Here is a 72,089-nt window from a genome sequence, read left to right on the forward strand (position 1 = left end):
GGAGGAGAAGGTAGATCCGGTGAAAGCGAAGCGCACTCTGGCTGCCCTGACAAAACCACCCAAGTCTCCGCCGAAAGGCAACTATGAGTGCATTATTGGAAAGGCATTTGCCGAAGCGGAGAGGTCGGGAAGTACTAAAAGTGATCAAAGGATGAAAGAACGACGAGCAGGGAAACAAATTGCCCAGCTCGGCGAACAAGTGAAGCAATCATGTCCCCCGCTCAAGGTGCCTGCTAGCGACATCGTCGATCCGAGGATGGTGCCCGGTTATGGCAATCCTGAAGATTACCTGCCCGACGATGTACATTATGATTTCTTGGAGGTGCAGATACAAAGATACGAGTACGGGAAGCCTCTCGTCAAAGATGAAAGATCTCTATCAACGATGATGCGAAGATTGCATGATTGGTACATGAAAACCTGCAGAGAGTCTGAGGGGAGGAGTACTTTGTATGTGAAAGTTAAAAAGGAGCATGACCTCGTTGGAATTGAACTATTGCCTATTCCATTTAAGGAGTTCTATCAGTTTTTCAATCAATTGGCCCTCGATAAAGCAACGGTCACCTGCTACTGTCTGTAAGTAGTACTACTTCTGTCATTAAGTCTCTCTATATAACTCAGCTCTTTCATTGCATGTATTTATAATTATCCTCACTATATTATGCAGATTGAAGATCACCGAATTGAAAAAAAGACAAGTGGGTGATATTGGGTTCATTAACACATATCTCATAGATGCAACTGAGGTTGAATTTCATGCCGAAAATACCGAGGCCAACTTGCTACGATCGTTGGTAATAAATGAACACAAAGATATAATACTCTTTCCTTACAACTTCAAGTGAGTGTTACTGTCTTGTGGCATATTCGGTTTCCCTTATTAGTCCAGGTTATAGTAATGTAATATTGATGAGTTATGCATGCGTGCGCAGGTACCACTATATTCTCCTAGAGATTAAGCTTGAGCAGGGAGTAGTAACTGTCTTAGACTCCAAACGAAAAGATCCCAAGGAGTATGCGGACATGACTGAAATGCTCGAGAAGTAAGCTAAATCGATCATTATCCACCATATCAGCAACTTTGTTCATTTCTGATGTCAAGTAATTGTTTTCTTTGTATGGCATGGTCTGGAGAAAATTCACCAAAAAAGCTCCGGGACTGCCGAAGAAGTTGCAATTTAGACACCCAAAAGTAAGTACTATAGTAGCATATTCCACGCATCTCCTAGTGATTCAAGCGCTAGTTTCATCAATACCATTTAGCATGCTTGCTAATTATCAGTTTGATTGACCTCTTTTTCTTGTAAAGTGGTTGTGGCATGAACAAGGGAATGATTTCTGTGGATACTACATTTGCGAGTCCATCCGCCACACGACCTGTGAGCGGGGCTACTCTGACAAACAATATGAAGTGCGTAAATAACAATATTCACAATTTTATTTTATTACCATCATTTGTGTTGAGTTTCATTCATTCATATATATGTATTGACCCCCTTCTTCAAATTAGATGTTTCAGATGCGGGATGAACTCCTAGCACCAGATCGCCTGCGAGCAATTCAAGAGGAATTGGTGGCATTCTTTCTTGACCACGTGATCGCTGAAGACGGAGAATACTATGTGGACCACGCGTCCGTATGTTAGGAGATTATATTTGTAAAAGATAATTATTGTATATATGTAGCCGGTAGTGTCGGATAGATATATGAGAACTTGTTGTTCGACCAATCTCTCAGAGAAGGAGAGGTGGTCGATATCACTTTTGTCTGTATGCATATATGTTCATGACGATCTTCTGTTTCCTTCGTTTGCTTACTAGCTAGCTAGCGTGTCTAGCTAGTCCTCTCTATACGTATGTATAGTACGTAGCGTCGACCAAGTACGGACAAAAGAGGGGACACTTATCTCTATTAATTAGCTAGCTAACACAATATATGAAACACCTAAATTAACCCCCCAAAACCCCCAGACCCCCCCCTTCAAAAAAAAACAAAAACCCCAACCACAGAAATGCTGATGCGTGGATGCCTATTGGTCCCGGTTGGTGCCACCAACCGGGACCAAAGGCCCTCCTGCTTGGGCTCAGGGGACAAGCCACGTGGAGGCCCATCTGTCCCGGTTCTGGATTGAACCGAGACTAAATGGCCAGGGCATTAGTACCGACCCTTTAGTCCTGGTTCATGAACCGGGACTAAAGGCCCTCACCAACCGGGACAATAGGCCCTTTTTCTACTACTGACATCTTACAACATATAAAATGCATGTGTTGAGCCAATTTATTTGCACGAAACAAACACTTCTTTTAAGTTGAAACAAACACTTTTTAGGCAATGCTAATTAGAGTGTTTCCTCGGAAATCCCTTTTGGAGGCCGAGATTCAATCTTAACACTTCTTCATGATTTATGAGTTGAATTCCCTTGTATAGTCCCTCGTCGTTTCCCACGATCCAAACAAGGATATACGTTTGCTCCTCAAATTCTCATACGTAATTCTTATCATGCGTCAAACAGAAGATTGTGTATAAAACAACTCATCGCAGGTCTAATGTCAATACAACTTCCTACATTAAACTCTCTTTCCACTTCTCAAATACTCCCCCTGTAAAGAAATATAAGAGTATACGGTAATCCACTTCTGAGCCCATGCTCAGCTGCACCCGCCCTCACGAAACAAATCAAAACAAATACTAGAATTTTTTTAAAATCCAATTTTTTTTGTCTATGGTAGATAATTTGATGCGTGTGGTTCGCTCCAAGTTTCAAATCAGTTGAACATCTGAGCAGCTCTCGACAAAAAAGACAAATTCAGGGTCTGTAAAAATGTTTACTGTTCATGCATTGTTATGACCCAATTTATCTTTTTTGCTGAGAACTGCTCCTATGTCCAAATGATCTAAAAATTAGGGCGATCCTCACACATCAAATTATCTACCACAAGAAAATAATTTGGAATTTTTTGAATTTTTCTAGGTTTTGTTTTGATTTTTTTTCTGAACAGGTGCAAATGAGCCTGGGCACCGAAACGCCGCACTTAAGAGTATAGGCAAACACGCTGTTAGCTATTCCGTCTTCTTATATTATATGTCTTGAGTGCAGGGGCAGAACTGCTTCGGGTGGGGATGGACATAAAAAACATGATGAGGTCCATTATTTTTTTTTTGAGGGGTTGGTGAGGTCCAGTATTGAACATGGGTCTGTCTCTGTATCATATCGGTGGGCCTTGGAGCAATTATTGTGCATGGGCCAGACGTGGAATTCAATGTTACATGGCCATCCACACACACAAACAAAAAATAGTGGACTACTGCTGCTGAGTGTTGACTGACTGAGACTGAGAGTGTGAGGCCGGCGGCGAGGAGATCGAGACGGGCTCGCTGGTGATGCTGCCCTGCCGCTGCTGGGCAGCGTGGCGGCCAAGGTCGGCGACGTGCTGGTGGCCGAGCTGCTGCGGGCGTGGGGGTTGGATAAGTCCCGCCGGAAGCTCGAGCGCCACCTGGCCGCTGTCCAGTGCATCCTGCTCGACGCCGACGCCAAGAGCCGCACCAACCCCGCCGTTCGACGATGGATGGTGGACCTCAAGACCGCCGCCTACAAGGCAGACGACGTCCTGGATGAGTTCCGCTACGAGGCGCTGCGCCGCCGTGCCGCCCAGATCCGCCGCCACTGGACGGCCTACAAGGTTCGTCCGTAGTACTAACTTTATTATTGCCATGGATAGATAGATTTTGATTCCCATGGATGGATAGATAGATAGATAGAATTTGAAGCCCATAGCTGCTGCGATAGGAAGGAAAAATGAAAAAGCAGGGAAAATCGAGTCTGACCTTATCAAAACCTTGTCTGTATCCCTTAACCAAAACTAGTGCAAACAAGATTTCACAACATTTTACCTACCCTACCACACAAAGAAGTGGCAAGTATTCTCACAGGTACGACCGATATCTCACTTGACTTTGCGATTAATTTGCAAGCAAGCTAAGACCATCTTTTACTTGTATTCATTTCAGGTGCTGAGCTACTTCACCGTCAAAAGTCCAATTCTTTTCCGTATTTCCATGAGCAGGAAGATGAAGGATGCCCTTGAGATGTTGGATGAACTGGTTGTGGAGATGAACAATTTCCACTTCCTGCAGCATACCGAGGCACCACGCGATGATCATCGGCAAACTCACTCTCGTGTCAACGAATCAAAGATTGTCGGCAGACAAGATGACAAGGAACATGGGGTGAAGATGTTGCTCGACCACTCCAACAACAATAACGATAATAATAATAATAATAATAATAATGTCATGATGCTCCCCATTGTCGGTATGGGGGGAATTGGTAAGACCACACTTGTTCAACTTGTGCACAATGACCAGAGGGTGGTGCATCATTTTGAGTTGATCATGTGGGTATGTTTCTCTGACAAGTTCATCATTGAAGAAATTATCCGATCTATAATACAAGTGGCCACGATGAAGAAGTGTGATTTGACTGAGATGGAGGCACTACAAAAGGAACTCAGCCAACTGTTGGGCAAGAAAAGGTACCTCCTCATGTTGGATGATGTTCGGAATCAAGATAGGCAGAAGTGGGACGGCATGAGATCTTTGTTGTGCTCACATGCTGGCTCGGGTAGTGCTATAATCGTGACAAGCCGCAGCAATCAAGTTGCTTCTATCATGGGCACAGTTCCTCCACATCAGATATCACTTCTAGATGAGGATCAATCATAGGAGCTTTTTCGTAGAAAAACATTTGGAAGGGGAGTCGAAAAGCAAGAGGAATTGATTTCAATGGCTAAGAGTATTGTCCACAAGTGTAAGGGATTACCTCTTGCTATCAAGACCATAGCCGCCTTACTTCGTTCGAAGCATCACGATCAGTGGGTTTCTGTTCTGGATAGTCATGTTTGGAAAGATGACATCCTCACAAGTACTGGGATTGTACCTGCACTACAGCTAAGCTATGGTCACTTGTCATCAGAAGCAAAAATATGTTTTTCCATCTGTGCTATTTTCCCCAAGGATAGCCCGATGGATAAAGACATGTTAATCCAGCTATGGATGGCAAATGGCTTTATTGCATCGGAAACAAGAGGCTAGCAAATTTTTGATGTGCTAGTTTGGAAATGTTTCCTACAAGATGTTGAGATTCAAAAGAATTTGCTCTTCGCGTTTCGAGATGGGTTCATCCACCCACGAACTACTTGCAAGATGCATGATCCCATGCATGATCTTGCTGACTCCGTAAGCGGAAATGATTGCGCCATTCTGCAAGGATCCACAGATGATGCTAGTACAATAAATCATGAGGTTCGGCATTTGTCACTTGACTCCGTCAGTAATAATATTATTGCCGCCATGAAGGAAATTCTAGCTCCCCGACCCCGCACGATATTAGTCTTCCAAAGGAAATTCGGGATTGGGATTCATCCGAGTATGGCCAAGTCAACATTCATGTCCTTACGAGCACTGAAGACATTATCATTCGGGACACATATGACAAGCTTGAAGCATCTTCGCTATCTAGATTGTTCTGCACTGCCTGAAGCCATTACCATGATGTATAGCTTGCAAACATTGAAACTCATTGGTTGTGCAGACCTTAACAAGTTACCAGAAGACATGAGATATATGAGCAGTCTTCGGCACATCTTCCTCATTGGGTGTGATAGTTTGGAGCGCATGCCACAAGGTATTGGTCAGCTGAATTCTCTATAGACATTGACGAATTATGTCATCGACAGTGATGCAGGTCGTGGAATTGGTCAACTAAAAGATCTGAGTCTTGGTGGTGCTCTTTGTTTGACTGAGCTGAGAAAGGTGCATAGTTCAGAAAATGCTAAACAAGGCAATATGTCTGCCAAGCATAATTTGAAACGATTATTACTCGATTGGGAAGATGGGCCTTCTTATGTCATACATGTTGGATATGAAGCAGATACTAAAGCAGAAGGAATATTAGAGGCCCTTTGTCCTCATAAAAGCCTTGAAGTTCTACTGTTATCTAATTATACCGGTGCCAAATTGTCATCATGGATGCACAACTCTGCACTGTTAGAGCATCTTAGTGAACTTCGACTTAGTGACTGCAAGGATCTTCCACCATTATGGCAGTTCCCCTCTCTCGCGCACTTGGGTTTGGACCGTATGCCTAGGTTGAAAAGTATATGTGTTGGCAATGATGATACAAGCATTAGGGAATCATGTTTGTCTCCACCATCCTTCTTTCCTAAATTCTGAACCCCAACATAACACAAGTGATAGATAGATAGATAGATAGATATATGTAGCAGGGCAGCTCTTTGTACATGTCAAAATTCAGTAGCACTTGCCATCGTCCATTGCATCTTCTTCTCTGACATGAATATCCTTTATTTTGGCGGGTAAGGACTTTTATCTCTCTAAAGACTTGTCCGTGTCTTTTTTCAGGTGTCTGTTATCAGGTCCAAATGAATCGCACTGGGTTCGGGCTACTGCATTGTGACAGCAAGGGAAAGCCCCTTTCTGTACAAATCGTCCATTGCTGCTTGCTAAAATACTACTAGTCACTCCAGTACTGAATATTACAATTGTGTACTGACCGACTCTGTACTGGAGAGAAGTATAGGAATCTTTATGGGATGGATACACCTCTATTTGTTGTGTGACAGCAAAAAGAGTCGTGAGGAGGACCATCATATTATTCAGTTATATATATGTTGTGCATGCAGCTAAGCTACCAGAAGGTGATATGACGTGAGCCGTGACGACCAAGGCCAGGCGGGCGCCAGCGGGCACAGCGTGCCAGTTTCCTCTTTGGTGCTAAAGAGGCAGGCGCAGGTGAGGAGTCCCGAGGAATCAGGCAAAGGCATGTAGTAACGGCGATGGCTCCTCTCCCACCTCTCCCACCAACAATGGCGTCCTCTAGTCTAGATCAATGGAGGGACTTCTACATTGGGATTTCTCCCCTGCCAAGCGGTGGAGACTCAGGTGGACAAAAGATTTGGTACTACTGTTCATTTCTCCCCCATTGGAGATGCAAAGGAGTTTTTTCTAGTGGCGGCTTTCTCCTCGGCCTCCTTCCCTCTTTCGGTAGATTCGTGGGTCTTGCCCTACAATGTTGCATTGGTGGATTATCTCTGGGTTTCAAGGTCAAACATCTTGCTGGTAGACATTTTCGTTTCTCTGTGGCTTCAAATAAAGTTGGTCATTTCATCTACGGTCTTAAGGACCGTGTTTGGCCTGATTTCATTTGTCATTTCAACCTCTATAGACACAATGCTAGGTTCAACGTTCATTCTGATCCAAATTGGCATTCTGACCAAGAACTTACTGAGGTGGTTTTACGTTCTCCTTTGGCTGTTAAGACAAAGTTTCACTTTCAGCCTAGTGATGATCATCAACATCGTAATTCTATCAAGGAGCTTGCAAAATTTGGTCTTTCTATTCCTCATTCCAATGCTATGGTTGAACATGATTCAAACATTCAAAAGGATCATACTATGGTTCGTACCGACAAGATTGTTTTTGGTAGTTTCCAATCGGACATTTCCATGCACAACAAAGACAACAGTTCTATCCGTTTTGGCAACTTCCATTCAACATTTAATGTGGATATTGAAGAGCATCAATCTACATTTATTGGCAATAATTACCGGTCCTCTTATTGGGATTCCATTCCAACTTTTATCCTTTTACACATTATGGATTTCCGACAAGGCGGGATATGATGACTCGCAAATTGCAAAAATTTGGGCCCTCGATTCGGTCCCGTCTGCTGAATTCATTTGTAAAAAGGCCAACATTTGCTCGCGGTGCAAACAGTTGGGCCACCTAGGCCCTAACTGTACAAGCCAGGCTATTGAAATTCAGACGGCCCATGTAATTACCACTAAGCCCATTCCGGACCGTTTGCCTTCTGAGACCAGCTCTACTTATTTAAAGCAAAGATTCTCATGCATTATTTGCTCCTCTGCGGATCATTTCTCGGATTTTTGCCCTTCAAATTATTTTGCCAATATTGCCACCTTTTAGGTCACTTACCTAATGACTGTGGAAATACGGATTGTACCTATCTGTGGTGGCAACCCAAAGTGATTCCCAAGGGGCGTCCCTCTCCAACAGATGCAACCCAAAGCCAAGATTGTATTCCTACGAGAGGGCATATAGCAAAACAATCTGATGCCTCCTGTGTTACCAACTCAGCGTCACATCAAAATCAGATATCCACTTACCATAGCTCATTGATTACCTACCTTGACCGCAATAAAAATGCTGAGGAATTTACAGCCATCTGATGCGGTATCTGTGGCCGGTATGGACACCTGGCGCATTCCCGTTGGAAGGGGAGAGAGGCGCACATACTAATATGGAAGCCTAAAACAATTACCGCTGCCGCTACGCATTCCACTCCCCCCCCCTCAGCCTTCCTCGAGAGCTCCTCCTCTTGCAACAATGGAGAACTACCCTGTCAACGTCGTCCCCTACATCCCTACGGGGATGACCATCGAGCTCGGGCCGGCCGATCGGATTGTTCGCAGCGACATGGCGGTGCATCCGGTCCCTCCCCTCAACCACGACTTCCTGGCCATTGCCGAGGTGAACCACCATGTCCCGTTCCACCATAAGGCTGCTCTGAGGCAGGTAATCACTGGTCTGCTGCATGAATCCAACTTTGCTCCGACTGAAATAGATGATCACCCCCTAGGCATTGCTATATATGGATTTCCCAGCCCGCTGATGCGGGACAATGTAGTGGGTACTACCTTTGAGATTGATGCTGAGGAAGAAGGGGGTGTTAACACTGTAGTTTCTTTTGTTCCGCATGATGAAGCACTCAATATGAGGCTCACTACATTTGGGCCGGATGTTTGGATTCTTTACATTGGTTTCCCGCAAGATTATCAAACATATCATTACCTGCATAGATCTGTTGATGGCTTTGGTAGTCTGACACATTGGCACAATCCGAGGGGTGACAGAAAGCTAGTTCTCATCCGTGTCAAAGTCATACACCTAAGGCTGGTGCCAAAGAGCTTGGTGATCCGCCAGCAGGGTAGAAATCGCCGGTGCTGGACAGTTTGTGTCACAATGCTGAGAAGTTCTGATTGGAACGCCCATTTGCCTGAAGTTCCTCCTGCTGGAGAAGATCCACCACCTGCAGATGGCATCCCTCACCCTCTCTATGGGGATGGCCTTAATGCTGAACAGCTCTACCAGATGCAACTCAATAATTGGATGGCGCAACAAGGTGCTGGCAACAATGTTGCAGAAGAAGTGGGAGAAAATGTTGCAGGCCAGCTTGACATTGAAATACATCCTCAATGGGGTGAATGGCCAGCTTCCCCCCCCCCCCCACCAGCACCACCTGCACTTTACAACTTCCAAGAGTGGTTGGCCAATGAGGGTCTGCAAGTTCAGGATGGCATCCTGCCAAGCAACAACCTGCAAGACAGCCCCTATGCAGCTTCGAATGATTCCATCTCATATAGCAGCTCCACTTCAAACTCTAACTCTGATGCTTTGGTGCTTGTACCAGCTAGTATTCTACAGGCCCTGCAAAGTAATGGCTCTCTCAACTTGGCTAATAATACTGCTGCTCCCTCAGTGCAACACAATGAACTGATGATTCCCAGAGAGGAGGTCCAGACCCCACAGATTCATCTCAGTATTTCTGTTACTAATGTTGGTATGAACATTAGTTTCTCTGCTGACAATGAGTTCATGAATGGGATGCTAATTGCTGAACCTCTGTCATATGTGCCCATCACTACTTTTCTCTCAAGATCAATCATGCCAACTCTGGCCACATTTTGGCCCTTGGGCACATGGATATGGAATGAGGCCAACTAGGCTGGATATTCATCTGTCCCTCTCTGATTTTGAAGGTTCAGTTCAGGTTACTTCTTGCATTTCTCGACTGTCCAGTTTTGGTCTATTGACAGAGAGGAGGTGCAGGCTCTTCCTGGTGATAACCAGACACTGATACTCCCTGTAGATAATCAGGCTGTGGCATCTCTGAAGCTTCTAAAGATACTGTTCTAGGGGACATAACTGAAGTTCAGGCTAGAGCTTCTGAAGATTCTGTTGCAGGGGATATAATTGAAGTTCAGGCTGTGGCTTTCTCTGAAGTTTTTGAAGATACTGTTGTAGGGGACACAATTGCAGTTCAGCCTGGAGCTTCTGAAGATACTGTTGCAGGGGGTATAACTGAAGTTCAGACTGTGGCTTTCACCGAAGTTGCTGAAGATATGGTTGCAGGAGACATAACTGAAGTTTAGGCTGGCTCTTCAAGGGTGGGGGCCCAAGGCAAACGTAGTAAGAATAAAGCTCCAATCTCTGTTGCCAGTGTGCGTAGAAGCTCTCGCTCCAATAAGTATGATGGTTTCAAAGTGCCTGCACTAACTAACAGCAGGGTCAAATCTTCTAAGGTGAAGCCCAGAATTATCCCAAATGTTGTGTCTGCTGTGGTCATTACTGAGATCACTGAAGATCAGATTGATGCGGGTGAAATACCACCTCCCATGACAGTTGAGCAAATCCAGAACATTGCTGTGCAGAAATGTGATGTGCCACCAGAGGAAGTAACTGAAGAAATTCTCATGGCAAACAAGGGGGCTAGCCCTTCTTCCGCTTCCCCTTAATTTAAGCTTTATTTCCTTGCTTTTATGGCCTTGCTTTCGAACTGGAATGTTTTGTGTTGGAATATTCGGAGCATGAACTCAGACCCTAAACTTTTGGCTCTATCGAATGCTATTGCTACTAGTGGTTGCTTAGTTGTTTGTTTACAGGAAACTAAAAAGTCTGCTTTTGATAATTCTTATATTAAGTCCTGTTGCCCCAAACGCTTTGACAAGTTTGCTTTCATCCCTTCAAGAGGTGCATCTGGTGGTATTGTAACTATATGGAACAATGCTATTTTTACTGGCACAGTGCTGATTGAGGAAGAATTTGCCATAGTAATTCACTTTAAATCCACCCACTCTGCCCAAATGTGGACCCTCGTTAACATATATGGTCCTTGTCAAGGTGATGCCAGAATTGACTACACAAATTGGTTATTAAACCTTAATATACCCAACAATGAAGACTGGCTTCTAGTGGGAGATTTCAACTACATCCGCAGCCCCACTAATAGAAATAAACCTGGTGGAAACATTAATGATATGATCACTTTCAATGATTTCATCCGTACACAGGGCCTGATTGAACTTCCTCTAAAAGGAAGAACTTTTACTTGGAGCAACATGCAAGATGATCCCTTGCTTGAACAGTTAGACTAGTTTTTCACTTCAACCAATTGGACCATATCATACCCCAACACCATTGTAAAACCACTCTCTAAACCAGTCTCAGACCACATTCCTTGTGTGATATCCATAGAAACAGGCATCCCTAGAAGTAATCTTTTTAGGTTTGAGTCTTACTGGATCCAGCACCCTGGCTTTATGGATTTGGTAGCTTCTTCTTGGAACAAAAGCATACACTCAGATAACTATGCCACAATTGTCTCCAGGAAATTCAAAACACTCAGATATGAGCTCAAAAGATGGAGTAAGCACATTTCCAAACTTGCTACTGCCATAGCCAACTCTAATATTACACTTGCTGATCTGGATTCATTGGAAAATAAAAGACTTCTTACAACACCAGAGAGGAACTTCAGAAGAATTCTCAAAAATCATTTACTCCGTCTATTAGATTACCAAAAACAATACTGGAGGAAAAGATGTACCATAAGATGGGCTAAGTTTGGTGATGAGGACCCAAAAATTTTCAAGGCAATGGCATCCGAGAGGTATCGAAGGAATACTGTTCCCTCTCTTAAGTTGGATAATGGAACTATAGTAGAAGACCACATTGGAAAAGAAGCTTTACTCTACCAAAGTTTCAAACAGAGATTGGGAACTTCAGGAGCTTTTCAAATGAAATTAAACCTAGAAAATATAATCAAAAAAAGGAATGACCTAGACGAATTAACAATTCCATTTTCCAAGGAGGAAATTGATAATGTCATTAAAGAAATACCTGCAGACCGAGCTCCAGGACCTGATGGTTTCACAGGCATATTTCTTAAGACCTGCTGGCACATTATTAAGGAGGACTTCTACAAACTATGTGATCAATTCCATGCTGGTACCTTAAACCTGGAAAGCATAAATGAAGGATATATTATCTTGATTCCTAAAATTTCCTCCCTGGCTACAGTAAATGATTTCAGACCTATTACACTCCTTAACTGCTGTCTCAAAGTGATTACAAAACTACTTGCCAATCGTCTGCAAAAGTTTATTCTGAAGATTATACACAGGAATCAATATGGTTTCATTAAGGGAAGAGTAATCCAAGACTGCCTCGCTTGGGCCTTTGAATACATACACCAATGCCAGAATTCCAAGAATAAGATTGTACTCCTTAAATTAGACTTTGCCAAAGCATTTGACACCATTGAACATGATGCAATGTTAGAAATAATGAAACACGTGGGATTCAATGATAAATGGCTTCTATGGATCAAATCTATATTCTCTACTGGCAAATCTTCTGTTCTCCTGAATGGTGTACCGGGCAGACAATTCATCTGTAAAAGTGGTGTTCGACAGGGTGATCCACTCTCTCCTCTCATTTTTGTCCTTGCTGCTGATCTCTTACAAGCAGCCATTAATGATGCTTTCAGACATGGATTGCTCCAACTACCCTTTCCTAGACAAAACCAAATTGATTACCCGGTCATTCAATATGCTGACGACACTATTATCATTATGTCAGCATGTCCTGATCAAGCACAGACATTGAAGAATATTCTCACTGACTATGCCACTTCTATTGGTCTTAAAATCAACTTCCATAAATCAACACGGATACCAATAAATTGTGATGGGGTATTAAGTACAGAAATAGCTCAAATCTTTGGATGTACAATTGGCAAGATGCATTTCACATACCTTGGTCTACCTCTTGGGACATCCAAACCTTCGGTCCAGGATCTAATGCCTATTGTCTGTAACATGGAAAGAAGGCTCACATCTACTTTATCCTTGATGTCATATGGCTCCAAACTGTCCCTACTAAACACGGTCATCACCTCACTTACAATTTTTGCACTATGCATTCTCAGATTCCCACCTAAAATCCTAGAGCTGTTGGATAAACTAAGAAGGAGATTCATCTGGACAAAGAAGACAGAACAAGGTGAAAAATGCAACTCACTAGCCGCGTGGGATAGAGTGTGCAGACCAAAGAAGAGTGGGGGGCTGGGGATCATAAATCTCAAGATACAAAGTGATGCTCTCCTACTTCAATATTTACACAAGTTTTACAATCGCCATGACCTCCCTTGGGTGGAACTTCTTTGGACCACCTACTATTCAATAAAATTCCACATGCCTCTGATCCATGTGGATCATTCTGGTGGAGGGACATCCTCAAGCTAACTCCTATTTTTAGAGGAATTTCAAAGGTAGACATGAGATGTGGAGACAATGTACTAATGTGGAAGGACCTGTGGTTGGAAGAAGTCCTATATGACACACATCCTAGGGCATTTTCTTATGTCAGAAATGGAGACTGCTCAGTCAAAGATTTCTTGACCATAAACTCGCTGGAAGAAGCATTCTTTCTACCACTCTCTACACAAGATCTGGGAGAACTACAAGATATGCAAAACTTGGTGACACACATTACGCTAGACAATAGACAGAATGCAAAAGATATTTGGACTTACCCTTGGAGAGGAAGTGAATTTTCAGCCAGCAAATACTACAAATTCTACTTTAGGGATATGAAGGCCCATAAGACTTACCACTGGCTATGGAAATCAAAGGTCAATGCTAAACTCAAGGTCTTTGGATGGCTCATGTTATCTGATAGATTGAACACAAGAAATATGTTGAAAAAAAGGCATTATAACATTGGTACTAACCTCAACTGCCTGCTTTATGGCCAAAAAGAAGAAGACATTGATCACATGATCCTCACTTGCCCATTTAGCAGAAATTGCTGGGCAACCTTTGGGCTAGACCCTGGAGATCAAGCCACTCGGCTGTCCTGGTTAGAACAAGCTAAAATCAATTGGGGCAGGCCTTTGTTCATGGAGATCATCCTTCAAGCATCCTGGAGCATTTGGAAAGAAAGGAACAATAAACTTTTCAGAGACATAAATTCATCCTACCACCCTTGGCTAAGCAGATTCAAGGAGGATTTTAGTCTCCTTCAATATAGGGTTAAAGATAATAAGAAAGAGTTTATCTTCTTCCTTTTAGATTCCCTACCCTCTGATTAGTTGCACCCCTTTAAGATAGTTTAGACCCCACTACAAAGGTAGTTGGGATGAAACTTGTACATGATGTAACTATAACCTTGTAATTGTGTGCAATATATAATATATATGGCAGTGGGAGCCTCTCCCACTGTCCCAGTTCCTCAAAAAAAAAAAGCTACCAGAAGGTCCAGCAAAAACAGAGGAGGAGCTGCTCTGTTTCGGGCTCATGACAGAGGAGTAGGAAACTTGGCCGGACCACAAACAGCAGCCACAATCTGCAACTGGCCGGACCACAAACAGCAGCCACAATCTGCAACTGGCCGGACCACAAACGCCAACAATGACATCCATCATCATCAAGAACAGCAGTATATGTCAGTACTCTGTTGATTTCACCCCAGTATATTTTCACCTGAGTATATTTTTTGAAAGAAATGTGATGAAATGTTTGACAGAGTACTCTGTCTGTTGTACAAGTAGTAGTGAAACTGGGACGTTATAGACCATACGTCAGTACCGAAGAATGTATGTATATAGTAAAGTGTTGTTATTACTGAATACCTCTCTTTTGATTCATAATATGTGTGAGATCATGCTCTATTTGTGAGGACGCATTGTTCACTGCCAAGTTGAGAGTATGATGAACTGTTGGATGGGTTCAGGTAAGATTCATTCAGACAAAGAACAGTACCAACTTTGGGGCAGCAATTTTGGCTATGGTTTTACGGGTCTGACACACTCACAGCCGGAACACGGAGTTGTTGAACACTCGGGCTTCATATCCTGGGTCTTTATAGCAATCACAAGACTGAAAAGGGGATATAAATAAAAGCGCTAAAAGTAAACAGAGTGTCTCCTCTGGGAAAATTCAAACGGCGACATGCTGAGTGGTTCAAGTGGTACGTGATGTAGGCGGCAGTTGTATCTGGAATCGACGGTTGGGAGCAGGCGCTCAAAGAAGCGGTATGCTAACTGAAGAAGAAGTTGACACTGCTACTATTTTCTGAAGAAGTTGACACTGCTAGTAAGTAGTAGTTATACAGGTTCAGTTCAGTTCCGGACAGTTGCTGCAGCTAATCCTTTGGCAACTGTGAATGAATGAATGAATGGAACGCCTCATCAAGACATAATTTCCATACATTCATACCCCAGTCAAAGTACTCCCTCCGTCCCAAAATGTAAAGACCATTTTTTACACTATTATATTTTGGAACGGAAACAGTATATTCAAGTCAAGTTAACCAACCAAGCAGCAAAGGAAGTTGTATATGCAACAAAGAATATCATCTTCACTGAAGAACAACTGAAGCGCATATGCAAACGTCAGTTGAAGGAACAGAGCATATGCGCATGAAACTTCAAATTGCATATGTTTTGGACAAAAGGCAGCGTGGAATAACTTTTGAGTTCAGTTTAGAAACAAGAGCACCTAAACAAAACAACTGTGAGAGGGACCAGCTCAATTCAAATTCAGAAGTGGTTACTGAAGTACTACTTGTGCAGCCACGACTGTAGATTTACCAAGGCATTTGCTATAAACTGGCAATCAAGAAGGCATGCAGAGTCCAAAGTACACAGACAAATACTTGCTACAGACTGAAGCTGTGAAGGCTACAGCAAGTTGCAGCATGTTCACACACTTTACATGCAAATCAATAAGACACGAGTGTAAGCACCAGCAAATTGAGCGGCATGATTCAACCAGATTCCAAAGTACTACACAGCCGCCGGCAGCAGAGCCGATTCTTGAAGGAAGCACAAAGGTGGTTTGAAGGTAAAAAAAAAACACACTACTGTCCATCTGCATCTGCTAAGGACTCTGAGAACAGAGGAACATAGGGTAGAAGACGTCGTGTGTTGCCCTTCTCAAGATTAAGGGTACATCCAACTTTCTGATGCCGCATATCATATGCTACCAAGGTATCACCTCCACATGAGATGAGGAAAATGGTGTCGCAATCTGGATGAATCTCAACCGGCATGTACTCCTTCCCAGTCATGCTCATAAGCTTATTGAAGCTGGCAGTATGCTTCAGAACCAATTCTTTACTATCGCAATCCTCAAGGCACCAGAGTTCTAACGGAGAGATTTGGATGTTACCGTCGAAGGAAGCTACAGCATAGTGTAAGCACCCTTGTGACGATCCAATCATACCAAATCTTCTGCCGTATGGCAGACTGATGGTCTTCCACACTTTGCCCTCCATGTCCACCCCTAGCAATAGATGCTGACCGTCGTTGCGTTGAAGGCTGCCCATCAGGTAGAGCATGCCACCAACAAAGGTGCATCTACTCTGAAAGAATAGCTTAACTTTCTCAGCCATCTGACTATCCCTATGAGTCCAGTCTCTAGTCCGCGAAGAGTAGATGTTCACTCCTGTGATGTAAGGTTCCTGAAAGGTCTGCTCAAAGTGAAGAACGTTGAAATGGGGTGATGCGGCCGGATCGAAAGCCAGGCCTGTGGTACGGTTACCACTGTTTGCCGCAGGATTTGGGGGCAGCTCCACCCACCTCCGGGTGACGGGATTGCACACGACAAAACGGAAATCCTCCTCTTTCATCAAAGGGGTCAGGTTGTTGTTTTTCTTGTAGCGGCGGTAGAGAAGGAGGCCATTGCAGGCGTTCACCTGGATGATGCCCTCGTTCTTGTCATGGTCGTGCAGGTAAGGGCAGGAGGGGTCGAACGGGGCTCCTGCACCGTCGCCGGAGACGCTGGCGAAGTGGTGGCTGCGCCCGCGCCCGCTTTCGTGGACGGTCATGTAGAGGAAGCCAGTGAGGGTTTGGTGTAGCTTGTTGCGGTTGGCGGGGTCGGCGATGAGGTCGCGCCAGCCCATGGAGATGCACTTGAAGCGGTGGACGGACCTGGCCGGGAGGCGGGAGAGGATCTCCAGGATGAGATCGTCGGTGAAGAAGCGGGCCGCCATCGCCCCAGGATGTTCTTCTCGTTACTGGCCCCCTACACGTACGTAAATCTATCTACACGTACTTAAATCTATGGAAAATAAAATCTTATGCGACAGGGTCTCGTATTTCTTCTTCTCACGTGAGATCCACCTTACCAGACGCCACGTGTCAACTCGAATCTCAAAGCATGCATCTCTGTCTTGTTCCCGGATTGGGGTCTGATTGGGACGGTTCGTGTGGGTCTGTTTTCTGTTCAGAGGTTAAACTGAAAACAGTACTAATCCTGCAAATTCCTATTCTTTGTTTTAAGTTTCAGCAAGCACTTAAATACTACAGTAGTATTTCTTTGTTGCATAATTTCTCATTCTGGCTAGCTTTGTTTTCAGTTTCCGGTTTTAATTTGGAAACGGAGCCTTTTCATTTATTTCTTTTCAGTTGGAAATTAAAGCCTTTTAATTTCAGTTTGATTTGTATTCATATTAGGTGCTAAACTGCTGAGTATTTTTGGGAGCTCCGTAGATTCCTATGCACTACAAATACAATGTATACAAGTGAATACATTTCCTCTTGTAAGATGGTGTTTCGTCGGACGCTAAACTTGCTGAGCCACCTGACCTCATTGATGATCTCATTTACATAAGGACACAACAGCAGGACGTTCTTGCTTAATTTCAGAGGATAAGCCTGTTTGTGATAGAAAACAGTTTAATTTTATTATTGAAGTTGTTACTTGTATTCCACATGCTGCTCTAAGGCTGGACACTTGAATATTTGGTTGTAATTTAAGTTTAAGTTTCTATGTTGGATATGTGAGCCTTTTAATTTTAGTTTAAGGTTTTGATATGCAAATGGAGGCCTTTCATTCCAGGTGCTGAGCTAATTCACCGCCAATAGCCCGGTTTTTTTCCGTCTCTCCGTGAGCAGGAAGATGAAGAAAGCCCTTGAAATCATAGATGAACTGGTTGTGGAGATGAACAATTTCCACTTCCTGTAGCATCCCGAGGCACCACCTTCCATTGATCATCCGCAAACACACTCTCAAGTCAATGAATCATGGATTGTGGGCAGACAAGATGACAAGGAGCAAGTGGTGAAGATATTGCTCGACCACTCACATGATAACAGTCTTGGGGAATGTAGTAATTTCAAAAAAAAAATCTACGGACACGCAAGATCATGGTGATGCATAGCAACGAGAGGGGAGAGTGATATCTACGTACCCTTGTAGACCGACAACGGAACCGTTGACACAACGTAGAGGAAGTAGTCGTACGTCTTCACGATCCGACCGATCCAAGTACCGAACGCACGGCACCTCCGAGTTCTGCACACGTTCAACTCGATGACGTCCCTCGAGCTCCGATCCAGCCGAGCTTTGAAGGAGAGTTTCGTCAGCACGACGGCGTGGTGACGGGGATGATGCTGCTACCGACGCAGGGCTTCGCCTAAGCAACGCGACGATATGAGCGAGGTGGATTATGGTGGAGGGGGCACCGCACACGGCTAAGAGAGATCAACGTGATCGATGTGTGTCTAGACGTGCCCCCCTGCCCCCGTATATAAAGGACCAGGGGGAGGAGGCCGGCCGGCCAGGAGGAGGCACCGTCGTCCTCTTCTTCTTCATTGTCTTCCATCATAACCCCTCTTTCTCCGTGCTTCGTCCAAACATTATAGTGGGGCATGAAACCGGACTCAAACATGTGGGCATGAATGGTTCTTGACATAGAGTAATTGTGATCATTCTTACAGCCAGCACATGGACAAGGCATAAAACCATCCGCCCGCTTGTTTGCCTCAGCCGCAAGCAGAAAAATATGCACGCCATTAATAAACTCCGAAGAGCATCGGTCATCATACATTCATTGTCGTCTCATCTTCATTACACAACACCGAAAAGACCAAATTAATACAAGTTCATACATATATATAGTTCATATACACTTAAATGCAACAAACAAATAACTCTCTAGCTAAAGCATTTAAATGCAACAACAAATGCGATCAAGATCACAACTAAGTTAACAATTGATCCAACAACATAATGATACCAAGCCTCATTATTAATGGCATATTTTCTAATCTTCAAGCGCATTTTCTCCATCTTGATCTTGTGATCATCGACGACATCGGCAACATGCAACACCAATTCCATCTCCCCCTCCTTAATTCTTTTCAATTTTTTTTTTCAAATACTCATTTTCTCTTTCAACTAAATTTAACCTCTCGACAATAGGGTCGGTTGGAATTTCCGGTTCACATACCTCCTAGATAAAAAATATGTCAACTTGATAGGCATAATTTGTCATAAACACGAAATGCAACAACTAGTTTTAAAAGAGAATATACCACATCCGAATCATAACAAGGATGAGGGCCGACGGGGATGGATATCAAAACCATGGCATTATGTATAACAAACAACATACGGGTAAGATAATTATACGAGTAACTATGTATTCAAATCATACAAATATCAATTTGGTAATGTAAAACATTCATGAACAAGAGGCTCACCACAAGGTGGTGCCGGCGACGGGACGGTGCGGGCGATCGACGATGGTTACGACGGAGATTTAGAAGGCACTAAGTAAACCACACCTACATATGCAAACTAAGTGTTATTTTTTGACCTCAAATTGCATATAAATCAAATACTAGCATTTATAATTCCTCTCAGATTACTAAACTCACAAATTAATCACTATACAAAGCATTGCAAGAGCTAATCTAGCAATGAGAGATGAAAGGACAAAGTTGCTAACCTTTGTGATCATTTGAATGGATGGGGGCCTTCAAATCTTGACAAATTTTGGGAAAAATACGCGATGAGCTCGAGAGGAAGAGGGGAAGAACAGAGAGGAGAGGGGAAAGGGGAAGAACAGAGCGAGCTCGGGTGGACGAAGGGTTTATGTAGGACGACCTTTAATACCGGTTCGTCACACAAACCGGTACTAAAGGTGCTGGAGGGGCCCCAGACTGACAACGTCCTGCCACCATTCACTTTAGTACCGGTTCGTGGCACGAACAGGTGCTAAAGGTTCGCCACGAACCAGTACTAATGAGATCGGCCGGCTAGCCATTGAAACCGGCACTAATAGGCATATTAGTGCCGGCTCAAAATCAAACCGGTACTAATGTGCTTCACATTTGACCCTTTTTCTACTAGTGACGGGGATCCAGTGGAAGGCGAGGCATGCAGGTGCCTTCTTCCTCTCCCTGGACTGACGACTCACCACACCGGCGGGAGGAGCTGGAGAAGCGCCGGTGGGCGTCGAAGCCACCAGCAGGAGCTCGGGGAGGCGGATGTTGCAGAACGGGCCACCAATGCTGTTGAGCTCCATGGCGGCGCTTGTGAGCTCCACCGGCAGGGCGGCGCTTACGGGGGCTGGCTGGGGAACGGAAGTGAGAAGGGGAGGAGGAGGATATTGCACGCCTTATATAGACGGTCACGCATATCCCAGCACCTACGAGAAGCATCGATCTAAGCGGCGACCGCCTGAAAACAAATCAAAGCTGGAACGGCACGGCCCATCGCTAAAGAAAAATCACAGGACGGAGGGTGAGTATTAAAAGGAGTGAAGGTAGCCAAACAGGAACTGCTCGCCACAAAAACCGCTAGGTCCACCCGGAATCACACACAGTTAAATCCCCTAGTAATTGGTGTGTCAGCCTTTGATTGGTCCGATTTTTACTGATTGGAAAAAGTAAAAAAACAGAAAAAAAACCTGGCTAGGTTTATTATATTTAGAATTATTGTAGTAAATCCGACCAAAAAGCGGCGTCATGGCCATACTAATAGTAGTTCTCGAGGGAAATCAGTTGTGTTGACATGATAATATCGCACTGAAGATCATTTCAGTTAAACTTCTGAAATTTGGTACTTTTTCTTACAACGTCGATTATTCAGCATGGTTGGTGAGTTAGACCAACTCTAGCAAATCCAAAGTACTCCCTCAGCTTGAAGATCTATTGGTACAGTGGTCAAACAGCATTTCCCTTTATCATCTGATGAATCTGTCTGTGCAATCTAATCTCGAGTGCAAAGGCAACATTTTGATACAACCTACACTCAGTCGGTATGGTGTGTACCTTCGTTTCTCAAACCTTGGTGATTCTGAGTTGGAACTGTCACTCTGTGATTCGACAGAAGATGTAGAACAGCTTGAAGAGAAGCTGAACATAATACCTTGCAGATTTATTAAGAAGCTAACTATAACAAATTGCGACTATATTTTCTCATCTGAACCATCCCAAATACAACAGAGTATATGGAACAATTTTTATTTCGTTACGAAGCTGAACATTTCAACCAATGGAATAGTACAATGGCCAGCGGTAGAATTGAGAAACTTGAACCATCTTGGAAAGCTAGACTTGTCTCATTGTTCCAGCTTAACCGGTTCACTTCCATGAACAATATCTGATGACGAAAATGTCCTGCCTCCTCGACTCTGGCTTCTTAGAATTTCAAATTGTGGAAATTTGGTGGACGTACCAAAGTTGCCCGCATCTCTCGAAATATTGTGCATCAAATATTGTCCCAAGCTAGTGTCAGTTTGTGGGAACGTTAACGCCATGACAACATCTCCAGATGGAATGTATGGTGCGTTCAAGAGCCTATCAATTTTGAATTGTCCAATGTTAGGGACGGTAGCGGAGGGACTCCTGCAGCAGCTCCGAGTTCTCGAGAGAAGATGCAGCACCACAGACTGCCCTAAATTTTGCTGACTACCCAGCTATGAATTTTGACTGACTTAGTACGCGCTGCAGCAGCTCCCGTGGCCCATGTGCTGAATGCTAACTGGGATGCCTGAGCCGGTGCTTGGCCTTGTGGGGTTATATCATTAGCCTGTTGTCTCATTCTTTCAAAATTATACGTTGATTGATCATATAACTCAGCTTTGCACAACAGCTTATAGCTCAACTTCAGTTATTAATTATGTAATCATGTATTGACACTTTAGGACAGTCTCACGTACAAAACTTCAGTTTGGTTTTTGTTGCCGTTGCCTGGATGATCAAATTTCTCAAGGAAAATTCAGATTAGCTGATCAATACATGTGTTTGCAAGGTGACGACGTTCGCTAAGGATTCAGCTACTCGGTCCTTTGCGTTCATGGCTCTATGAAACATTATCCATATTCTTTGTTGGTCGACATCCCACCAGGCGCAGACGCGAGGCAGCAGGCCGGGCGCAATCTTAAGCAATCAGAGCCTGTGTCTGTTATCCTGTCTATTTATTTGGAAGCATGTCAGTATTTTTTCGATCTTTGTAATAGTGAACGGTTATCTACTCCCTTGTGCCACAAACACTCTTATATTACTGGACGGATGGAGTATTATTCAATGTACACTGCATCGGTACTTGGACCACGTGCTTCTCCGTGCAGGTTTTCTGTACACCGATATGGCGCTAGCCATCCAACGCTTGCCCTCAACATCCACCCTATATAGACAAAATTTACATCAGATTGACAAATATCATGCAAGCACGACCGAATTTATGCAAACAAACATATGTTTGATATAATTTATATAAACCTGACGATATTTCATCCATTCAACTAATAAAACTTCAAAAAATTCGAGTTAGTATTGCAAAATTTCGGACCAATACTATAGAAGTGCATGCTCTAGCCAATGCAACCAAAAGACCGATCTGATGGAAGAGATTAGGCAATACTATTAGAAGGAAGAGAGAGGGATTGGTGGAATTGATATTGTGTTGCTTGAGCCTCGTGGACGTATATATAGGAGTACATGACCATTTTGGAGTACAAGACAAGCTAGAACAAACTCTAGTCTATCCTATCTCTCCTAAATAATCATGATACTCAATAAGTATATATTTGAAAAAATTAAAACCACGACACTTATTTTGGATCGAAGGGATTGGCGTTTTTTTTTTGGAAAAGGAGGTTAAGACCCCCGGCCTCTGCATCAATCGATGCATACGGCCATCTTTATTTATTATTCAACAAAGGTCTAACAAGAACATATATCAAGCCACCCGAAGCCACCCCTCACACCTACAAAACTTGATAATGTGGAGTGCTCTCACTCCCCATATCTAAATCCGATGTCGTTGCCGATCCATCCACATAACGTATCAGAACCAACAGCCGGTGCAGCACACCTAAAACATACACCACATGCATAAGTTTTAGATGATACATCTTCATCAGACCGCTAACCCATCTTTAGAAGAGAGATCCGCATCATCCTTGTCAGTCCGTCCATCCGTCGACGCCACCACAGCGCCCAACGGTGCCACCGCCCCCGCGCTCGTCCATCCAGACACGAAGATTCTAGAAGATCTCTCGTGCGTAGCACCTGCTGACCAGGCATGACACAGCGCAGCACCTGTTAGCCAGGCATGACTTGACATCTCCACCAAAAGCTCCATGCAAGACGAAGCCGCTCCACCTCCTGCCTCTGACTTCCAGCGCTGCTCGCAGCCATGGACCTCATACCGGTCAACCGCCCTGCAACCAAACAATTGACATCCAACAATGGTCGGTGACTCCAAGACGATGCCTCTAAGGAGGTTACGGTGTCAAGAACGCCGTCGTCATCCGATCTAGAAGCTAGATCTTAGGCTTGGCGGTTACTCGTTGACTTGATTCAGTATTGCAAAGATTCGTTTCTTGCAAACATTAGTTAAGTAGAGAGGCAGCAAAGACATCAATTTCCTAACAGTGTCAAGTTCACGCATATACAAAGATTCTCATGTTTGGATGTTTGCATTCAGGCCTAGTATTGGGTATTGGCATTTGTATGGGCCTAATATCCCGAATGCGCCACCGTTTGGTTGGTCTTGGCAATCAGTTGTGGCATTCGGGCCCGATATTGAACAATCCGTCCATAACGCAAAAAACTGCTGGCCCAATTCGAAGCCTGTGTGCTTGACGTATCTCTGTTCGCAAAAGAAACCAATCCAGCGTCGTCCCTGCAGTCCCGCCCGCGCAAGGAACGGCGGCGCCGCCCATCCCGCCCGTCTCCACCCCCAGCTCCGGCGGCCGGCGTCACCCTCCCGCCTCGTCTCTCTCCACCCCAAGATCCAGTGGCCGACGCCACCTTCCCGCCCCGCCAGAGCTCTCCAGCGGCCGGCGCCACCCTCCTCCCTGCCTCCACCACGATCTCCGGCGACCGGCTTGCCTCCACCCCGAGCTCCGCCGCCGGCGCAGGTGTTTTGTTGACCGCATCCTTCCTCTCTTCGTAGAGCTCCGACCCTCTCCCCTTTCCCCTCTCTAGCGTCAGGCCTCCTCTTTGCTCGATCTCCTCGGAAGGTCTCATACAACTCAATGCCTCACACAGACCACCCAAACAACATTTGGCATTCAATCTCAATATCAGCGTGGGGCTGGCAGCACGGCTGCTGGCGCGAAGGGCCGCGCGTGGCCGCCATGTTGGCCTGCTCTGGCTTGGCCAGATCTGGCCTCCGGGGCTGCGGGTGGCGCCGGGGACTCCCGTTGTTCCTCCGGCGCTGGTACGCTGGGGCGGCGGCCCCAGGCTGCGGTGGACTCATCCTCCTCTTTCCGGAGCGGAGGCGTGACAAGGTGGACGGCTGGACATCAGGCGGCGACGCTGCATTCCCTGGCCGTGAGGGCGGCGGGGCTGTAGCGGTGGATGCAGGTCCTGGTCTTCCTCGACCAGGGACTGCGGTGGTCTCACCGGTCGGCGGCGCGACGGCATCCGGCTCACCCCCTCTCCATGGTGATGGCCCAAGGTGGCAACTTTGCCCTCCCTTCCAGTTTGCCGTGCTTCGGATTTTGATGGACAGGGCCAAGGAGAAATCCGGCGTGGCTGCCGCTGCGGGCAACGACGACACCTGTGGGCGCCGTTTCCTCCTTGGGGGTGTTGTCATGGCTATGTCCATCCTCCTGATTTGTCACCGGAAGAAACTCTAGGCTCGGTTCGCCGGGCCGGGCAGCGACGACGTCTCGGCGCCATCCCCTTCTTGGAGGCGCTGCCTAGGTGCTCAGGAAGCTTTCGGAGTTGCTACTGGTGGGCTGCCTCATTCGCCTCGGCGGCGAGTCTTGGGGTGCCAAGTTGTCATGTGCGGGTTGTTGCTGTGGGCAGGAGCATCCGGGGCGCTATGTACTCCATCATCGGCACATCTTCGACGGCGTCTTCTTCGAGTCAGGCTAGCTCCCGCTGTCCGCCTGCCGATCCTCTAGGCACCAAGGGTGGAGAGTGCGTTGATCTAGTTTGGTTAGGTGTTTTAGTCGTGTTTTGAGGTGTTTGATTCAGGAGGACGCGGTCTGTGTGTTCTGTGTTTGTCCTCTTTGCCATTGTTAGGCTTGAGTACGGGCAAGGCGGGTTAGTTGTTTGTGTTGTCACGGTGGATGTGGGTGCTAACCTCGATGGGTAGCACATTGCCGAAAGACGTTGTATCAGCCGTCTTGGCTCTTCTTCTTTAATATATAGTACGCATACTCGTGCGTATTCGAGAAAAAAAAATCAAATCCGTGATCCGAATATCTAAGCATCCAAACAAAAATATTGGCATTCAATCTCAATACCAATATAGTGTGATATTGATATTCAACCCAATGCAATGCCAAGGCTCCCAATACAAACATCTAAACATAGCGTCAGATGCATTGAGCCAAAGCAGCAGTGTCCTAGCATCATTTGAAATAATCGGTGTGGGACAGCGGGCCATTGAATCGACCAACAACCTTTTACACGATCGGGCCTATTGGCCGAGATACTCGTTATGCAGTCACATGCTGTTAAATTCGTATTAAGAGCATGTGGTCATGCTATGATTTTTGTGTCGCGTAAGCTATGTCTTACTATTTGTCTACAATTATTGGTCAAACTTAACTTTGGGATAGGTGTGTGCATTGCAGTAGCACATTTTTGAACGTAGGAAGTAGTATTGAGGAATTCTTTTTACATGGCATGATGATGGCACTAGGTGATTAACAATTGAGGGAAACTTAGTGCATGGGCACGAGGACAAAGACAAAGAACTTGTGTTACAGCGCTTTGTCGTCAAGGGTCTTAACATCGAATTTAGTGCATGCTAACCCACTAGATAATTAGGGGGAGTTTGTTGGAATAATCTAGTCCTAGTCCAGGTCATGCGATACGACTTAGACGATGGTGCCGCGTGAGGCGCGAAGCCGTGTGAGACGGTGATGCTTGCAGGACCTGGCCAACGTGCTGAAAATGCTAGACTCACGTGCTGCATGGGCGAGTAGTCGAGTCAGTCATGAAGTTGTTTGCTGCATGCATCAGTTTGTTAGTGCTGGACATGTACGCACTTGTAGCTAGGAGTTAGTTAGTTGCATGCAGAATTCACGCGCAAGTTTGGTAGTGGCCGGTTGGCCGTGGAGTGATTTCAGGAGGTGGAGTTAGTGGAGTATGGCGTGAGTGTGTGGGTCTTGGCTGAGTGCCAAACTTTGTAGAAAAAAAATATAGATAACCCCCATAACTATTCCATTTGGATCACATAACCCCCTCATCTTTAAAATAGGGTTCTTAATCCCCTAAACTCTTTCTTCCCCACCCTTTGTGGGGTTTGACGAGGCGACCCCTTCTCCCCGTTCTTGTTCAATATGGTCGTGGACGCGCTTGCCTCCATTTTGGATAAGACAAAAGCCGCTGGCCATATTCGTGGGATTACTCCCCACCTTATCGGTGGCTCTGGGATCTCCATCCTCAAGTATGCTGACGACACTATCATCATGGTCGAAGGCTCGGAGACGGACGTCGCCAACCTCAAGTTCCTCCTTCTCTGCTTCCAACAGATGCCGGGCCTCAAGATCAACTTCGACAAGAGTGATGTTATGGTGATGGGATACTCCCCCTCTGAATCTCTGGCCATCGCCAACAGACTTAATTGCCGACTGGGCTCCTTCCCCACCACCTACCTGGGAATGCCCATTAGTGATTCTCGGCTCTCCGTCACGGACTTGCGCCCCTCCATGGCCAAGCTCCAAATGCGATGCGAGCCCTGGCAGGGGAGGTGGCTGTCCAAGGCGGCCCAGACTATTCTCATCAACTCCTCCCTCTCCAGCCTCCTCTTGTTTCTTATGAGCTTCTACAGCCTCCACGAGTCTCTCCACAAGGAGATCGCCAAGGTTCAGTCCCGCTTTTACTGGGCTGGCGACAATGACAGGCAGAAGTACCATATGGTCAGCTGGCCTGACATATGCAAGCCCAGGGAGCAAGGTGGCCTGGGCATCATGTGCTCTAAACGGATGAATATCGCCCTTCTCTCCCGTTGGCTTTGGCGCATCTCACAAGGTCACGGTGGCCTCTGGCTTGACATTATCCGGAACAAATACCATGCGCGGACAACCCCTCGCCTTCTGCCAAAAATCTGGCGGTTCTCAGTTCTGGCAGTCTATTGTCCAGCTTCTCCTGGTCCTCCGCATCGGGACCTCCATCTCAGTGGGATCCGGAATTTTGACGCTCTTCTGGTTTGATCGCTGGGCCGGGGACACTCCCTTTGCAGCCCGCTTCTCCGGCCTCTTCTCTATCTCCGTCCATCCCGTGATTTCTGTTGATAGGGCCCTTCTTGACTTAGGTCGCCTTGCTTTCCGACGGCCTTTTGGTCCCTTGGAATATGCCGCCTCGCGTGAGTTGCTTGACTGTGTTGCTCTCCATGAGCCAATGGTGGATGGTGGCCCGGACCTGGTGCGCTGGCGCCTTGAGCCGTTGGGTCAATTCTCCACCAAGTCGCTATACCTGGCCATTGCCCCATCTTCCTCCCCCCTTCCCCTCTCGATGGTGTGGTCCATCCGCGTACCCCTGAAGATTCGTATCTTCATGTGGCAATGGATTCGTCGTCAGGTCCCGTCCGAGGTGGAGGTTCGCAAGCGAAATGGCCTGGGTACTGGCATCTGTCCGCTCTGTGGGGTCCCCGAAGACTCGAACCACATTTTCTTCTCCTGCGTATCCGCCCAGTTCCTTTGGAGCTGCTTCCGCGAAGCTGTCGGTGGAAATTGGTGCCACAGCAATTTCCCGGACTTATTTGCCGAACTCCAGTTGTCCCCCATGACGTCTCGCCACATTAGGTGGCTTGAGATTGGGGTTCTCGCCTGGACCCTCTGGACTGTTTGCAATAAGCTCGTGATTCAGCGCACTCCTCTTCGACGGGCTACTGACACTCTTTTCAAACTCTCGGGTTTCTTGCAGCTTTGGCAGCCGCTTAGCCGCCCCCCGGACCGCGACGCCATCTCAGCCTTCATCGCCGATCTCCGCTCGATGGCCGTCCGCCTGATGCCGCCGCCTCCACCGCCACCGCCGGAACCAGACTAGATGCTTCCTTCGTCCGGCGTGTCCTGTTTTTTATTTTCTGGGCTTGTTGAGCTGTGCCCTCAGCAGAACCTATGTACTTTGTCGTGAGACTTGGGTGTGTGTGTGTGGACTTGACTCTGTATGTGTGCTCTGTGGCAGTTTTCTTTATTTATAAAGCGGGGCGAAAGCCTTTTTCGGTAATCCCCTAAACTATCTCAAACCGGAGAAATCACCCCCCAGCCTTCACTTTAGCGGCATGGGACGGTGGTTTTGCATATGTGGCGCCTGGGTTAGGCCCACCGGCTTCCCACGTCAGACAGGGATTGCTGGGTGCGGTCTAAAATGAAGCCCCCGAGCCGGTTGGACCCAAACCTAGCCCGTTCGCCTCCCTCCTCTTCATCTCCAACACAATCTCCTTCTCTGAGAGACGGCGGCGACGAGGTTTAGGGATGATGATCGGCGGCATGAAGTGAGCATCGGACGGCGACGCGGCGAGCAGGTCAGTCACCAACATGTGTTGCAACACCTTTGTACTTTCTCTGTTTTAGGTTGGGGTTTCCAGGGTTTTGGGGATTTCATGGATTTTGGTTCCAGGTTATCTTATGTCTGTCATGTATGGAATTATTGATTTGGTTTACTGCCACCATGATATGTACGATTAATTGATTGTGGTACACTCAATTTTTTTGATTTAGGGTTGATTCGACTAGAACTGAAATTGAAGGAGTGTTTTTTAATTCAGATTCTTTTAATTTTGTGAACAGATCTGAGGCATGGAGAAGAGCAGCAAGAGCAACAATTACTAGGAGGATGAGTATGCACAAGAGCAGCAGCACAATTCAGTTGGAGAAGAGCAGCAACAACATTCAGAGGAGCAGCAGGTTCATGCAAATGCAGAGGAGCAGCAACAATATGTAGGTGCAGAGGAGCAGCACCAATATGTAGGTGCAGAGGGGCACATGGAAGAACCAGAACCTTGAAAATTTTCCAATATGTATTACCAGCCTAGAAGGACATCTAAATTAATAGTTAGTAGAGGAAAATCAAGTGTAGTTGAGGAGGAAGTAAATAGTGGCAGTGATTTATCTGATAGTGACTATGCTATTCTCCCTTCAGAAAGCAACAGCTCAGCATCTGATGATGAGGTCTTGGAGATGAGAAAATATGCAAAAGAATTGAAGGATAAAGTGAGAAAGAACATGTTGAGAGAAGACGAGGGCAAAACATGCAATGTGTCTGATGATTTTATTGTGCCTGAAAACTGTTGGCTAGATGATTCAGATGGAGAAGGTACACCATACTTTGAAAGTGATGACGATATGCCATATGATGAAGGCAGTGATGGAGATGTAAATGAAGTGAGAAGGAGGAAGACCACTATCAGAGTTTATGATGACAGTAAAGAGAAACTAGAGTTTGCTGTAGGCATGGCCTTTACTGATAGCAAGGAATTCAAGCAAGCATTGGTTAAGTATGGGCTAGCAAATTTCCACCATTTAAGATTTCCAAAAGATGAAAAGAAAAGGGTGAGTGCAGAGTGTTCTTGGCCAGGTTGTCCTTGGAGCATATATGGTTCAATTAGTAACATGTCAGACTGGTTGCTAGTTGTGAGGTATAATAATGAGCACACCTGCATTCCTAGGAGGGACAACAAGCTTGTCACAAGCACAATCATTGCGAATAAGTATTTTAGAGAGATAAGACACAATCCAACTTGGCATGTACATCATATGCAGGAGGCAGTACTTGAGGATCTTCTAGCTGATGTTAGTCTTTCCAAGTGCAAGAGAGCGAAGAAGCTAGTCATGGAAAAGCTCACCGATTTGACAAATGGTGAGTATTTTCGAGTCTTTGACAAATGGTGAGTATACTCCTACCTTCCTCGCCTCCTTCTCTCTCGGTGGGCATCTTTGCTTCTACAATCAGCCTGGACGGTGGAGTGGAGTGGTGTGGTACCTAGGCCTTACACAAGGTATGCCCTCCATTTCCCCTTATTTCCTTCCTTCTGCTCTGTGCATGCATCGATTTGGTGCTCTCTCTCTCTCTCTCTCTCTCTCTCTCTCTCTCTCTCTCTCTCTCTGAATATTCCTTCTTTGCATCATCTTTAATCTGCCGAAATCAATCGCTTGGAGTAGTTCTAGTTTGTGCTTCCTATCCTATACTATATACAGTACATGGCGCAATCTCCAGCACATTTCCTTGCTACTAAATTTCCGCAGGCCTTTTTGTCTCAAGCAAACTAACTTTTTTATTTCATGCTCTAGTTCGGAATAAAACCGTGATGTTTTGAATGGGGGACGAAACTTTGTTGGAGTGTATACTCAACAGAGAAGAGGAACCAAGGATCTGCCATTAGCGCTGCTACAAAGCATCACAAATGATTTTTCTGAAGACAGAAAAATTGGTCAGGGTGGATTTGGAGAGGTTTACAAGGCACTGCAATTCACCATTTACAAAATACATGAAGATCTCCAACCCACTAAAAATATCACTAGTTCGACAAAAAAAGTAACACAAATTGATCTTGGTTTGTTTTATATCCATTTGAATTAAAAAACTTTAACTAATAAATCAAGTTACAGCACCAACTCTAATGTTGTTTTCATATAAATAAAAGGTACCACTAGTAGAACTTGGCCACTCTGTTTTGTTTTCATATGGCTGAGAATATGTATGGTGACCAACAAGGTTTGCTCCAAAATGGGATTGTTGTTGCTGTGAAGAGGATTTATGTGAACGTACACACAATTGATGACAAACTATTTCGCTGTGAGTTTAATAGCCTGAGAAAGATTAATCATCAAAATGTAGTCCGGTTTCTTGGCTTTTGTTCTAATACACATCAAACATCAATAGAAGAGGCTGGGTCAGATGAAATTAACTTGGCCAATGTAAGAGAAAGATTGCTCTGTTTCGAGTACATCAGCAATGGAAGTCTTGATAAACATATTACTGGTATGATCTTATTGCATTTGATGCAGCTCTTCTCTTCTTTACGTCTTTGCCTTATTTCCTTGGCTAGTGTTAAGTTTTCATGTCAGGGTCAATGATTAGGGACGATTTGAATTAAAAATATTCTATTATTGCTCAGTATATAGTTCAACATAACTCCTTGCCTTTTCTTATGTACAGATGAATTAAGGGGACTTGAATGGGAAACACGTTATGACATACTCACTGGAATTTGCAAGGGTCTGTGTCATCTCAATGAGAAAAATATTGTTCATATGGACCTTAAACCGGCGAATATATTACTAGATAATGATATGGTTCCAAAAATCACAGATTTTGGTTTGTCAAGGCCAAGTAAAAACTCACATACTATGGGTCAACGGTTTGGAACACGGTAAGACATGCATAAGAAGAACCGCTAGTTAATTGACATTTTTCTTTCATTCAGCTCTATCGTACTTTCTTGCAGAGGATATCTCGCGCCGGAATACGCGAACAATGGCAAGACTTCATTCAAATCTGATATATATAGTTTGGGTGCAATCGTCATTGAATTAGTAACAGGGTGTATGAGCACCCCTGATGAAAATAATGTAAGGGTGATTTCTCTAGCTTTTTGGAACAAGGATGATGTTTTGCATGCATCTTTTAATTGTTTGCCACTGTCATATGTATAGAATCCTACACAATGGTCTATCTTATTTTAATAGCATGTTTCTGGATATATATCACGCATCGGTGGATGCTTTTTTTATGGTGTGCTGTGCTGAAGTGGCGCACTTCCGTTGATACACACGCCGTAAGGCTAAGGTTTTGAACTAAAAAGTTGTCAGCTTACACACCATGAATTTTTCATAGTTTGTACTGTAAGATTCTGGCATTATCACAGATAATTAACATTTGCTAAATGTAGATACTTCGGAGGTGGAGACACAGGTGGAATAAGCCACCGACGTTACTACAATACCACCAAGTAATTAGATGCATCAACATAGCATTACGCTGCAGGGAACAACATCTGGAAGCTAGACCTTCCATATTGGAGATAATTAGCTATCTAAGTGAATCTGGAAGTACAAATGTGCACACTAACCAGGTAAGCTAGCTAGTTCAAGACAGCTTATGATTAAATTGTGGAAAGGGATGCATTATTATTGAGATCAGAGAGCTAATGAAGTGTGGAACGTCAACTTTCCAACTGCAAGGCCGTGTTAATTGGTTCCAGATTAAAATACATAGGATAATTAATCTTAACCCTGGTAGGTTAGCATGATCCCAAATGTGTGTTTGACAACTATCCTAGTTAGTCTAAATTATTGGTTAGTCTAGAATTAGAATAAACGAACATAGGAGACTTAGTTGTGTTGTACGTATTGTCATTTAGAACCTTCTGCCTCTGTACAAAATTACAGATGCAACTTATAAAATGGATGGAGCATGCATCATCATCTAAACACATATAACTCTTCCCTTGCAGACAAGCCCTCTTTACAATGAAGATGACATGCTTGGGATTAAGCCACTAGAACTACGGCTTTGTTCTGAGCTTAATGTGATATCATGCTCGCTTGAGCTAATGAATAATACAAATAATCGCATTGCCTTCAACATCCAACCATCAAGCCCACGAAGGTACAGTGCACAGCCAGACAAAGGCATTGTGAGACCACAATCCATGCATGGTGTGAAGATAATGGTGCTACAACACTCTGCTGGCAAGTTCATCGTGAAGAACATGAAAGTGAGTGAGGGTCTTGGGGATGAGGATATCACAGAACACATGTTCGAAAAGGCCGGTAAAGTTATTGATGAAGTGAATATGATGGTTGTATATGAGCCTATGAAGCCCCATCAAAACTGCAAGAGTAGAGAAGATACCAACATGCTAGTTGAGGAAGTCCCCGGGGTGATAAATTGTGACCCATCTAAATGTGTTTGTCTGGATCTTCTATCCCTTTCCCCAGGCTCTTTCTTGACGAATTAATTTCTATACTCCTAGGTGGAAAAGAGAAAGATTCTTGAGATTGCTTCCGGAAAAGTCAAACCTCGTAGCGGTGAAAATGCAGAAGGTGCTTATACGGTAAGCTTAGTTAGATAATCCAACAAGCATTGTTGATGAAGTGAGGTTATTTAATCTAAGCACGTCATTATTCTGCATAGAAGGACATCAATTCAAGCGTCCAAGGACAACGTATCAAGCAAACGGATCTGTGCAGTTTCTACCCACCACAAAGCAGCTTTCCACACCATTCTCTGGCTTACCTGTTGATGCCGCTGCTGGACAGTGTGGCGGCCAAGGCCAGCGACACGTTGGTGGCCGAGCTGCTACGGGCGTGCTGGCTGGACAAGGCTCGCCGGAACCAGTGTATCCTGCAGGACGCCGATACCAAGATTCGCACCAACCCTGCCGTCCGCCGATGGATGGCAGACCTCAAGACTGCCGCCTACCAAACTGACGACATCCTCGATGACTTCCGCTACGAGGCGCTACGCCGTTGTGCTACACAGATCTGCCACCGCTCCTTGGAATACAAGGTTCGTCCTCGTCCTACCTTCTCTCCCCACTCTGCTGGCTCTGTTTTCAGTTTTAGCACCGTTTGGGAGCTCTATATTCTATAATATTTCCTCTGTAAATTCCTGTCCGCTTCAATCTATAATCTATAATTTTTAACAATATAAAAAAAGTGAGTTGTAGAGATCCAGAAAAACTCGTCCGTTCAAGAACATATATGCAGCGGTCTACGTCATTTTGGTGTTTAGCGTTAATCATGTTTATCACTAAATATGGTTAGCATTAATCATAATTATCACTAAATATGTTTAGCATTAATCATGTTTAGACCATTCACTAATTAATATCATGCCTAATATCAACCTCAACATTAATCAAGTAATTATATCTTACCTAATATTAACATGCAATTTATATCTCACTTAATATTAATGTGCAATACAATTAATATCTTACATAATGTTAACATGCATGCATTGCATGTACACAATTACTAGTTCCTCTAGTAAACCTGCTGAGCTAATGTACCTCCTTACAGGCAGCAAAACAAATTGCCATATCACTAGTTGCATTGGTCACAAAGATTAAGTTAATCTGTCAAGTGTCAAGAAACACCCAAGTATTTGTTATACAAATTCTTGCATAATTTCTTATAAGTAGTGGTAAATTGCAAAGACAATTCCTCACTGCAGCAAGCTATGTTTCCAGTTTAGGGTTATAATTTGGAAACAAAAACTTTTAATTTCAATTTGAGGTTTAGTTTGGAAAGGGAAGTCTTTTAATTTCTATTTTAATTGTTTTCCTTTCAGGTACTGAGCTACTTCACCATCAATAGCCCAGTTGTTTTCCATCTTTCGATGAACAGGAAGATGAAGGATGCCCTTGAAATGATAAATCAATTAGTTGAGAAGATGAATAGTTTCCACTTCCTACATTATACCAAGGCACCAATTGTGGTTCATCCGCACACACACTCTCATGTCGATGTTTCAGTCAACCAAGAAAGAAAAAGAAATCCTTGATTTTTTGTGTAATATACTTGTATGGCATATGTTTAGAATGATTTTGCTTGTAGTGAATTGTTAGATAAAAGAATTCAGATTTTACAACATGGTTCTAGGTGTTTTGGACTAGCTGAAGTTTGGCAGCAGCTGCAGGTGTTGTATCACGAGAAAAATTCAATCGATCAACAATTAAATTGGACTATTTGAACTTGCTAGCTGCTGTCGTACAAGAGGTGACGGCTAGTTATACTATTTACTGCTTGTGATGTACTATGTGTTCATAGATTTTACCTAGCTGTACTTTGTGTTCACAAATTTACTGTCATGATGTGATGTTGGATGTTAAATTTAACATTGTTAGGAAATGGTGTGCAATCTGGTGTACAAATTTTGCACATGAAACTTGCTAGTCTATTTCATTGCTTCGGCATGCAGGCACGATGGATAATGAAAAAGTCACCGATCTGAAAATGTGGAGCGTAGTTGAAGTGACGAATTCATTAGTGTTATTTGATATATTTTTCTTGTATGTCCATATATACTTTATAATTCGTACAAGAAGATTTGTAGGTGAGACTGTCCTAAAGTGTCAATACATGATTACAGATATGTTGGTGTTGGTCGTTCTGTTTCCTACACATTCTCTGCCCCCTTCTTCACATAGGCACAAATTGTATTATTTACAAAAACTTTGAAATGTACCATTCTCTCGTCTCGATCTCTTCCCCGGTGTCGTGGATTCCCTCTTCCCTTTCTTTCTTCTCTCCTCTCGATCTCTCCTAGATCCCGTGGCTTCCAGACTGGTTCTTGAACAGTGATGTGGTAGCCGGCCGTACAACCGCACTTGCATTCATTCAAAACAAACTCGAGTTAAACCAAACGAATTTCATCAAACACGACGGAATTAACTAAAGTTTGTACACAAAACAGATGACATTTTGTTAGTTTAACTAAAAACTAAAAAAACCATCCAATTCGACCCTGGAGATCGTGTGCCTGCTGCTCTTCTGGATTCTGTTGTGGGGCACCATTGCCGCTGTCGCAGAACAACATGTGCCATCGGAGGCCATTGAGAGTTACCCCATGTTCACCATAGTTTTAAATAGCCGGCTATAGCTCCGCTATAGCCCGCTATAGCCTTTTTAGCAGAGTGCCGCTAAATGGCCGCCTTCACAAATAGCTCGCTATAGCCTGCTATAGCCCGCTATAGCTGATTTGGAGGTCCGCCGCTATTTCCCATAGCCCGCTATTTAAAACATTGATGTTCACCATAGCGGTCCATGTTGCCCTCATGTTTTTGGGCACGAGAATCCTGTGGATAATGATGTCTTGGAGCATGCCCATCCAGAAGCCTACTGCTCTGACGATTGACGAACTGACGATGCCCTCCACCTCGGCATCGTCCACCTTGGATTCTCAGATGAATATCATCTTCACCGCCATCCAAGAAATGAAGGTAGAAAACAAGAAGGATGTGGGGAAGTTGCTTGCTGTCATGACCTGGATGATCAAGATTCCTATACTCGTCTTCATCATCCTGATTCCTGCCATAGAACTCGGAACCAAGGGGTCGGTGACTAAGACAAACGATTTGCCCCAATATTGTATGGTTAAGCTAACCATACATCGTTTTAAACTTAGCGATGTCCGAAAGGAAAAGGCAGCAGCGTGGATCCTTCACTACATCATCGGCAAGGTAGTTGATTGTAGCAAGCATTAACGGCCACTTGTGAAACGTGGTCATGCATGGATACATGAAAAAAACAGGTTGAAGTTTCATTGTTGGTACAATACGAAGACACCTTTACCAATCAAATGTGCATGTGATGCATCTATCAAGAGCAAGAACGTGCCGGGAATCTACGTTTCGGAGTGCCGGGAATCTACGTCCAAGGCAGCTTTATATATTATACTCCCTCTGTCCGGAAATACTTGTCATCAAAATGGATAAAAGGTGATGTATCTAGACATATTTTAGTTCTAGATACATCTCTCTTTATCCATTTTGATGACAACTATTTTCGGACGGAGGGAGTATGTTCTAATAACACAAGTTAACGCGGGATGACGAGTTGACAATTAAGTCTTCGTGGGACAAGTTAATGCGTCATCAAAGTATTTACAAAGGAGGACGGACGTCTTGTGTTATATAGTCCGAAGCCTAGCTGCCTACTAGCTACGCTCATACGCACGCACGCACACACACACTTGCGGTTTCTCCAGCAGTAAGGATGGCCACCTGGTTAGGCCTCGCCGGAACCGTTCTGGTGTTTCTCGTCATCTTCGGAGCCATTGACAAGCTCGCCTCCTTAGTGCTGTCGTCGTTGTCGAAGGAGAGGCGAGACTTGCTTACTGTCATTGTCGCCATCATCCTCACCACAGTGGTGATGACAACGCAATGGGATACATATTTTTCCATTGCCGGCTACCTCCTCAAGACCTTGTGCTCCATGCTGCTCTTGTACCTGCTGCATGAGGCCATTTCCGCCGTCGTCATAGCCCTTGTGCCGTCAGCCATGGAGGAGCGGTATAAGGAATTCACCCCTATGTTTACTTACACTGCCACCATCATCCTTTCCAAGTTGTTGAGAATGCCATGCAATTCGACCCTGGAGATCGTGTGCCTGCTTCTCTTCTGGATTCTGTTGTCGGGCTCCATTGATGCTATCGCAGAACAACTTGTGCCATCGGCGGCCATGAAGAGTTACCCCGTGTTCACCTCCGCGGTCCATGTTGCTCTCATGTTTTTGGGCACGAGAATCATGTGGATAATGATGTCTTGGAGCATGCCCATCGAGAAGCCTCCTGCCCTGGCGATGCCTTCCGCCTCGACGTCGTCCACCTTGGATTATCAGATGAATATGATCTTCACCGCCATCCAAGAAATGAAGCTACAAAACAAGAGGGATGTGGGGATGATGCTTGCTGTCATGACCTGGATGATCAAGATTCCCATATTCGTCTTCACAATCCTGATTGCAGCCATAGCCTGGATTATCAAACTTCTGAAGCAAAATTCACATGAGCTGATCATTACATGTGTTTCCAAGGTGATGGAATTCGCTAAGATATCACTGGGCCCTCGCCGTTGGCGCTTCTATAAAGGAGGATTCCGAGTCGCCATTGGTGGCCCGGAGCACATAGTCCAGACAGCAAGCCAGGTGTTCTCTTAAGCAATCTGAGCGTGTGTATGTTATCCTGTCTATTTATTTGGAAACATGTCAGTGTTATTTCGATCCATGCAATTGTGAACGAGTTATATATGTATTAATCAATATACACTGCATCTTGTGCTACTTTCTATGTACACTGCATCGGCACTTGGACCTCTCGGTCAAACCGTGCAAGTTTTCCGTACAAGAGGCCTCAATCTTCCTCTTCAGAGTTTTGGACGTTATAAATCAAAAATACTTTATGTTTAATTACCCAAAAATGGTGAGCCTTCCAGGAAAAAAACGTAGCAGTTACTTGTTGACTCGAGTCAACATTGCCAAGATTCGTTTCTCGCAAAGATTAGTTCAGTAGAGAGGCAGCAAAGACAGCAATTTCCTGGCAGTTTCAAATTCACGCATGTACAAAGATTCTCCGATGCATTGAGCCAAAGCAGCAGCACGCCCTAGCATCATTTGAAATAAATGGTGGGGACAGTGGGGCATTGAATCGACCACAACCTTTGAAACGACCGATCCTATATTAGTCGAGATACTCGTTAGGCAATCAGATGCTGTTAAATTTGTATTCAAGAGCCTTTGGCCATGCTATGTTTTTTTTTTGTGACACAAGCTATGCGTTACTACTTGTCTCTAATTATTGGTCAAACTTAACCTTGAGATGCATGTGTGCCCTGTAGTAGTACATTTTGGAACGTACCCCCTCCTTTCATAATTCTTGTCATGATTTTAGGAGGGAGTAGAAAGTAGTATTGAGGAATTATTTTACTCCCTCCGTTTCTAAATATAAGACTGTGTAGAGATTCCAATATGAACTATATACGAATGTATATAGGCATAATTTAAAGTGTAGATTCACTCTTTTTGTTTTTTATATAGTCCATATCAAAATCTCTAAAAGATTTATATTTAAGAACGGAGGGAATACATGGCATGATGGCATTGGGTGATTAACTATTGAGGGAAACTCACCGCACAAGCACAAGGAGAAAGACAAGGACGTGTTTAACAGCGCCTTGTTATCAAGGATCTTAACATCGAATTTAGTGCATGCTAACCCACTAGATTAGCGGAAGCTTTTCAGAATAATCTACTGATCCTAGCTGTTTGTGTGCCCTAGTAGCCGTTCCGTGCTGTTTTTCTCTGCCATGGCAGGTTTTCATTTATGTTAACTACTCCCTCCTCTGTTTCAAAATAAATGACCCAACTTTATACTAACTTTCTATTTTGGAACGGAGGGAGTATTTTGCAAGGTCTAGTTAGAATCAGCGGCCTGACGCGCTGTGTGCGATCTGTGGTGAAGCTGTAGTGCGCCGTGGGTATGTGCTCGCTTATGCATGGAATGGCACGATCCGGCGGGAGGGCGAGCACCACGACAGCTCTTTTCATTTTCTTAATTAAAGGAGAAGAACGAAGGAGAAAGGCTGTAGAACTTACAGAGCACAAACTCTTGTCTCTGTTTTTGCTGTGATCGCCGTTAGAGGCTGTAAGCTACTACATTCGGTCCCGAACCTATTGTCTCTTTTCACATGTCTTTGTGGAATCTCGAGGAATTTACAACATCGCTTGTCCGTGACAAACCAGGCTTTGGACTAGTAATTTATTCACCCGTACTGACGAATGCAAAACAAGTGCTAACCCACTGAAGAATATGCTTTAACATCGCTCGCAGAGCTTTAGGAACTCGTGGTTGCTGGAGCACTCTGCACTTTCGGCGGCATGTCTCACATATATCTTATTAATCTGTCTGCACTTTCCGAGCGGCTCTCTGTTTGTTACTCGATCGTTTGGTCAGATGCAGCGTACAAAACAAGGGCACACTATTACTTGTGTGCATCGTTTGCTATTTGATTACCCGGTTAACTAATGTACACACGATAAGACATATTTTCCCCGAAATTTATGTGTTGTTCCCCACACTGTACGTACGAAACGATGATTTTTCCTGGCATTATTTTAAAAAGAGTTCATTACACTTTTTTTGAGGGGGAGTTAATTACACTTATGATACATAAACTTGCACGTCATGTACAAATTCATACATAAACTTTAAAAAATGACACAAATCGGCACTGCAACTTGTGTTTTGGATACGTTTGGGTATATTTAAACACTGCATTGCAGTTGAGCATATACTCCATACCTAAATATATTCGCCATGCAGGTTTCAAATAAGCACGACACCTCTCACGCCTCAAGGGCTGGCCACTGCACCACTTGGTAACTAGTCTCAATGTTAGAGATAGACGTTCTTCACACTAGTGGAATAATTGATTTGAAGCCAAAATACATGTTGCACGGGGATTTGAACAAGGTTTTCTGTTGCTTGATCTCAGTTCTTTCCGTGAGGGATAAAAAAACGGTTTCCAAAAATGTCAAAAAAATTGTTATTTTTTCATTAAATATTTTCACACGAATTTTGAATTCAAAATTTTGAAGTGATACATGTTTTTGGATTAGAACTCAAGACATTGCCTCACACCACTCAGACGCTAGCCACTGTTATTTTTGTTAATGTTAGAGATATACTGTTATTTATATGTTTTATCAGGAAAATTGATTTGAATCCAAAATGTGTGTTGCATGAGGTTTATTCTGTGTGTGTGTCCCTCAACACGGTTTTTCCCGGTCGACCGGTTATCGGAAATTTCCACGAGCCCTGAATATTTTTTATATCATTAAAAAAATTCATTTTCAGAATTCAAAAGGTCATATACTATCAAATAGAACTCATATGCACATGCTCCCACATAACAGGTTTTTTCCAAGTGATAAGGCGTGAACCATATCATCTCGACGTCCCAAGTTTAGAGTCCCCCTTTTGCGAAAAATGGGCTTATTTAACAATGATAACACTTTTAAAATTGATAATGGACGAGATGCATCAGCGATATCTTGAACCCACACCCTTCTTCTGATAGAAACATTGCGAGCTGGCCACTAGAACGGGAGACATAATTTGTCAGATAGGGATTAAATAAATTACATTTTCACTAAAGTTTTTGAATTAAAAATTTGTTTGAAATTTTGAGATTGCCAAAACCGGAATTTTCGGTCTCACACGAATAAAAGAAATCAAGAAATAAAAAGCCTTGTTCAAAACCGGTACAACAATATTTTGGCTTCAGATAAATTATTCTTTTGAAGGGCATAAAGAATGACTATTTGTTACATTAACAGTAACTACAAGGTGGTGCAGTGATTAGGGCACCTAGCATGAGAGACGACCTTAGGAGTTTGAATCTTGCTGAGCCAATTGTTTTTTTATTATGTTTCTATTTCTTTCTTTGCTACTGACAAGTGGGACCCACATGTAGGTATGGAAAATGGCCAGCTGGCGCGTGGTGTTTAGCGAAGAGTTAACGTCTTAACGACAATGGTAGGAATGAATTATGCGTAAGAAGAAAATGCAAATATTAGGCAAGCCCAACAACTGGAAGAACATATTACAATTCCGTTGAAGCTATACTGGAAGAGAATGTTGAGGTTCTTAGAGTTAAAGGTATAACTGTTTTTATTCCAGATTACATAAATGGTGATCTAGGACCTCGCATTCCAGTTGAAAGATTTTCCACCAACATTGCAGATGATGTTAGATTTGCTTACCTAAAGATGGATCCAACTCAACAAACAAGTGACAATTTCCATCCAAATATAGGTGAAAGATGCTTTCGGCCACAATGATATCAGAACTTTTATTGGTTGGAATCGCCTTTTGCACCGAAAATGATATTTCAATAAAAATATAGATGAAATCTTTACAAAATGGGAAAAATCAAGAAAAGCTGGTTGAAAAATGTCACCGCTGATTATTTTTTCGTATGGATGCCTTCTGGACTAGGCGCTAAAAAGTTTCTGTTTTTCACCAAACAAATCAACTATCAACCAAATCATTCCAAAGGCTTTACTTGGCAGAAACACTAATTAAAACATAAAAACACAAGCATTACAGTAGCATAATCATGTGAAATCACACAAACAGAAACAAAAGCAAAAAATTTAAGATAACTATTGGGTTGCCTCCCAACAAGCGCTATTGTTTTAGGCCCCCAGCTAGACGTAAGGCATAGTTTCTAGTATTGTCATCCTTAGTTTCCAACTCCTCAACTACACATCCAGGCTTCCTAGGAGGCTTAGCATGAATATTTTTAAATAAGACACTTCTAGGGACAAAGCTGTGGAATTTATTCTCACTAGTCAACAACCAGTGCATCTGCACGGGCTAGCTAATTTTAGCAACACATGTATATCCAAAATTTATTACCATTTCTTGTATGCGAATATTTTTCATAAAAGACAATATGTATATGTATTTTTTGAAAATACTCTTCAGAAGATGTTATAGGGAGCAAATTAAATTTTTCTAATCACAAACATCTGGATGAGGAATTATTACCTTTCGTACAATACAGTCATGACCAATGATCTACTGCCAATAAAAAAACCTAGAGCAAGCATGAGAATATCTTCCAAGTGGCATATCATTGAACATTTCGATGAACATACATGTGGAAGGAAAACATAAACCTGCAAACTACAGTAGGGTAACAGATTTGTCTATAGTACATGTGCATAGCAAGTGTAGTGACAATTAGTTCCTCTTATACTTTTAAATTTGAGCACTCCCTAAATAGAAAGTAGCACACGTTAGTTCCTCTTATTCTTATAAACAAATTGTAACATAGTTTATAAGAAGAAAGACAGAATCATATAGAACTGAAATGATGGTTGCTATATCTGAGCCATGTCAAGGAACATGGATTGTGATGTCTCACCTAGATTATTTGTTCTTCGATGATTACCTTACCTTCACGTTCAGCCTGGACATCCTCCACCATATGCGATAGCGCCGATGATAGTAGTTTCTTCATCTTCCTTCATACCACCCTCTCTTGCATAGGAATTAGTACAAATATTGGAACTAAATTGTCATGCGTTTTATTCTTACTTGTAGAGCACTACGCACCACATACTCTTGAGACATCTCTCAGAGTTGACGATCATGTATTGTTACTGCTAGTTGCACACACTTCTCTTCCACAAAAAAATTCATAAGGGAACCTGAGGCGTGCGAATAAATTCTGATCCACCTTAAACTTTAAACATGTATCTCTGGTAGCAAAATAAATTGTTTGTTCCAGCAGGCATTTCATCGAGCACCTGCAAAAATATGAGAGAAATAAAAACATGCAATCTTTGTGGAAGATAAAGACACGGTTGAGCTAAAAATTATATCTTATTGGCAATGGACATCCCATGTTTTAGACATCTAACCGCCCAGCTTCATAAGGCATTCAAACATATTAGTCACTCCCTGTAGAGAGCTTACCTTGTAGAAAAAGTACTACAACATGCAATGGCCATTCCAATCCACTTTTTCTCTCTTCATATGTAGATGTCGACATGGATGGAAGACTTGAATCATACAGCATGCCTGCCGGCTTCCTGCTAAGTCCAGACTGCTGCTGCAATTTTTGGGCACTTCTTATTGGCTTGGCATATGCCAGCACAGCTGCAGGTCTATATCAGCTCAAAATTACATGCCCACAACTCAACGGCACCGGCTGATGTGATCCCAGTGCCATACCTCGAGAGATAGAGTCCAATGCTGGGAATTGTCTTGCGAGAGAGGTAGAAGCAGACAAACTCAGCAGCATCAATTTTAGGGCATCTATAACTCCAATACACTTATGAAAAGATTATTCTGTTCCTTTGACCTAGATGTATTTTCTACTCAAAAATCAAACACATCATGTCAATGCTTGATGTAAATTGCAACCCTACCATATAGGAAGGAGATCGCACAGGGAGAATCGGATGAGAGAACACATTAGTTTTCTCTCCAAATATCCAACATAAATATTGAGCAGAGAGCAGTACTCGAGTATGTAAGGAGGCAGGGCTGTTTCTACATGGATTTTTTTGGGGAACAGAATGTGTAACATGAATTTTGTAGGGGAGGTAAATCGTGGGTCATTTGCCATAGTTCCTCCACTCTAAAGCTTCACCAATAATGGCGAATGTTCGATCTGATTCAAACTGCACTTGATGTGACTCCTCCACTGTAACAATCATAGAGGCTGCTTGGATCGCTTGAGATGATTCTCGTGTCAAAACTACAGATGGGACATGAGGAAGTGGATCGGATGAGGGATGACGAGGACATCGCTAGAAATGTTTTCATCGCTAGGGCTGACAGGATTGGCAGAGGAAGAAGTCTCCAAGGGGAGTTTATTTTTCTTTCCTAAAATAGGGTGGACGTGGGACAACAACTTAGGACTCTTAAGGTAAATCATCCTACGGTTGTAGATAATTACTTTTGAGATCGTACAGTCAAATTTTTCAGCTGTGAGGATTAACGTGGAGCATCGTATGGTGCCTCCAATTAGTAAATATAAGATAAGATAGATAGGTTCCTTCATTAATTCAATTAAGTCTGGATGAACTCTAATCATTTTAAGATCCTCACTTCCATTACTAGGTGTGGTGCCTTGTTCAACATACATAAACTTGCAATTTTTACTAGGAGGATCCCTTTCAATGTTTTTTAACAGAAGAAAAAATGGAACCCAAATTATTTATAACTTCTTCCAACTTATCAATCCTAGTGGGACTTTGTTCTATCCTCTCATTAATTATTGGTTCTTTTTTCTTTTAGCACTTTCAAAGTAGCCCCTACCTTCGATCCAAATTGAGTAATATGATTATGAATCTTCTTATCAAGATTTGCAATATTCTCTGTGGTAGGCATTTTATTTTCAATAGCTTCTAGCCATTGCATAACATGGTCCAAAGTCAACGTTGTTTCATTAAAGATGATAGGTGGTGATCCCACTAAATTTCCCATAGCATTGAAAGTATCCACAGGGTGACTACTCAAGATATTCGCTCCGATAATAGTATCTAGCACAAATGGCATTTGGCACTAGGTTAATAGGTTAGTCCCAAAAAATGATATATAATTGCATATAAAACATGCAAGATTGATACTATAATAGCATGGAACAATAAAAATATGTTACTTGCCCGAGGTTCGATCGTTGGTATCTACATACCTAGTTCAACCTTGTTACCGGAAAGTCTCTTTACTCGTTCCGTAGTAGAAGATCATGTGACAAAACTCATTACCCACATGAATCTTCTTGTGATGTTGTATTACCGAGAGGGCCCAAAGACCTTCGAAGATAACTCTATTGCACCTTTATGATCACCCAATTACGAAGTGATGTTTGATAACACACAAAGTATTCCTCTGGTAACTGGGAGTGGCATGATCTCATGGTCTAAGGAACTGATACTTTACATGAAGAAAAGTTGTAGAATATAACAAAATGATCTGATGCTAAGATTATGGTTGGGTCTGGCCATCGCATCATTCTCCTAATGATGTGATCCTATTATCAAATTACAATTCATGTCTGTAGTCGGGAAACCATAACCATCTTTGATCAACGAGCTAGACTAGTAGAGGCTTACTAGGGACATAGTATAGTTTATGTATTTGTTGGAAATATGCCCTAGAGGCAATAATAAAGGATTATTATTATATTTCCTTGTTCATGATAATTGTCTTTTATTCATGCTATAATCGTGTTATCCGGAAATCGTAATACATGTGTGAATACTTAGACACCAACATGTCCCTAGTAAGCCTCTAGTTGACTAGCTCGTTAATCAATAGATAGTCATGGTTTCCTGACTATGGACATTGGATGTCATTGATAACGAGATCACATCATTAGGAGAATGATGTGATGGACAAGACCCAATCCTAAGCATAGCACAAGATCGTATAGTTCGTTTGCTAGAGCTTTTCCAATGTCAAGTATCTTTTCCTTAGACCATGAGATCGTGTAACTCCCGGATACTGTAGGAGTGCTTTGGGTATGCCAAACGATACAACGTAACTGGGTGACTATAAAGGTATACTACGGGTATCTCCGAAAGTGTCTGTTGGGTTGACACGGATCGAGACTGGGATTTGTCACTCCGTATGATGGAGAGGTATCTTTGGGCCCACTCAGTAATGCATCATCATAATGAGCTCAATGTGATCAAAGTGTTTGATCATGGGATCATGCATTACGGTACGAGTAAAGAGACTTGCCGGTAATGAGATTGAACGAGGTATTGGGATACCGACGATCGAATCTCGGGCAAGTAAAATACCGATTGACAAAGGGAATTGTATACGGCGTTGCTTGAATCCTCGACATCGTGGTTCATCCGATGAGATCATCGAGGAGCATGTAGGAGCCAACATGGGTATCCAGATCCCGCTGTTGGTTATTGCCCGAGAGCTATCTCGGTCATGTCTACGTGTCTCCTGAACCCGTAGGGTCTACACACTTAAGGTTCGGTGATGCTAGGGTTGTAGAGATATGAATATGCAGTAATCCGAAAGTTGTTCGGAGTCCTGGATGAGATCCCGAACATCACGAGGAGTTCCGGAATGGTCCGGAGGTGAAGAATTATATATAGGAAGTGCAGTTTCGGCCATCAGGAATGATTCGGGGGTCACCGGCATTGTACCGGGACCACCGGATGGGTCCCGGGGGTCCACCGGGTGGGGCCACCCATCCCGGAGGGCCCCATGGGCAGAAGTGGGGAGGGGAACCAGCCCATAGTGGGCTAGTGCGCCCCCCTGGCCCACCCCCTGCGCCTAGGGTTGAAACCCTAGGGTGGGGGGGGGGGCGCCCCACTTGCCTTGGGGGGGTACTCCACCCCCCCCTGGCCGCCGCCCCCTTGGAGATTGGATCTCCAGGGCCGGCGCCCCCCCAGGGGGGCCTATATAAAAGGAGGGAGGGAGGGGCAGCCGCACCCTTAAGCCTTGGCGCCTCCCTCTCCCCTGCTACACCTCTCCCTCTCGCAGAAGCTCGGCGAAGCCCTGCTGCGGTGACTGCTGCATCCACCACCACGCCGTCGTGCTACTGGATCTTCATCAACCTCTCCTTCCCCCTTGCTGGATCAAGAAGGAGGAGACGTCACGCTGACCGTACGTGTGTTGAACGCGGAGGTGCCGTCCGTTCAGCGCTAGGATCTCCGGTGATTTGGATCACGACGAGTACGACTCCCTCATCCCCATTCTTTGAACGCTTCCGCTCGCGATCTACAAAGGTATGTAGATGCATCCGATCACTCGTTGCTAGATGAACTCATAGATGGATCTTGGTGAAACCGTAGGAATTTTTTTATTTTCTGCAACGTTCCCCAACAGTATTCACACATGTATTTAAATTTCCAATCAATAAAATTCTAGCATGAATAATTAACATTTGTCATTCACGGGAAATATCATAGTAACCATTTTACTATTGCATCTAGGGCATATTTCCAACAGTCTCCCACTTGCACAAGAGTCAATGATCTAGTTTACATAGTAATATATCTAACACCCATGGAGTCCTGGTGCTGATCATGTTATGCTCGTGGAAGAGGTTTAATCAACGGGTCTGCCACATTCAGATCCATATGTACTTTGCAAAGTTCTATGTCTGCATCCTTAATGTAATTACTATTGGGAAACGTAGCATGCAATTTCAAAAAAATTCCTACGCTCACGCAAGATCTATCTAGGAGATGCATAGTAACGAGAGGGGAAGAGTGTGTCCACGTACCCTCGTAGACTAAAAGCGGAAGCGTTTGACAATGCGGTTGAGTAGTCGAACTTCTTCTCGTTCCTACCGATCAAGCACCGAATGTACGACACCTTCGAGTTCCAAACACGTTCAGCTCGATGACATCCCTCGAACTCTTGATCCAGCAAAGTGTCGAGGGAGAGTTCTGTCAACACGACGGTGTGGTGACGGTGATGGTGAAGTGATCCGCGTAGGGCTTCGCCTAAGTACTACGAAGATATGACCGGAGGTGTAAACTGTGGAGGGGGCGCCACACACGGCTAGGAATCAATGTTGTGTATTCTAGCGGTGCCCCCCCCACATATATATATGTGTGGGTGAGGGAGGGGAGCAGCAATGGGCGCCCCAAGTAGGAGGGATCCTACATTGACGCCTCCTCCAAGTCGTCCTCCCCCCATTCGATAATTATCGGAGGGGGAAGGAAAGAGAGGGGGGAGGGAAGGAAAGGGGGAGGCCAAATCCTCCCATTTCCTTCTCCCTTCCCTCCTTTCCTTCTCCTCCTATTTCTGCCTATATGGGGGCACACCAGCCCCTTGTGGGATGGTCTGTCCCTCTCTTGGCCCAATAAGGCCCATATCTTTGCCGGGGGTGCCCGGAACCCCTTCCGGTGACCCGATATGTACCGGTACCCTCCGGAACACTTCCGGTGTCCGAATACTATCGTCCTATATATCAATCTTTACCTCTCGACCATTTCGAGACTCCTCATCATGTCCGTGATCTCACCTGAGCCTCCAAACAACATTCGGTCACCGAATCACATAACTGATATAATACAAAATCGTCATCGAACGTTAAGCGTGCGGACCCTACGGGTTCGAGAACTATGTAGACATGACAGTGAAACCTCTCCGGTCAATAACCAACAGCGGAACCTGGATGCTCATATTGGTTCCTACATATTCTACAAAGATCTTTATCGGTCATACCGTAATGACAACATACATTATTCCCTTTGTCATCGGTATGTTACTTGCCCGAGATTCGATCGTCAGTATCTTCATACCTAGTTCAATCTTGTTACTGGAAAGTCTCTTTACTCGTTCCGTAATACAGCATCCCGCAACTAACTCATTATTCACATTTTTTGCAAGGCTTCTTATGATGTGCATTACCGAGAGGGCCTAGAGATACCTCTCCGATACTCGGAGTGAATCCCAATCTCGATCTATGCCAATCCCACAAACACCTTCGGAGATACCTGTAGAGCATCTTTATAATAACCCAATTACGTTGTGACGTTTGATAGCACATAAGGTATTCCACAGGTATCCGGGAGTTGCATAATCTCATAGTCGAAGGAATATGTATTTGACATGAACAAAGCAATAGCAATAAAACTGAACGATCAATATGCTAAGCTAACGGATGCGTCTTGTTCATCACATCATTCTTGTAATGATGTGATCCCATTCATCAAATGACAACACATGACTCACTACTAGAAAAAGGCGTGTTAGTGGCGCGCCTATTTTTGCCACGCCACTAGTAACAAATACTAATGGCGCACCTCTGATGCGCCATTAGTATACCAGATAGTAATGGCGCACCTATAGTGCGCCATTACTATGCCTAGAAGTGCGCCGTTACTATCTGACTTAGTAATGGCGCACCACATAGAAGTGCGCCATTACTAACAAATTTTTTTCAATTTTTTTTTCAGAATTTTTTTTTCAAATTTTTTTCAGAATTTTTTTTCGTTTTTTTCTTAATCTCAGGTCACTATGGCTTAATCTCAGGTCAATATGCTTAATCTCAAGTCAAATCGCACTCCGTGGTCAAACTTCTCGGAAGGTCACCAATCCTCACATTACTCCAACCCCAGCACCAACTCACTTAACAGGCACTTGTTGATATATCTATCATATCAACCCTATTAAACCTTTTTGATGTCTAAGAATTTGTTCATGTTCATGAGTGTGATGAAATTTTGAAAAAATATTACAAACTTCCGGTCATATTACGTATCATATTTTGAACATTTTTTCCAAAAAAAATTCGAAACTAATTTTTTTCTGTTACTAGTGGCGCACCTAGCAAATGGTGCGCCATTACTAAGTTTGAATTTTTTTTCCATTCCCCCTTCTAGATCTTAAAAGCCCCGTATCTTTTATTCTGTTAGGTTTTTGGGGATTCTATAAATCTTCAACGGGGTTCTCCCGATTGAATTCGGATGTAACTTTTTGAGTAGATGATTTTTCATATAAAAACTTTTTAATCCGAGTTCGTATGCAAAAGTTATGCCCATTTTAATATGCCCATTTTAATCACATGAGAAACTTATTTTCTTTTATTTTTTTGACATTTCCATCATTTTCTTTTATTTTTTTAAAACTAAAAAGGCGGTCCAGGGGGTGGTGCATTTAGTAATGGCGCACCTTCACAAAGTGCGCCATTACTATGTGTATGACTTGGTCAAACCTTGGTCAAAGTTAGTAATGGCGCACTTTGTATAGGTGCGCCATTACTAAGTTCGGCATATTAATAGCCCACCTATGCAAAGTGCGCCACTACTAAGTTTGAAAAAAAATTAAAAAAATTGTTAGAAGTGGCGCACGGTGGGTGTGGTGCGTTATGACTAGTTAAAGCTAGTAATGGCGCACTATGCCCTGGTGCGCCACTGGTAATAATTTTTTTTAATTTTTTTTCCAAAACTAGTAATGACGCACCACACACCAGGTGCGCCATTAGTAATATGGCAATAATGGCGTACCTATATCTGGTGCGCCACTGCTATATAGCAGTGGTGCACCACATACATGATGCGCCATTAATGTCCATATTAGCTATAGCCGTTTTTCTAGTAGTGTCTATGGTTAGGAATCTTAACCATCTTTGATTAACGAGCTAGTCTAGTACAGGCATACTACGGACACGGTGTTTTTTTCTATGTATCCACACATGTATCAAGTTTTCGGCTAATATAATTCTAGCATGAATAATAAACATTTATTATGATATAAGGAAATATAAAATAACAACTTTCCTTCAGTCTCCTTCAGTCTCCCACTTGCAGTAGAGTCAAAATATCAATGCTAAAATAAGTTATCCCTAGCCCATCATGCTCAATCATTGATCCATTCATGAAACATACTCGCATATTAGCTACACCCAATGCTCAAGTACGATCATAGTGCCTCCTAGTTGGTGCTTTATAAAAGAAGATGGAGACTCAAATAAAAAATAAAAAATGCATAAAGTAAAGGAAAGACCCTTCGTAGAGGAAAGTAGGGATTTGTAGAGGTGCCAGAGCTCAAAGCTAAAATTGAGAGATAAAAACATTTTGAGAGTCATACTTTTCCCACCAATGAAAATGACTTAGAGCTCCCAACACTTTCCATGCTAGATATATCATAGGCGGTTCCCAAACAGAAACTAAATTTTATTCCTTTTTCCACCATATTTTCACTTTTCATGGCTAACCCTATCCACGGGTGCCCTCCATACCAACACTTTTCAATGAATTTATTATTTGACAATATAAAGTAAATTAATTTTTCATTTCGGGACTGGGCATCCCTAATACCTTTGCCTTACTCTCATACAATGACAAGTGAATAAACACTCATCGTGAGAATAACACATCTAGCATGGAAAATATTGGTCACCCCTCACTGCCTTGCGGGCGGTACGAGCACACAAAAGAGAAATTTATTTTGAAAATTAGAAATGGATGCCGCTTCCTCATCCGCACAAGGCCTACGCATGTTGCAAGGACATCACATAGGAATTTCCATGCCGCTTTCGGGGATGATTTCATGTGCCGCCTTGCAGATCTGTAATTTTTGGCGCTAAAAACCTAGCAGAGAAATAAATGTCTCAAATATTGGATGTGGCTCCAAAAAATGTGGGGCCCTGGCATGTGTCATGCTATGGCCTCCTTTGACAGCACCAGAAGTTTTGAGGCCGATGGAGCAATAGGACCCGCACTTCCCGCACAAATTTGACATGTTCCCTCTCGATAACCACAGACTAGCTCGGAGATGGTGTAGTTTTCAAGCGGCCTCAAGGGAGGCTTATTCGAAACGCGATCAAACTTTTACCACACCCTACAAGGGTCATGTGATCGACACTGTGCCAGCTCTTGAGGAATTCCAGCATTGTACGTTTTTCCGAGGATTTAAACGGTTACATCAGCATGACACCGAGGTACTTTGTCCCCTGGTGGAAACGGTCATGTGATGACACCGAAGAAAAATCAGAAATAATAATAATGAATTAATAAAAAGCACCGGCATAAAGAGGTGAAGATTCATAGTAATGGTCCATCTTCTTAACATGAGTGTAATGAAGACAGAAGCTTATTGCGTTTGGACTATCCGACTATTTTAAATTGGTCTTGTTGCTTGTCTCTGGGCGAGGTGGGACTCAAGTTTTGCTGAGAGCTGCTCTTGGCAAAGCCTTGGCACCGTGACCGTGCCGTTACTCGCCGCCGGATGAGCCACGTGGCAACACGTTGTCATGAGACAGTTGTTTGTAGGCCCTTTGTCGAGTGTCAACGTTTTGCCGATTGTGACTCTCGGCAATATCATGTGTTTGCCGAGCTGCACCTATTGCCGAGAGATACTCTCGGCGTATTTACGTTTGCGGAGTACCCGTGGTTTAGTTCTCGGCGAAGAGCCAAGCACCCGACGTACACGCAAATTTCAGTAGTGTATGGGGCTGGAGTGGAGATAAACTAGAATCTCCCAGAAGAGAACCGAGGGAAATGTGGAATCAGAATTAAGAATCTCTCAAAAACATTTTTGAGCTTGGGCCTTATCTTATCTTAAAAATATGCTAGATAAGATAAGGCCCTAGCCGTTTTATATTTTTGAGCTTGGAACCGAGGGAAATGTGCAATCATGTGCAGTCATGTGCCCTAGCCGTTGTACTTTGACACTTGACAGACTTTGTATTAATTTTAGTATAAGGTTACCCGCAAAAGGAAAACTTTAGCATTAAGTTATACGAGAATTGAGAAACTTATTTGAGAAAGGAGGAGTACTATAGAAATGATTACTCAACGCTAACACCATCACCACTTCACTTTCACATTGGTAGAGTTTATCGTCCGATCTCACCTGTCCGACGGCGACTGAGATGGGTTCCCTGCTGCTACCACTGCTGGGCAGAGTGGCAGCCAAGGCCGGTGATGCGCTGGTGGCCGAGCTGCTGCGGGCATGGGGGCTGGACAAGGCCCGTCGGAAACTCGAGCGCCACCTGGCCGCCCTCCAGTACATCCTGCTGGACGCCGAGGCCAAGAGCCGCGTCAATCCCGCCATCCGCCGGTGGATGACGGACCTCAAGACCGCCGCATACCAAGCCGATGACGTCCTCGACGACTTCCACTATGAGGCGCTGCGCCTCCGTGCGAAAGCCCAGATCCGCCCCCGCTCCACCGCACGCAAGGTTCGTCCCCTTTTGGGAGCTGTAAGCTGCAGTTCGCCCCTGTAAATTCTCACGCACTACAAATACACCTTATAGAAGTGAATAGATTTTCTCTTATAAGATGGTGTTTCGTTAGAAGGTAAACTTGCTGCACTACTGGACGTCATAACAGGTAGTGAAACCAATCGCCACATCACCGAGATCTACTGCACTACTGCACTACTTCCTTCACACTAGAACACGAGAGCATGACTAGATCTAAGCATCACCGAGATTAAGTCAGCCTGTACAATGTCAACAAACACGTAAAAATAAAGCACTTGAATAATTGTTGCACAAGATTCTTCCATAATTTCATAAAAATAGTGGTAAATTGCAAATACAATTTCTCACTCTGGCTAGTCCGGTTTACGGTTATAAATTGGAAATGTAAGCTTTTCAGTTTCAGATTAAGGTTTTAATTTGCGAAAGGGAAGTCCTTTAATTTCTGTTATATTTGTTTTCATTTCAGGTGCTGATCTACTTCACTGTCAATAGCCCAGTTGTTTTTCGTCTCGCCATGAGCAGGAAAATAAAGGATGCTCTTGAAATGATAAATGAACTGGTTGTGGAGATGAACAAGTTTCACTTCCTACAACATGCCGAGGCACCAAGCATTGATCATCCCCAAACACACTCCCGAGTTAATGAATCGGAGATTGTGGGAAGACAAGATGAGAAGGACCTAGTGGTGAACATATTGCTTGACCGCCCCCATGACAACAACCATAATGACAATGTCATAGTGCTTCCCATAGTTGGCATGGGGGGGATTGGTTAGACCACGCTTGCTCAACTTGTGCACAATGACCAGAGAGTGGTGCGTTGTTTTGATTTGGTCTTATGGGTCTGTGTCTCTGAGAAGTTCGTTCTCAAAGAAATAATCCGCTCTATAATACAAGGGGCCACACTGAATAAGTGTGATTTGACCGAGATGGAGGCACTGCAGAGGAAAATTGGTGAAGTGTTGGGCAAGAGAAGGTACCTGCTAGTTCTAGATGATGTTTGGAATGAAGATGAACAGAAGTGGGATGATATGAGATCATTGCTATGCTCACATGCTGGTTCAGGTAGTGTTATAATTGTGACAAGCCGGAGCGATAAAGTTGCCTCTATCATGGGCACACTTCCTGCGCATCAGATATCACTTCTAAATCAAGATAAATCATGGGAGCTTTTTCACAGAAACACATTTGGAGGGGAAGTGCAAAACCAGGAGGAATTCATTTCAATGGCGAAGAGGATAGTCCACAAGTGTAAAGGGTTGCCTCTTGCTATCAAGACCATGGCAGCTTTACTCCGTTCGAAGCATCACAGTGAATGGTTTTCTGTTCTGGAAAGTGGTGTTTGGAAAAATGACATCCTGGCAACTGGGATTGTACCTGCACTGCAGCTAAGCTATGAACACTTGTCATCACAAGAAAAAATATGCTTTTCCTTCTGTGCTATTTTCCCCAAGGATAGCCCGATGGATAAAGACATGTTAATTCTGCTATGGATGGCAAATGACTTTATTGAATCAGAAATAAGAGGCCAACAAATTTTTGATGTGCTAGTTTGGAGATGTTTCCTAGAAGAGGTAGAAATTCAAAAGAATCTGCTCTGTGTAGTTCAAGATAAGTTCATCCATCGACCAAGTACTTGCAAGATGCATGATCTTATGCATGATCTTGCTGACTCCATAACTGCAAATGATATCTCTATTTTGCAAGATTCTTTATTATGTCAAGAAATTCTACAACGATCCACTGATGCTAGTTCAATGCAACATGAGGTTGGGCATCTGTCACTTGGTTATGTCAGTAATGATACTATTGCAGCGATGAAGGAAATTTTAGCTCCCCGACCCCGCACTTTATTAGTCCAAAAGGAGTGGGGGTGGAATGGGACTCCTCTAAGTATGTCCAAGCTGAAATTCATGTCCTTGCGAGCATTGAAGACATTCTCAATCATAACTCATATGGAAAATTTGAAGCATCTTCGCTATCTAGATTGTTCTTATTCTAATATATCTGTACTGCCTGAAGCCACTGCCACGTTGTATAGCTTGCAAACATTGAAGCTTATGTGTTGTCGATTTCTGAAGAAGTTGCCAAAAGGCATGAGATATATGAGCAGTCTTCAGCACATCTTCCTCGTTGGGTGTCCTTGTTTGAAGCACATGCCAGAAGGTCTTGGTCAGCTGAATTCTTTACAAACACTGACTAGTTATATCATTGATAGTGATGCAGGTCGTGGAATTGATCAACTGAAAGATTTGAATCTTGGTGGTGCTCTTTCTTTGACTGAGCTGAGAAAAGTGCATAGCGCAGAAAATGCTAAAAAGGGAAATATGTCTGCCAAGCATAACTTGAAGCGATTGTTACTCGATTGGGAAAATGGACCTTATAGCACACATGTTGGATGTGAAGTAGATGCTAATGCAGAAGGAATATTAGAGGCCCTTCGTCCTCACAAAAGGCTTGAAGTTTTGTTGTTATCAAATTATAATGGGGCTAAATTGCCGCAATGGATGCACAACTCTACACTACTAGAGCATCTCAGTGAACTTCGTCTGAGTAACTGCAAGAACTATAAGGATCTTCCACCATTATGGCAGTTGCCCTCTCTTGGATACTTGTGTCTGGATAGTTTGGATAGCTTGATAATTATATGTGTTCGCAATGATGATACAAACATTGGGCAGTATAGTATTTCTCCACCACCCTTCTTTCCAAAATTGGAAACCATGATAATTTGCAAGATGCCTAGGCTAGAGAGATTTCACCAGGAGGTGGCCGGACAAGTAGCTGCTGTATTCCCTCAGCTCAAGAAGATAAATATTTCTCGATGCCCAATGCTAGCAAGCATGCCCAATATGCTTCCTTTGCTTAAAGATCTACAGGTGGAGGAGGCAAGGGACATTCTCCTTTACCATGTGATGAATGTGTGTGTGCAATCTAATCTTGAGTGTAAAGGCTGCATAGTAGTGGAACCTACTGGTTGGCTGCCTATGGACTTTCATTTCTCGATGCATGGCGACTCAGGCGTGACACTAAAACTCAGGCGTTTCACGGAAAGTGTAGAGTACTTTGAAGAGAAACTGAACAGAGTACCTTGCAGATTTATCAGGAAGCTGGATATAGAATGTTGCCCCTGTCTTTTTTCATCTTCACAAATACAACGGAAGATATGGAGCCATTTTAGTTTTGTTGAAAGTTTACAGATTTTATGCAACAATAATATAGTACAATGGCCAGCGGTTGAACTCAGAAACTTGAATCATCTTCGAGATCTGCGCTTGTCTTGTTGTTACAGCTTAACTGGTTCACTTCCATCAACAATATGTGGTGACGAAATTGTCCTGCTTCCTCGGCTCAAGGATCTTGAAATTTCCTTCTGTGAAAATTTGGTTGAGGTACCAAAGTTGCCTACATCTCTTGAAAAATTGTACATCAATTGTTGTCCAAAGCTAGTTTCCATGCCAACAACTCTTGGGGATGTCAGAAAATTGAGAGAGCTCTCTGTGGTTGCGTGTGATGCCCTTACCACATTTCCAGATGGAACGTATGGAGTCACTGCGCTCAAACAGCTCCAGATAAAGAAGTGCCCAAGGTTAGAGACACTACCAGAGGGGATCCTCCAACAACTCCCAGCCCTCGAGAAACTATGTATAACAGAATGCCCAAACTTGGAGGCAGACTTCTCAAGTGGGGGTGCTTACTAGCATTTAGTTGAAGGAATTCCACATAGATGAGGTGGTGCTCAAGTTTCCTATCTATCATATCGACCCACACGCTATCGACCCATGCGCTAAATGCTTTGCTTGCCATTGATTGGGATCCCTGTACCTATGCTTATGTACGCTGGCCTTTTGGGATTATGGTTTCCAGGAGTCTTTGTTGAGTACAACCTACCTTGCCTTGATGTATTTGTACATGTCAAAACTCAAAAGCACTTTTGTCTACCGAAAGATTGTTCGTCTATTAGATTCTGCCATGCATAGATTACAATGTCTTAGCAGATTATGTTGGTAGCTTTATCTTTATGGACTGAAATCTGCCAGTGTATTATTCAGTCTTCAGTTAATTGCTGTTACTAAATGGAAGAATTCTGTGACTGAAGTTTCGTTTAGCTCATTAAATAGCTGAGTGTGTTGGATTTCCCAGCCAAGTCTGTTGTACGTTCTCGTAGAACAGATGAGATTTTTGTAAATACAACACTGCTTGATTAAATGTTCTCCTCTGCTGCTTACCGAAATATATGAGCGTTTTCGCTTATTCATGGCAGAGATGGGGGTGGTGCTTGAATTGCAGAGCCAAACTGTACAGGTTGCATGGGTAGTAGTCCCTTGAGCGGCTCATGCAGTTCCAGAGCAGTGTGTCAAACATATATGAGGGATTATTTGATCCAATCAATTCCTGGTGTAGTTGCTTGGACAGTCGGCACCAATCGGTACTGGCCTGTAACATTTCCTGAACAAAATCGGTACATCCACAGCGTACACCACACACCTTGATTCTTGAATGCTAAAGTGGTATACAGAGGACATCCCAATCTTGAAGAGAGTACCTAATTATCTGGTACAGCTTACCCTATGACTGTCAGACTAAGAGCACGGGTAGTAAACCAAGTCATGTTATTTTTGGTGGATTCTGGCAGCTCCCATACTTTTATAGATCAAAAATTGGCTGATAATCTGCAATATATACAAGATGAATTGTCTACATCTCTTAAGGTCAAGGTAGCAAATGAAGAGCACGCTACCTGATCTTCTAAAATACTACTCCCTCCGTCCCAAAATAAGTGTCTCAAACTTAATACAACTTTGCACTAAAGTTAGTATGAAGTTGAGACTTATTTTGGGACGGAGGGAATACAAGGGTTACAGTGGTGGATTTAGGGCATCACATTTCAGACAGATATGAAGGTTATGATATTGTTCAGTCTCAATGTGGAGAAATGACTTGTCACTGTGAACAACTTGCCATTTGGCTGTGAGTATTTCCAGAAGTCAATTAAATTCACAATTCCACCATTGGAAGGGTAGTAAAAATATTGCATCTTTTATTTCAAGAGCTTGCCAGCACGCTCTTGAAAATGTCGTCGAACATGTCGCGCCCAACGGAGGTGTTCGATTTTCAATAGAACCCCATCCACCCACGCCGGCTGCTTGTCGACAAGCACCTGGAGGGGCCAACTTAAAGAAAACTCCAATGGGTGGTGCTTTCAACAATCAAGCCCTTTTTTTTCTTCTTTTTTCGAAAAGGGGTGATCCCCGGCCTCTGCATCAGCATGATGCATACGGCCATTTTATTAATAAATAGTTTCAACAATGTCTCAAAGTCTCCGCAATAACAGAAAAAAAGAGATAACGGCTCACACAGAACCAAAAGGCTAGATACACAAGCTAGCCAAAAAAGATAAACCACAACCGGTTGGCTCGAAAATAGACAGGTAAACTAATTGCCTATCCTATTACATGACCGCCATCCAAACCGGTTGAAGATATCCCGAGCTACCGTCTCCCATCGGGTAGATCCAGTAACCAAACGCTCACTGGCCTCCGTCGGAGTGAGTAGCGACCAGGAACGGATTAGCGCCGTAGCTCTGAAGATAACCTGCAAAAAATGAATGTTTGTTGTTCTGTTAAAGACCAGATCATTTCTGCAATTCCAAAGCGCCCACACTAAGGCGCACACCCCCACGCGAATATGTCTTGCTAACCCGGGCTCTACCCTGTTTAGCCATGTTCCAAATAACATGTTAACCGAATTCGGTGGAGGAATATTGAAAGCAATATGGATAGTCGTCCATGAAGGAAATATGCCCTAGAGGAAATAATAAAGTTATTATTTATTTCCTCATATCATGATAAATGTTTATTATTCATGCTAGAATTGTATTAACCGAAAACATGATACATGTGTGAATACATAGACAAAACTATAGTCACTAGTATGCCTCTACTTGACTAGCTCATTAATCAAAGATGGTTATGTTTCCTGACCATAGACATGTGTTGTCATTTGATTAGTGGGATCACATCATTAGGAGAATGATGTGATTGACATGACCCATTCTGTTAGCCTAGCACTTGATCGTTTAGTATATTGCTATTGCTTTCTTCATGACTTATACAAAGTTCCTGCAACTATGAGATTGTGCAACTCCCGTTTACCGGAAGAACACTTTGTGTGCTACCAAACGTCACAACGTAACTGGGTGATTATAAAGATGCTCTACAGGTGTTTCCGAAGGTACATGTTGGGTTGGCATAATTCGAGATTAGGATTTGTCACTCCGATTGTCGGAGAGGTATCTCTGGGCCCTCTCGGTAACACTCATCACCTAAGCCTTGCAAGCATGTAACTAATGAGTTAGTTATGAGATGACGTATTACGGAACGAGTAAAGAGACTTACCGGTAACGAGATTGAACTAGGTATTGGATACCGACGATCAAATCTCGGGCAAGTAACATACCGATGACAAAGGGAACAAAGTATGTTGTTATGCGGTTTGACCGATAAAGATCTTCATAGAATATGTAGGAACCAATATGGGCATCCAGGTCCCGCTATTGGTTATTGACCGAGAATGGTTTTAGGTCATGTCTACATAGTTCTCGAACCCGTAGGGTCCGCACGCTTAACGTTTCAATGACAGTTTTATTATGAGTTTATAAGTTTTGATGTACCGAAGTTTGTTCGGAGTCCCGGATGAGATCACGGACATGACGAGGAGTCTCGGAATGGTCGAGACATAAAGATTGATATATTGGAAGCCTATGTTTGGACTTCGGAAAGGTTCCGAGTGAAAACGGGATTTTACCGGAACACCGGGGGGTTACCGGAACCCTCCCGGGAGATAATGGGCCTTAATGGGCCATGAGGAAAAAGAGGAAGGGCCGGCCAGGGCAGGCCGCGCGCCCCTCCCCCCTAGTCCGAATAGGACAAGGAAGGGGGGGGCGGCGCCCCCCTTTCCTCTTTCCCTCCCCCCAAGTCCAAATCCAACGAGGAAAGGGGGGGGGGAGTCCTACTCCCGGTGGGAGTAGGACTCCTCCGGCGCGCCTCCTCCTAGGGCCGGCCGCACCCCCCCTTGATCCTTTATATACGGGGGCGGGGGGCACCCCATAGACACACAAGTTGATCTACGGATCGTTCCTTAGCCGTGTGCGTTGCCCCCTTCCACCATATTCCACCTCGGTCATATCGTCGCGAAGCTTAGGCGAAGCCCTGAGCCGGTAGAACATCAAGATCGTCACCACGCCGTCGTGCTAACGGAACTCTCCCTCGACACTCAGCTGGATCGGAGTTCGAGGGACGTCATCGAGCTGAACATGTGCTGAACTCGGAGGCTCCGTACGTTCGGTGCTTGGATCGATTGGATCGTGAAGACGTACGACTACATCAACCGCGTTGTGCTAACGCTTCCGCTTACGGTCTACGGGGGTACGTGGACGAACACTCTCCCCTCTCGTTGCTATATCATCACCATGATCTTGCGTGTGCGTAGGAATTTTTTTGAAATTACTACGTTCCCCAACAGTGGCATCCGAGCCTAGGTTTTATGCGTTGATGTTATATGCACGAGTAGAACACAAGTGAGTTGTGGACGATATAAGTCATACTGCCTACCAGCATGTCATACTTTGGTTCAGCGGTATTGTGAGATGAAGCGGCCCGGACCGACATTACGCGTACGCTTACGCGAGACTGGTTTCACCGTTACGAGCACTCGTGCTTAAAGGTGGCTGGCGGGTGTCTGTCTCTCTCACTTTAGTTGAACCGAGTGTGGCTACGCCCGGTCCTTGTGAAGGTTAAAACGGAGTCTATTTGACAAACTATCATTGTGGTTTTGATGCGTAGGTAAGAACGGTTCTTGCTAAGCCCGTAGCAGCCACGTAAAAATTTGCAACAACAAAGTAGAGGACGTCTAACTTGTTTTTGCAGGGCATGTTGTGATGTGATATGGTCAAGACGTGATGCTATATTTTATTGTATGAGATGATCATGTTTTGTAACCGAAGTTATCGGCAACTGGCAGGAGCCATATGGTTGTTGCTTTATTGTATGAAATGCAAACGCCCTGTAATTGCTTTACTTTATCACTAAGCGGTAGCGATAGTCGTAGAAGCAATAGATGGCGTAAACGACAACGATGCTACGATGGAGATCAAGGTGTCGCGCCGGTGACGATGGTGATCACGATGGTGCTTCGGAGATGGAGATCACAAGCACAAGATGATGATGGCCATATCATATCACTTATATTGATTGCATGTGATGTTTATCCTTTATGCATCTTATCTTGCTTTGATTGACGGTAGCATTTTAAGATGATCTCTCACTAAAATTATCAAGTAGTGTTCTCCCTGAGTATGCACCGTTGCCAAAGTTCGTCGTGCCGAGACACCACGTGATGATCGGGTGTGATAAGCTCTACGTCCATCTACAACGGGTGCAAGCCAGTTTTGCACACGCAGAATACTCAGGTTAAACTTGACGAGCCTAGCATATGCAGATATGGCCTCGGAACACGGAGACCGAAAGGTCGAGCATGAATCATATAGTAGATATGATCAACATAATGATGTTCACCATTGAAAACTACTCCATCTCACGTGATGATCGGTTATGGTTTAGTTGATTTGGATCACGTAATCACTTAGATGACTAGAGAGATGTCTGTCTAAGTGGGAGTTCTTAAGTAATATGATTAATTGAACTTAAATTTATCATGAACTTAGTACCTGATAGTATCTTGCTTGTCTATGTTTGTTTGTAGATAGATGGCTCGTGTTGTTGTTCCGTTGAATTTTAATGCGTTCCTTGAGAAAGCAAAGTTGAAAGATGATGGTAGCAATTACACGGACTGGGTCCGTAACCTGAGGATTATCCTCATTGCTGCACACAAGAGTTACATCCTGGAAGCACCGTTGGGTGCCAGGCCTGCTGCTGATGCAACTGACGACGTTAAGAATGTCTGGCAGAGCAAAGTTGATGACTACTCTATAGTTCAGTGTGCCATGCTTTACGGCTTAGAACCGGGTCTTCAACGACGTTTTGAATGTCATGGAGCATATGAGATGTTCCAGGAGTTGAAGTTAATATTTCAAGCAAATGCCCGGATTGAGAGATATGAAGTCTCCAATAAGTTCTATAGCTGCAAGATGGAGGAGAATAGTTCTGTCAGTGAACATATACTCAGAATGTCTGGGTATAACAATCACTTGATTCAACTGGGAGTTAATCTTCCTGATGATAGTCTCATTGACAGAATTCTTCAATCAGTGCCACCAAGCTACAAGAGCTTCGTGATGAACTATAATATGCAAGGGATGAACAAGACTATTCCCGAGCTCTTCGCAATGCTGAAAGTCGCGGAGGTAGAAATCAAGAAGGAGCATCAAGTATTGATGGTCAACAAGACCACTAGTTTCAAGAAAAAGGGCAAAGGGAAGAAGAAGGGGAACTTCAAGAAGAACGGCAAGCAAGTTGCTGCTCAAGAGAAGAAACCCAAGTCTGGACCTAAGCCTGAAACTGAGTGCTTCTACTGCAAGCAGACTGGTCACTGGAAGCGGAACTGCCCCAAGTATTTGGCGGATAAGAAGGATGGCAAAGTGAACAAAGGTATATGTGATATACATGTTATTGATGTGTACCTAACTAGATCTCGTAGTAGCACCTGGGTATTTGATACTGGTTCTGTTGCTAATATTTGCAACTCGAAACAGGGACTACGGAATAAGCGAGCACTGGCCAAGGACGAGGTGACGATGCGCGTGGGAAACGGTTCCAAAGTCGATGTGATCGCGGTCGGCACGCTACCTCTACATCTACCTTCGGGATTAGTTTTAGACCTGAATAATTGTTATTTGGTGCCTGCGTTGAGCATGAACATTATATCTGGATCTTGTTTGATGCGAGACGGTTATTCATTTAAATCAGAGAATAATGGTTGTTCTATTTATATGAGTAATATCTTTTATGGTCATGCGCCCTTGAAGAGTGGTCTATTTTTATTGAATCTCGATAGTAGTGATACACATATTCATAATGTTGAAGCCAAAAGATGCAGAGTTGATAATGATAGTGCAACTTATTTGTGGCACTGCCGTTTAGGTCATATCGGTGTAAAACGCATGAAGAAACTCCATACTGATGGACTTCTGGAATCACTTGATTATGAATCACTTGGTACTTGCGAACCGTGCCTCATGGGCAAGATGACTAAGACACCGTTCTCTGGAACTATGAAGAGAGCAACAGATTTGTTGGAAATCATACATACAGATGTATGTGGTCCGATGAATGTTGAGGCTCGTGGCGGATATCGTTATTTTCTCACCTTCACAGATGATTTGAGCAGGTATGGGTATATCTACTTAATGAAGCACAAGTCTGAAACATTTGAAAAGTTCAAAGAATTTCAGAGTGAAGTAGAAAATCATCGTAACAAGAAAATAAAGTTTCTACGATCTGATCGTGGAGGAGAATATTTGAGTTATGAGTTTGGTTTACATTTGAAACAATGCGGAATAGTTTCGCAACTCACGCCACCTAGAACACCACAACGAAATGGTGTGTCCGAACGTCGTAATCGTACTTTACTTGATATGGTGCGATCTATGATGTCTCTTACCGATTTACCGCTATCGTTTTGGGGTTATACTTTAGAGACGGCCGCATTCACGTTAAATAGGGCACCATCAAAATCCGTTGAGACGACGCCTTATGAACTGTGGTTTGGCAAGAAACCAAAGTTGTCGTTTCTTAAAGTTTGGGGCTGCGATGCTTATGTGAAGAAACTTCAACCAGATAAGCTCGAACCCAAATCGGAGAAATGTGTCTTCATAGGATACCCAAAGGAGACTGTTGGGTACACCTTCTATCACAGATCCGAAGGCAAGACATTCGTTGCTAAAAATGGATCCTTTCTAGAGAAGGAATTTCTCTCGAAAGAAGTGAGTGGGAGGAAAGTAGAACTTGATGAGATAACTGTATCTACTCCCTTATTGGAAGGTAGTTCATCACGAGAACCGGTTCCCGTGACAACTACACCAACTAGTGAGGAAGCTAATGATATTGATCATGAAACTTCAGATCAAGTTTCTGCTGAACCTCGTAGGTCTACCAGAGTAAGATCCGCACCAGAGTGGTACGGTAATCCTATTCTGGAAGTCATGTTACTTGACCATGATGAACCTACGAACTATGAGGAAGCAATGATGAGCCCAGATTCCGCAAAATGGCTAGAGGCCATGAAATCTGAGATGGGATCCATGTATGAAAACAAAGTATGGACTTTGGTTGACTTGCCCGATGATCGGCAAGCCATTGAGAATAAATGGATCTTTAAGAAGACTGACGCTGATGGTAATGTTACTGTCTATAAAGCTCGACTTGTTGCGGAAGGTTTTCGACAAGTTCAAGGGGTTGACTACGATGAGACTTTCTCACCCGTAGCGATGCTTAAGTCTGTCTGAATCATGTTGGCTATTGCTGCATTTCATGATTATGAAATTTGGCAAATGGATGTCAAGACTGCATTCTTGAATGGATTTCTAGAAGAAGAGTTGTATATGATGCAGCCGGAAGGTTTTGTTGATCCAAAAGGTGCTGACAAAGTGTGCAAGCTCCAGTGTTCCATTTATGGACTGGTGCAAGCATCTCGGAGTTGGAATAAACGCTTTGATAGTGTGATCAAAGCATATGGTTTTATACAGACTTTTGGAGAAGTCTGTATTTACAAGAAAGTGAGTGGGAGCTCTGTAGCATTTCTAGTTCTATATGTTGATGACATATTATTAATTGGAAATGATATAGAATTTCTGGATAGCATAAAGGGATACTTGAATAAAAGTTTTTCAATGAAAGACCTCGGTGAAGCTGCTTACATATTGGGCATCAAGATCTATAGAGATAGATCAAGACGCTTAATAGGACTTTCACAAAGCACATACCTTGACAAGATTTTGAAAAAGTTCAAAATGGATCAGGCAAAGAAAGGATTCTTGCCTGTGCTACAAGGTGTGAAGTTGAGTCAAACTCAATGCCCGACCACAGCAGAAGATAGAGAGAAAATGAAAAATGTTCCCTATGCTTCAGCCATAGGCTCTATCATGTATGCAATGCTGTGTACCAGACCTGACGTATGCTTAGCAATAAGCTTGGCAGGAACGTACCAAAGTAATCCAGGAGTGGATCACTGGACAGCGGTCAAGAACATCCTGAAATACCTGAAAAGGACTAAGGATATGTTTCTCGTATATGGAGGTGACAAAGAGCTAGTCGTAAATGGTTACGTCGATGCAAGCTTTGACACTGATCCGGAGATTCTAAATCGCAAACCGGATACGTGTTTATATTAAACGGTGGAGCTATAAGTTGGTGCAGTTCTAAACAAAGCGTCGTGGCGGGATCTACATGTGAAGCGGAGTACATAGCTGCTTCTGAAGCAACAAATGAAGGAGTCTGGATGAAGGAGTTCATTTCCGATCTAGGTGTCATACCTAGTGCATCGGGACCAATGAAGATCTTCAGTGACAATACTGGTGCAATTGCTTTGTCAAAGGAATCCAGATTTCACAAGAGGACCAAGCACATCAAGAGACGCTTCAATTCCATTCGGGACCAAGTCCAAGTGGGAGACATAGAGATTTGCAAGATACATACGGATCTGAATGTTGCAGACCCGTTGACTAAGCCTCTCTCACGAGCAAAACATGATCAGCACCAAGACTCCATGGGTGTTAGAATCATTACTATGTAATCTAGATTATTGACTCTAGTGCAAGTGGGAGACTGAAGGAAATATGCCCTAGAGGCAATAATAAAGTTATTATTTATTTCCTCATATCATGATAAATGTTTATTATTCAAGCTAGAATTGTATTAACCGGAAACATGATGCATGTGTGAATACATAGACAAAACTATAGTCACTAGTATGCCTCTACTTGACTAGCTCATTAATCAAAGATGGTTATGTTTCCTGACCATAGACATGTGTTGTCATTTGATTAGTGGGATCACATCATTAGGAGAATGATGTGATTGACATGACCCATTCTGTTAGCCTAGCACTTGATCGTTTAGTATACTGGTATTGCTTTCTTCATGACTTATACAAAGTTCCTGCAACTATGAGATTGTGCAACTCCCGTTTACCGGAACAACACTTTGTGTGCTACCAAACATCACAACGTAACTGGGTGATTATAAAGGTGCTCTACAGGTGTTTCCGAAGGTACATGTCGGGTTGGCATAATTCGAGATTAGGATTTGTCACTCCGATTGTCGGAGAGGTATCTCTGGGCCCTCTCGGTAACACTCATCACCTAAGCCTTGCAAGCATGTAACTAATGAGTTAGTTATGAGATGACGTATTACGGAACGAGTAAAGAGACTTACCGGTAACGAGATTGAACTAGGTATTGGATACCGACGATCAAATCTCGGGCAAGTAACATACCGATGACAAAGGGAACAAAGTATGTTGTTATGCGGTTTGACCGATAAAGATCTTCGTAGAATATGTAGGAACCAATATGGGCATCCAGGTCCCGCTATTGGTTATTGACCGAGAATGGTTTTAGGTCATGTCTACATAGTTCTCAAACCCGTAGGGTCCGCACGCTTAACGTTTCAATGACAGTTTTATTATGAGTTTATAAGTTTTGATGTGCCGAAGTTTGTTCGGAGTCCCGGATGAGATCACGGACATGACGAGGAGTCTCGGAATGGTCGAGACATAAAGATTGATATATTGGAAGCCTATGTTTGGACTTCGGAAAGGTTCCGAGTGAAAACGGGATTTTACCGGAACACCGAGATAATGGGCCTTAATGGGCCATGAGGGAAAAGAGGAAGGGCCGGCCAGGGCAGGCCGCGTGCCCCCTCCCCCCTAGTCCGAATAGGACAAGGAAGGGGGGGGGGCGCCCCCCTTTCCTCTTTCCCTCCCCCCAAGTCCTAATCCAACAAGGAAAGGGGGGGGAGTCCTACTCCCGGTGGGAGTAGGACTCCTCTGGCGCGCCTCCTCCTAGGGCCGGCCGCACCCCCCTTGCTCCTTTATATACGGGGGCGGGGGGCACCCCATAGACACACAAGTTGATCTACGGATCGTTCCTTAGCCGTGTGCGGTGCCCCCTTCCACCATATTCCACCTCGGTCATATCGTCGCGAAGCTTAGGCGAAGCCCTACGCCGGTAGAACATCAAGATCGTCACCACGCCGTCGTGCTGACAGAACTCTCCCTCGATACTCGGCTGGATCGGAGTTCGAGGGACGTCATCGAGCTGAACGTGTGCTGAACTCGGAGGCTTCGTACGTTCGGTGCTTGGATTGGTCGGATCGTGAAGACGTACGACTACATCAACCGCGTTGTGCTAACGCTTCCGCTTACGGTCTACGAGGGTACGTGGACGAACACTCTCCCCTCTCGTTGCTATATCATCACCATGATCTTGCGTGTGCGTAGGAATTTTTTTGAAATTACTACGTTCCCCAACAGTCCATAGAATTCTAGCTAGTGGGCAATCAAAAAACAGATGTTTAATTGTTTCACCCTGATCACAGAAGCTACACCTAGTAGGCCTTGTCCAATTACGCTTTGTCAAATTGTCCTTTGTTAAGATAACTTGTTTGTGTAGAAACCACATAAACACTTTGATCTTCAAAGGAACTTTGACATCCCACACATGCTTGGAGCTAGGAATCGAGCTTGAATTGATGACATCAACATACATTGATTTAACTGTAAATTCACCCGACCTAGTGAGATTCCAGCGTAGTTTATCGGGTTGTTGTGAAAGTTGGACATTCATCAGTCTCCTAACTAGATGTAGCCGATCCTCCCAACGATTGCCCACTAACGGCCTTCTAAACTGAATATTAAGGGGGATCGAATGAAAGACCATTTCAACAAAGCCTCGCGTCGTTGGACAATACGATATAACGACGGGTACTGGATTGAAAGGGGTGCACCTCCGAGCCAAGTATCCTCCCAGAATCTCGTGCTGGCACCATTACCAACAATATGCTTTGTCCTCTGAAACAATGAAAGCTTAACTTTCATAAGCCCTTTCCAAAAGGGTGAATCAGTTGGTCTTACCGTGACCTGAGACAACGTTTTGGTTTGAAGATACTTATTACGAAGGATTTGTGCCCAAGTGGCGTCAGTTCCGGTAGATAACTTCCACAATCACTTACTGAGAAGGCATCTGTTCTTAACTTCAAGATTCTCAAGTCCTATGGAGGCCGTTTAATTCTTAACCACAACCACTTACTGAGAAGGCATGCTCGTGAGAACCGAATTTATAAGAATTAAGCCTGCCAAGTTCACAGTATGATGAACCGTTGGATGGGTTCAGGCTAAGATTCTTTCAGACAAAGAAAAGTATGAACTTTTGGGCAGCAATTTTGGGTATGGTTTCACGGGTTTGAGACACTCACAGCCGGAACACGGCGGCTAAGCAGGGGTTTTAACCCAAGTACGGAGTAGCTCAACTCTCGGGCTTCAAATCCTGAGTTTTATATATAGCAATCACAAGACTGGAAAGGGGATATAAATAAAAGCAGTAAAAGTTAACACAGCGTCTCCTTGGGGAAAATTCAAACAGCGACATGCTGAGTGGTTCAAGTGGTACGTGATGTAGGCGGCGGTTGGATCTGGAATCGACGGTTGGGAGCCGGTAGGCGCACAAAAAAGCGGTATGCTAACTGAAGATGAAGTTGACACTGGCACACTGCTACTATTTTCTGAAGAAGAAGTTTACAGTCCTAGTAAGTAGTTATTCAGGTTCAGTTCAGTTCCGGACAGTTGCTGCAGCTAATCCTTTGGCAACTATGAATGAATGAATGGAACGCATCATCAAGAGATAATTTCCATACATTCATACCCCAAAATGTAAGACCATTTCTGAAACTATGATAGTGTACAAAATGATCTTCACTGAAGAACAAGTGAAGCGCGTATGCGAATGTCAGTTGACGAAACGGAGCATATGCAGCAGCTAGCGGTCCAGGAAAAATAGAGGAGGAGATGCTCTGTTTCAGCAACCAATACCTTTCTTTCTTTTTTCTTTTTATCTTCACTGATGAATGCTGGCAAACACACACGCACGGCCGTCTTCTTACTGTCAAGACCAACTCGACACCAAGCAGGCAGCTACACAGTGAATCGGCATGCAAATTCGCTGCATCCATCATCCTGGCAGAAGCAAAAGCAGTGAAGACTATAGAAAGTTCGCACACTTTACATGCAAATTGTGTGATGTGTAACTGTCAGTACACACCGACAAGATGAACTGCTGTCAGTACGACTGCTGATTACAATTAGTAACGTCTTGCACTACCGGAATCGCACCCTATGCCGACGGCCAGGGCCGTCGGCATAGCCCTGAACGGCCGTCGGGATAGGCCTATGCCGACGGCCCCCGTCGGCATAGGGTCGTCGGCAACATATCCGTCGGCGTAGCCAGGAAGGCCGTCGGCATAGGACCTATCCCGACGGTGTCCGTACATCTATGCCGACGGCCCTGGCCGTCGGCAACGTTATCGCCTAACGGCGGCCGCCGTCAAGTGTTGACCAATGCTTGTTCGCCACGTGGCACGTCTATGCCGACGGCCTGGCCGTCGGCATACTTTCAAACTAAGCCGACAGCTAGGCCGTCGGCATAGACGTGCCACGTGGCGAGCAGGCGTCACCCCTGGGGCGGGTCTACGCTGACGGCCTAGCTGTCGGCTTAGTTTGAAACTATGCCGGCGGCCTAGCCGTCGGCATAGACCTGCCACGTGGCAGCCACTGGGAGCTCCTGGAACAGGCCTATGCCGACGGCTTAGCCGTCGGCTTAGTTTTAAAGTATGCCGACGGCTAAGCCGTCGGCATAGTTTCTGTCTGTTTTTTATTTCTTTTTTCTGTTTTGTTTCAGCTCAATTCATTTCAATATATCCAGCATCACACAACAAATATATGCATCACAAACAGCTGGCCCAGCAGCATCACACAACAAATTCATCATCACACATCATAAGAAGCATCGCAAAGCATAAACATATAAGTATCATCACCACCAAGCATATAAGAATGTCACAAACAACAATAAGAAACATCACAAGCATATAAGTATCATCACCACCAAGACCGCCACAATGTGACCCAAAGGCTTAAGCGCCAGGACGTCGAGCACCACGGAGGTCGTCACCGCCAAGACGACCGAAGCCCAGGTCATCACTGCTAGCGGCAGCGCTACCGCCAAGACCGCCTCCACCTCCGCCTCCGCCTCCGTGGATCGGAGTGGTCGGGCTCCATGACTCGGGAGTACTGCGAAGACCACCACCAACGGTAGATCCACCTGTTCCCTGGATGTTGAAAAAGACAAATTAACGGGATATATGACTGTGTTGAAAGGCATGACATGCTTTGGTGAATAGATTAGGGATGAACTAACCGGCGAGGGGCCAGCATTCTGTGCCACAAACTCCTCAAAGCTCATCAGCACTGGTTGTGCTGGAAGGCATTGTGCTGGAGGGAACTGAGGACACCTGCCGGCCGCCATATCCTGAAAAGCCTGCTGCATCTGGCTATCCCTCTGCACTTGGTGTTCATAAAGCCTCTGATGCCACGCCATGGTCTCCTGGCGTGTGTACTCCAGGTAGGCCTACGGTATGACATGATGGAACTCATAAAACTACTAAATGCAGAAAATAAAGTGAGCAATGAAGATAAGAGGGAAAATACTTACAGATTGTTGCTCCTGAAAGAGGGACTGTGTACTGGTCACTGGCTGGCTCGTGCGCTGGGTCAGGCTCGGGTCGATCCGACGAAGCTGTGTGTAGGAGATACTAGGAGTGATCACAGCATCGAGAACCGCCTCCCGACCGTGCTCCTTGGGCCCCATGCTCACCACCGCCCTGTCGTCCAGAGGCGCCGCAATGGGGTCAGGTGTGTCAGGATGCAACTTCAGATACGCTTCGGAGTAGGCCTGCTTCCTCCCCGCGGTCTTCTTGCCGTAGTACTGGGGCTCGCCAGGCTTGGAGTCCTTCCGCGTATGGGCGATCTCCCACGCCTGCATGTCTGAGAGTGGCCGCTTCAGTTTCTCCTCCTGCACCACCAAACAGAGGTTAGTCATACATAAGAAAGTGATGGTAAATAGAAGAAGAATGTTTAATGGGTTAGTCATACATTAACTGCCTTGTGGAGACAGTGGTTTCGGTTTCCCTGAGCATGTACTCCCTCCTTCCCTCGGTTAGCCTTATTTTTGGTTCTCATAGCCGCCCACGCTCCAGCCTCATCACACCAATGATCCACCAATGCCGCCCAGGACTCGTCTTTTCCATAACTCCAATTTGGACACACCTACATAATAAAAGCATAATGGCATGTAGGTGTGTCCAAATTGGTGTTATGGAAGCATAAAGCATAAAGCATAAAGCACCACAAGGTAATGAAAGCATAATGAAAGCATAATATATGAAAGCATAATGAAAAATCTTTTATACTTACCGCCAAGAACTCGGGCCTCTCCAAGGTAATGCCCATCCTCCGCGCTTCTTCCTTGGTCATCTTCACACCAAGATAGTTGTGGTAGTATGTGAAGATGGCCACATAGCGCACCTCATACTGCATCTGGCGGGCCTTCTTCTTACATTGGCGCAGCACGATCTGGTCCGCTCTAGCCCTGTGCTCCGGAAGAACTCGATAGAATTTCTACAATCATGCATGAAACAAGAATGGAAGAAGCCATGACTTAAATCATTTTCATGAAACTAGAATGGACTTGTTCTTCTGAAGAGAACTCACCCAGAAAGTAGTGATCACGGCCTTGGCATGGGTCTCATGGTTCGCGTGGCGGGCCGCTTCCCAGTGGTCCCAGCTCGTGGCCAAAACCCGACGAGCCGGTTGCCTGACTGGATCCGGACAGTACAACCCCGGCCAGTATAACTTCAGCAAGACGGTGATGAGGCCGTTGGGAATACAGACCCCTGTAGAATATATCCAGTTGCTGCAAAAGAATGAACTATTAGCATGT

General features: G+C 44.1%; 1 protein-coding gene and 1 pseudogene across 1 annotated transcript; both read left to right on the forward strand.

The window, feature by feature from the left end:
- Positions 1-3,189: 3,189 nt before the first annotated feature.
- LOC119284468 lies at positions 3,190-6,444 on the forward strand (annotated as a pseudogene).
- A 20,496-nt stretch (positions 6,445-26,940) lies between these two features.
- LOC119284469 lies at positions 26,941-56,781 on the forward strand. The gene is made up of 21 exons (XM_037563573.1): positions 26,941-27,282; positions 27,395-27,983; positions 28,939-28,984; positions 29,155-29,304; positions 29,400-29,916; positions 30,127-30,237; positions 30,719-30,821; positions 31,076-31,345; positions 31,523-31,582; positions 31,676-31,736; positions 31,812-31,935; positions 32,256-32,438; positions 32,820-33,248; positions 33,342-33,422; positions 33,506-33,655; positions 52,845-53,057; positions 53,548-53,766; positions 53,890-54,787; positions 54,818-55,246; positions 55,307-56,141; positions 56,373-56,781. Exons 1-21 carry the CDS (start codon positions 26,941-26,943, stop codon positions 56,779-56,781), a joined length of 6,219 nt encoding a protein of 2,072 aa, XP_037419470.1.
- Positions 56,782-72,089: the final 15,308 nt, after the last annotated feature.

The sequence above is a fragment of the Triticum dicoccoides genome, chromosome 4A, assembly GCF_002162155.2.
Source record: "Triticum dicoccoides isolate Atlit2015 ecotype Zavitan chromosome 4A, WEW_v2.0, whole genome shotgun sequence".
Taxonomy (NCBI): domain Eukaryota; kingdom Viridiplantae; phylum Streptophyta; class Magnoliopsida; order Poales; family Poaceae; genus Triticum; species Triticum dicoccoides.

Coding starts and splice junctions, on each gene's coding strand:
- LOC119284469 (XM_037563573.1), top strand. CDS start 26,941: ATGGGATACTCCCCCTCTGAATCTCTGGCCATCGCCAACAGACTTAAT. Junction 27,984..28,938: donor TCGCAAGCGAAATGGCCTGG/GTACTGGCATCT, acceptor TCTCTGTTTTAG/GTTGGGGTTTCCAGGGTTTT. Junction 55,247..55,306: donor TTTGAAGCACATGCCAGAAG/GTCTTGGTCAGC, acceptor ATAGTGATGCAG/GTCGTGGAATTGATCAACTG.